Source organism: Arachis ipaensis, chromosome B2, assembly GCF_059453495.1.
Source record: "Arachis ipaensis isolate K30076 ecotype BB chromosome B2, ASM5945349v1, whole genome shotgun sequence".
Lineage (NCBI taxonomy): Eukaryota > Viridiplantae > Streptophyta > Magnoliopsida > Fabales > Fabaceae > Arachis > Arachis ipaensis.
This window is the reverse complement of record NC_142437.1, coordinates 117,891,402-117,951,078: the sequence shown is the minus strand read 5'-3', so window position 1 is coordinate 117,951,078 and position 59,677 is coordinate 117,891,402. Positions and strand designations below refer to the sequence as shown.

The 59,677-nt window shown below is 34.5% G+C and overlaps 2 protein-coding genes across 4 annotated transcripts; both read right to left on the bottom strand.

The window, feature by feature from the left end:
* Positions 1 to 20,688: 20,688 nt before the first annotated feature.
* LOC148575360 (uncharacterized) lies at positions 20,689 to 26,463 on the bottom strand. Its single transcript, XM_088506188.1, has 6 exons — positions 26,155 to 26,463; positions 24,990 to 25,065; positions 24,415 to 24,836; positions 23,163 to 24,008; positions 21,666 to 22,406; positions 20,689 to 21,555 (listed from the first exon to the last, which is right to left on the bottom strand). Exons 1-6 carry the CDS (start codon positions 26,461 to 26,463, stop codon positions 20,689 to 20,691), a joined length of 3,261 nt encoding a protein of 1,086 aa, XP_088362314.1.
* Positions 23,785 to 58,279, bottom strand: LOC107626021 (uncharacterized). Of its 3 annotated transcripts, none has more exons than XM_088503995.1 (11): positions 58,052 to 58,279; positions 42,212 to 42,451; positions 42,010 to 42,111; positions 35,095 to 38,097; positions 34,751 to 34,999; positions 33,959 to 34,666; positions 28,728 to 29,555; positions 27,441 to 28,130; positions 26,155 to 26,906; positions 24,415 to 25,065; positions 23,785 to 24,008 (listed from the first exon to the last, which is right to left on the bottom strand). In XM_088503995.1, exons 4-9 carry the CDS (start codon positions 38,059 to 38,061, stop codon positions 26,862 to 26,864), a joined length of 5,487 nt encoding a protein of 1,828 aa, XP_088360121.1. In that variant the 5' UTR covers positions 38,062 to 38,097; positions 42,010 to 42,111; positions 42,212 to 42,451; positions 58,052 to 58,279; the 3' UTR covers positions 23,785 to 24,008; positions 24,415 to 25,065; positions 26,155 to 26,861. The 3 variants fall into 3 exon arrangements, 2 of the variants coding, with proteins under 2 accessions (XP_088360121.1, XP_020972033.2); XM_021116374.2 differs by having other exon boundaries at positions 42,212 to 42,306; positions 58,052 to 58,198; XR_015904940.1 differs by lacking the exons at positions 23,785 to 24,008; positions 24,415 to 25,065; positions 26,155 to 26,906; ... (5 more) ...; positions 42,010 to 42,111; positions 42,212 to 42,451 and adding an exon at positions 50,571 to 51,237 and having other exon boundaries at positions 58,052 to 58,198.
* Positions 58,280 to 59,677: the final 1,398 nt, after the last annotated feature.

Sequence of the window (59,677 nt, the reverse complement as noted above, 5' to 3'; positions counted from 1 at the left end):
CTGGATGTAGGCTGCACTGCACTTAGCAGCTGAACCAGAATATATCTGGGTGTAATCTTTCTTCTCTCCAACTCCATTTCTGTTTTCTACTGCACAGGAGCAAAAAACTAAAATGTCTCGTGCCAAGTGACGAGACAAAACAAAAAGTCTCGTGGCAAGTGACGAGCAAAAACAAAAAGTCTCGTGTCCAGAGACGAGCTAAACCAGAAAAGTCTCCTCTGAGTTCAGCAAGTGTTAGCAACATAAAAAGGGGGCTAAGATTCAACCCCCCCTTCTCTTAGCCACTGAAACCATCAATTGGTATCAGAGCTTGGTCTCAAAGAGATCAAGCTTTGCAGCTTGGAGTAAAGATCCTCATGGCAGAAAACAGTGGCACAAATGTGGTGTCCTACAATCTGACTGAAGGTCAATCAAGCATTAGACCTCCTCTTTTCAATGGGAAAAACTATACCTATTGGAAGGAGAGGATGAAGATATTTGTACATGTTGAGTTAAGAAATTAGCTAAATTAATTAGTGATGACAAACATTATTTTTGGCAAAATAAATAATTAGAAGTTGTTTAATTAATAAGTATACATTGCTAATTATTTATGTTGTGTTGCAGGCCATAATTCAATTTAGGCAGCCCAAGTTGAATGAATAACAAAAAAAGGCTAATGGGCTGATTGATAAGAGTGAATAAAGATAAGCCCAAGTCACTCATCTCAAACAAATTCATCAAAGAAGCATAGCAAGTCACCACGGGCTAAAGAGAGAAGAACCCGATCCAAGCTCAATTGTTCTTCAATTTCCCACCATCTTGCTCCAACCAAAGCAACGTTCTTCTCTTCTCTAATCAAGTCACATCAAGACTTCAGAAAAGTAAGAAAGAGAAAGAGAAAAAGCTTCCTCCATAAGCCAGTAACCAAAGAAGCAAGAAAGAGAAAATCTAAGCTTGAAGCACAGAAGCTAAATCAGAAAATCTAATCCAAATCAAGCTTAAGAAAGGTAATCCATCTCATCTTGCATGCATCAGATCTTCATCCCTTCTTCCCAACTCTCTGCACTATCCGAAAATGGCATTCAAGAGAAAGTTGATCTCTGTTCTTCACTGCTACAAATCCACGGTCACAAGCGATACTTGGGGACCAAGTAGTTTTTCAATGGCTAAGATCAAGTTGACCATAAGAAGATTTCTATTGTTACTGTTTTGTGGCTTTCGGTCAAGTTGGAGAAGTCAGAAGCAAATGTTCTACTTTGATGCTTGAGAAGAAAAAGTAAGCTTGTGGGTTGGTGAAGCTCAAGGCTCAAGGTGTTGACCTTGGAAGAAGAACTCAGCCACATGCAAGGAGATATAAGAAGTTTGCTGTTCATTCAGAAAGCAAGGAGAGAAAACCAGAGAATAGAGGTTATTGTTCTGAGAGAGCTCTTTGAAGAAGTTCAACTAACTGGACAGTGTAACCTAATCAAAGGTGCATTCCGCCAGTATGAAGAACTGAATCAGAGGCTTGCCAATCTGGTTTTTCGCATAGCACAGAGGCTGTTGATGAAGTCAATCTCCTTCATGTTTTACTGATTGTAATGTTCTTTTCAATGTTTATCAATCTGTAATTTCTAGTGAGAAAAGGCATTGTGAGAAAACTCAAGTAAAATCTATGAGTGGAAAAAGGCTGAGTGAAACACTTGAGAGAAAAGCCTAGAGTTATTTTCAGATTTCTTTAGGTGTGTTTATGTCTTGTATCTTGTACCTGTGAGGTATCCCTTTCTTAGTTGGGTTAGCACTAAGAGTGAATAGTTAGGTATTAGCATAGCCAATGTCAAGTTAGGTTAGAACTTGAGTGTGAAAGGATTGGGTCAATCCTGAGTTATTGGTGTATGTAATACTGTTAACTATAGTGAAATTCTTCCATAGTTGTGGAGGAGACTGGATGTAGGTTGCATAGCACAAGGCAACCGAACCAGGATATATGCTGGTGTTAGCTTTTCTCTTCTCTGCTGTGTTCTGTTTTCTGATATTCATGAGACAAAAATAAATTGTCTCATAATTTTTCGCTGCTAAGTTAAAACAGAATCAAAATTGCAAATCTGTTTTAAAAGGGTAACAACAGCAATTAAAAGGAAGGCATAGATTCAACCCCCCCTTCTCTAAGCCTACCACAACCTTCAGTACAAGCAGTGGATTACAGACTTTGGAAGATTATTCTCGAAGGGCCTCAATTTCCAACTATCACAAGTGCAGAAGGAGTTGTTTCTCTCAAACCAGAAGCAAGATGGACCGAGGAAGATAGGAAGAAGGTGGAGTTAAATGCCAAGGCAATAAATCTGCTCAATTGTGCTATCAGCTTCGAGGAGTACCGACGGGTATCAAGATGCACAACGGCAAAGGAAATCTGGGACAAATTACAAATCACCCATGAAGGAACCACCATTGTCAAGAAGACTCGGACAGATATACTAAATAGAGAATATGAAATGTTTGCAATGAAGGAAGGAGAGTCCATTGATGAACTGTTCGAACGGTTCAATGCTATCATTGTTGGCTTAGATGCTCTGGGAATTACACATTCTGATTCTGTGCTAGTGAGAAGAGTGTTGAGATGTCTCACAAAAGAGTGGGAAACTAAAGCTTTAATTATTTCTGAGAGCAGTAGCTTAGACTCCATGACACTTGATGATTTGAGAGGAAATCTTCTTGCTTTTGAAAATACCTATTTGAAAAAAGATACAAAAAAGAAAGGAATTGCATTTTCTTCTGTGACTAACCCTCTGGATGATGAATCCAGTGATAACTCTTCTGAAAATGAGTTTGTTTTATTTGCAAAAAAATTCAGGAAAATGGCTAAGCTCAAAGGCAAAGGTAGCAGCACAAGGAGAGTAAAGAAAGACCTTAGCAAGGTAACTTGCTATAATTGCAAGGAAATGGGGCATTTCAAATCTGATTGTCCCAAGCTGAAGAAAGAGGAAAAGCCGAAAAGAGGAAAGAAGAAAGGACTGATGGCCACATGGGAAGACTTGGAGAATGACTCTGATGATGATGATGAAGAAACCGAGACCAAGTCACAAACATGTCTCATGGCAGACCACATAGATCAGGTAGTCTTTCATAACCCTAACACTGAAGATCTTCATCTTATGATAGACCACCTTTCTGAAAAAATAAGATGTTTTCTGCTGGAAAATCAAGAACTTGAACAGCAAATTACCATTCTTAAGGCCGAAAACAGTTTTCTAAAAGAAAAAGTGAGAGAGGCCGAAACTGCTTGTGATCTTGTTGAAGAAAATAAGCAGTTAAGAGCCCAAGTTAGGAGCTGTGAAAGTAACCATTGTCTTCTTGCATATGTGGACTGTTTTAAGCAAAATGAAGAGTTGCTTAAAGAGGTTAAAAGACTTAAGGAAGACTTGGCCAAGTTTACACAAAGTTCCGAAAGTTTAAATCACATCTTAGCTAGTCAAAAACCTCTTTATGATAAGGCTGGGTTGGGGTTCTATAAATCTGAAAATTCACATTTTGAAAATATTGCTTCATCTTCTAATGACACAAGATTTCAAGATCCCACCTACTTTAACAAAAAGGCAACTCCAAGGTTTTGTAGACTATGCAATCGGAATGGACACTTTCTCATTCAATGCTTTTTCGGTGAAAGAATGGTTGGTGACAAGGTTTATAAAATTGTTTTTTATTACAATGGCTTAGGACATAGAAGATGGTTTAACGTAAAAGGATCCAAAAAGATTTGGATACCTAAGGTTACTTAAGCTTGTTTTGTAGGTGTGCCTAGCATCCAAAAGGAAGGAAAATATGTGGTATATGGACAGCGGATGCTCTAGGCATATGACCGGAAAGGCAACCTTCTTCATAAAGCTTGATGACTATGATGGAGGACTTGTCACTTTCGGTGATGATGCAAAAGGAAAAATTGTGGCTGTTGGGAAAGTTGGTAAAAACTTTTCTTCTTGTATAAATGATGTTCTCCTTGTACATGGCTTGAAACATAATTTGCTTAGTGTTAGTCAACTTTGTGATTTGGGTTTTGAAGTTATCTTTAAGAAATTTGTTTGTTTAGTTGTGTGTGAAAAAACTGAGAATGTTCTTCTTGAAGCTAAAAGATGTAACAATGTGTATGGATTAACTCTTGAGGATTTAAAGGAACAAAATGTAACATGCTTTACATCTTTTGAATCTGAAAAATGGCTTTGGCATAGAAAGTTGGGACATGCTAGCATGTATCAAATTTCTAAGCTAGTCAAAAGAAATTTGGTTAGAGAAATCCCAAACATCAAGTTTGATAAGGATCTTACTTGTGACGCTTGTCAATTAGGCAAACAAGTAAAATCCTCTTTTAAATCAAAAGATGGAATCTCAACCAAAAGGCCATTGGAAATGTTACATATTGATCTTTTTGGTCCTACTAGAACTCAAAGTTTAGGAGGTAAACATTATGGTCTTGTGGTGGTAGATGATTACTCTAGATTTGGTTGGGTACTTTTCCTTGCTCATAAGAATGATGCCTTTCATGCTTTTTCAACCCTTTGTAAGAAAATTCAAAATGAAAAAGATTTGAAAATTGCCCATTTGAGAAGTGATCATGGAAGAGAATTTAAAAATCAAGATTTTGAAAAATTCTGTGATGACTTAGGGATTTCTCATAATTTTTCATGTCCTAGAACCCTCCAACAAAATGGGGTGGTTGAAAGAAGGAATAGAAGCCTTCAAGAAATGACTAGGGCTATGTTATGTGAGAGTGAAATTCCTAAATTCTTATGGGCTGAGGCTGTGAACACAGCATGTTATATTTTGAATAGAACAATCATTAGAAGAGGGTTAAAGAAAACGCCTTATGAGCTATGGAAAGGAACCCCTCCAAATCTTAAGTACTTTCATGTTTTTGGATGCAAATATTTTGTGCTTAACAATAAGGAAAATCTTGGAAAATTTGATCCAAAATCATATGAAGGAATGTTTGTTGGATATTCCACCACAAGCAAGGCCTATAGAGTTTATCTCAAGGAACATAGGACAATAGAGGAATCCATACATGTTACTTTTTGTGATTCTAACTTAATTCCCAGTATTGTGAAGGATATTGATTCAGATTGTGAAGAGGATGGAACAAGCAAAGAAAATCCCAAATCTGTCCAGAATGAAGAATCTGTCATCCCGATTCTGTCTCGTCAGATTGGAGGAGACACTTCCATTTTGTCTCCTGAACAGGCACGAACAACTGAAACAGTGAGACCACCAGAAGTTCATCAAAGTTCTACACCTGTCCGAAAGCCTAGAGAATGGAAGTCTATGAGGGGTTATCCTCATGATTTCATCATTGGTGATCCTTCTCATGGCGTAACAACAAGATCCTCCACCAAAAGGCAAACCGAACCTAGCAACTTTGCTTTCTTGTCACAAATGGAGCCTAACAATGTCAAACAAGCTCTTGAAGATCCATCATGGGTCAAGGCCATGCAAGAGGAGCTAGCTCAATTTGACAAGAATGGGGTTTGGACATTAGTACCTTATTCGGATGGTATGAAGGTAACGGGTACTAAGTGGGTTTTTAAAATAAACTTGGTGAGGATGGACAAGTTGTTCGTAACAAGGCTAGATTAGTGGCCCAAGGTTACGATCAAGAAGAGGGTATAGATTTTGATGAGTCTTTTGCTCCGGTAGCTAGAATGGAAGCAATTCGGTTGCTTCTTGCCTATGCCGCCCATAAAGGTTTCAAAATGTTTCAAATGGATGTTAAATGTGCTTTCCTTAATGGATTTATTGATAGAGAAGTGTATGTGGCACAACCCCCCGGTTTTGAACATAAAGAGTTTCCAAATCATGTTTTCAAATTAACTAAGGCTCTTTATGGTCTTAGACAAGCTCCAAGAGCTTGGTATGAAAGGCTTAGTGCCTTCTTGTTGGAAAATAAATTTCAAAGGGGTACCACCGACACTACTTTGTTCATTAAAGCATCTAATGATGATATACTTCTTGTTCAAGTTTATGTTGATGATATTGTATTTGGATCGGCCAACATTTCCTTGTGTGAAGAGTTTGGAAAACTCATGACTAGTGAGTTTGAAATGAGTTTAATGGGAGAGCTCACTTTCTTCTTGGCCTCCAAATTAAACAAACTCCTAGTGGTACTTTTATTTACCAAGGAAAGTATGCAAAAGAACTTATTAAAAAGTTTGGCCTAGAAAATTCCAAAGCAATGGGTACACCAATGCATCCCAACACAAAACTTGAAAAGGATGATGATGGTCGAGATGTGGATGAAACAAAGTATAGAGGAATGATAGGTTCACTCATGTACCTTACCTCCTCTAGACCGGATATTGTTCAAAGTGTGGGTGTATGTTCAAGATTTCAATCTCACCCAAAAGAATCCCATCTTACGGCTGTTAAACGCATCATTAGATACATTAAGGGAACTTGTGATTATGGCTTGTGGTATCCTAAATCTGATGAATTTTGTGCAGTAGGGTTTTGTGATGCAGATTATGCGGGAGATAGAGTGGATAGAAGAAGCACGTCCGGCATGTGTTGCTTCCTTGGAAGCTCACTCAACATGTGGTCAAGCAAGAAACAAGCCACAGTGGCTTTATCCACAGCTGAAGCAGAATACATTTCCGCATCTGCATGTTGCACTCAATTAATTTGGTTAAAAACACAATTGGAAGATTACAAATTAAAAATCAATAGTATACCCCTATTTTGTGATAATATGAGTGCAATAAATATTTCAAAAAATCCTGTTTTGCACTCAAGAACAAAGCACATTGAAATTAAATATCATTTCATTAGAGAACATGTGCAAAAGGGAACTATTGATATTCAATTTGTAAAATCTGAAGACCAAATTGCTGATATTTTTACAAAACCCCTCTGTGAAGACAGATTCTGTAGCTTGAGAAAAAGTTTGGGAATGTTTGATTTAAATTTTATTGAAAATCTGTGAATTTGTGACTCTGTTCAGTTTTTGCTCGTAGGTTTGGACGAGATAAAAATAATGGCATGATGGAAGAGCTGTAGTCAAGGGGGAGGCAGCGCAGAATTCAAAATTTTATGGGCCCCACCAAAAATTCCTTGACCCCACCTTAACAGTTATAGTAGTTATCTTTCTACAAATAAGAATCTTCCTCTTGTGTCATCAAATCTCCTTGGAAGTGGTTATTGTCAAATCAAATCCCTATATCCATCTAATCCCTTGATTTAAGGCAACAACTTTTCAGTTTTGGATTTCAAAAGTTAAAAGGGAAATCATTTTTGGATAATAACCACCCATTATGGTCATTAACCGTCCACTAATGGTCATTACTCTCCATATTCTCTTTCCAAACCCCATTAAATGTGTTCACCCACCTTGTCTCTCTCTCCCTCTCAATTCGGTTATCACCCCCAACCTTTCATATTTCATTCCCCCATTACCATGAAAAAGAAAACCGCGCCAAGAAAGAGTGAAAGAATTCTTCTTTCTCAAAAACCATCAACACCCCAAACTCACACTCACATCCACATACATTCTACTTCCTCATCCTATCCCTCACCTCCAACCAAACAAACAGAAGCCATGAGAAGAAAGGTAGTGGCCCAAAAGAGTTCCGGAAGAGGACGAAACAGGAAGAACAAGGACCCCCAAGAGGAAGAAGAGCAAGAATCTCATACTTCTCCCATTCCTTCACCTCCACCCTCATCACCGAAACGGACTACTCCTGGAAAAAGCTCCCAAAAGAATCAGGGGTTTGCACTCAATGACACTACTGAACCTCCAAACTTGGAATCCATGGAATTCAGAGACAAGTATGGCAAGACTCACTCCCACTTTGATCCAAGCAGATTTAACTCTTGCACCTCTTTTGAGTTTCATAAAGAGGTTATGGAAAAGCGTCATTTGTGCACAACCTATCTTGTTAGCCTTGAAAATCTCACCAACAAGGGTATCAATATCTTCTCTCTGTTTGAACTCCTCAACTGGAAGCCTCTGCTTCTCATCCAGAAACCAGTCTACCCTGGTCTTGTTCGAGAATTTTATGCCAATATGCGGCTCATTGACGGCATCCTTCATTCCTATGTCAAAAGGGTTCAAATAGCCCTTGATGCTGAGACAATTGGAGCGGCCCTTGGGTTCAAAGATGAAGGACCGCGAGCGTACATGGTGGAAAAATGGGACACACAAGTTGGCGTTCCATACAAAACTGTTCTCAAGCACATTTGCGAGAACCTTTCTGGATTACATGGCACCATTCCAACACATAAAGCTCTAGGACCGGTCAATTCCCTGCTTCACCGAATCATCACTCATATTCTGACTCCCTAAAGTGGCTCACACAACCGAGTAACATTTTCTGACTGTCTCATCTTATTTGCTTTGGTTACTTCTACTCCTATATCCTTTGGTTATATTATGATTAGGCACATGTGGGATTCTGTTAGAAGCACCAGAAAGGCTAACCTGCCTTATGGTATGTTTTTAACTAGAATATTTGAGTACTTTAAAGTTGATTTGTTAAATGAGGCTGTAGAAAACAAGGTGTCTTCAATCAGAGGAGGAGGAGCAACTAAGGAAACCAAAGGGAGAAAATCTGCTGCATCGGATAGTGACTATGAAGGCAGACCAGAATCTTCCAAAACAATCAAGTCTATCAAACAGATTTTGGGAGAATTTTTGAACATGGCTGACTTGATGTTTCGGTCCCACAAAGAAGCCCGCAAGCAAGCTTATGAGAGTGAGAAAGCTTGGAAAAATTGCAAAGACAGGGTTAATCTGATGATGGAACGTTTTAAAGAAGATTTGGGAGATGATAGTGACGGAGATGCTGAAGAACAAATTAATTTTTCTGATGATTAGTGACTGTTTCTTTACTCTGTTTGATATTGGCTCCATTAGGCTCAATCTATTTTTTGTATGAGCATGACTTGATACTTCCTGCTCTAGGATAATCTCTAGGATATTGTCATATACTCTTGCTACTTTATCTTGAATATTTTGCTGTATTGATCATGTTTTGTGCAGGTGCCCCCATGATGACAAAAGGGAGAGGAAATTTATGTGTTTCCAAAATTGAAATTGGAACGAAACAGGGGCTGGAGAAACAGGGGAACAGGAGATGAAATTTTCAAAATGGAAAATTCATGATCACCCTTGTTCAAAGAATGAATGTTGTTATAGCATCTGTTTTACTATGGTCACTGCTGTTTGAACTGCATGAAGCATTTGGTTTATCATGATTAGTTAATACTCATTTGGCATTTGGTTTATAATGATGTTTGAGTTATCTTTGATGCCTGGCTGTTGTTTCAGCATTGATAAACTGGTTGGTTTGGAAAACTTATTTTTGGCAGTTCCTTTAAACTGTGTAAAAAAAATTAAAACTGCCCTGTTTGTTTGCTCAAATACTTTTCCCATCATTTTGTTTTGCTCTGATTTTCTAACAAGAAATGTTTGGAAAATATTTGGATAGTTTTTTGTTTAAGGTTGAGCAGTAAATCAGTTTATGATATCAAATGAGTTTTGATTATCAATTAAAACTGCTCATAAATCAAGCATTTAGCATCATAAAAAATGCTAAATAACATTGTTACTTGAAGCTTGATTTAAAAATGTTACAGGTTGAGTGCTTCCCTTGGTAACATAAGCATACATCAAGGGGGAGCAATGTGACATTTTGAAAGGGGGAGAAAATTCAATCTACAAAGGGAGTATTCTTTACTCAATTTTTTTCCCATTTCAATTTTAATAATGTTTGTCATCAAGGGGGAGATTGATGAGTTTGGAAAACTCTTATTTAATTTTGATGATGAACAAACATTATTAAAATATTTAATTACAAAATTATTAATTTGATCTTAACTCATACTTACTAAATTAATAATTTTGTTGTGCAGATTTTATGATGGGCCGAAAAATGAGTTTCTGGTTTAAACTCAATGATCAGCCTTGCTACATGCTTCTCATACCATGAGGCTGAAATATTAAATGGGCCAAAATAAATATTATTGTTGCAAGCCCAAACTGATGCTTTCTTATGTGTTCTATGTTTGATCCCAAATTTATCAAGAAAGCAAATGTTAACCAAATGGGCCAGAATTTAAATAGTATCATAAGCCCAATTTGTTTTACATGCATGGTCCGAAAGAGAAAAATGGAATTGGGGCACAATGATGAAAACCCAACTCATTGAATTTTGGTTACATGCTTCCAACGGACTTCACACATTAACTTATTATGGAATTCAAATTTTATAGAGAAAAGTTAATGCAGTCCTTGGGAATATGAAAGAGAAAAAGTCAAGTGATATGATGGCAATTAATGGTAGCTTACACGCTACTACACAAGCATGGAGAAATGCACCTAAATTAATTTATCTATCATAACACTCATAGCTTTTCTTTTCTCTTTCTTCTCTCTCTATTTGCTTCTCTTCTTTCTTTGGTCCGTGTCCAGAAAACAATGGAAGCAATGTTCATCAACTATCAAAAAGAAGAAGTTGCATGCATCAAGACCATCAAGCTAATGATGGCAAGAAAACATACTAAAATAAAAATGAGCTGTGGCTGAGATATTCACTATATTTGGTTAGATTTGGTGATGTATCTTGAGCCTCTCATACTCAAAAATGGACGTTGAAGATTCGGCCAGCATGGAGGAGATTCTTGAAGCATGGCTTGTCTTTGATTCTGTTTAACCACCACAGGGAGTAGCTAGAGTGGCGAAGTGATGGTTGAGGCAGAGATTGAAGCAGATGAAGTCATTATCATCATGAAGCATCAAGGGCCAGAAATCCATCTTGGAGAGCAAGCCAAGGATGGAGAGCTCGGATTGATGAAGGGTGATGATCAAGAAAGGTCCAGAGGTAATTGCATGTTGGGTTTTACATGGTTATCTCTTCTCTCTCTATGTGGCCGAACCAGTTTTGTTTGTTGAAGGAGGAAGAAGTTGGTTCGGTTTTGGCTTCAATAAGTGGAGGCTCCCCTCTTCTATAATAAGGGTTGACAGCCACTGTTTTAAGCAAGGAGAAAATTTGAGAGTGCAAGGCACAGAGTTCTCAGAGCTACCTGAGCTAACAGTTTTTTCTTCTCCTTCAATGTATTTTGTTTTGTATTTTTCTGTTTAATTTTGTCATGTCTTGAGTCTCATGGAAAAAGGCAAACAAGTGAGGTTTGTATGAAAAATCCATAGAGCAGAAAAAGGCAGAGAGTGCAAAATTAAAAGAAAAAGCCATAGATGTCTTAGAGTTCCTTTGTTCATCTATGTTGTGTTTCATGATTCTGTGAGAATTCCCTTGTAAGTTGGGTTAGCACTTTACAAGTTGTAATCAGATTGATTATAGTGAAATCCCATCATGTTTGTGATGGAGACTAGATGTAGGCTGCACTGCACTTAGCAGCTGAACCAGGATATATCTGGGTGTAATCTTTCTTCTCTCCAACTCCATTTCTGTTTTCTACTGCACAGGAGCAAAAAACTAAAATGTCTCGTGCCAAGTGACGAGACAAAACAAAAAGTCTCGTGGCAAGTGACGAGCAAAAACAAAAAGTCTCGTGTCCAGAGACGAGCTAAAACAGAAAAGTCTCCTCTGAGTTCAGCAAGTGTTAGCAACATAAAAAGGGGTCTAAGATTCAACCCCCCTTCTCTTAGCCACTGAAACCATCAGAGATTGATGAGTTTGGAAAACTCTAATTTAAATTGATGATGATCAAACATTATTAACAGCAAAATTATTAATTTATTTTTTATTAAAGTATGTTAATTATAATAATTTTTGCTGTGCAGATTCCTTTATGGGCCGAACAAAAAAAATATTAAAGCAAGCCCATTGGAATAATTTTCTCTCAGCCTTGTTGAATGTTTCCCATACTATGTGGCTGAATTATTTGTTGTGTTTATTTGGGCCGAAAATAAATTATAATTGCTACAAGCCCAAGTGTGATTTTATTTCTAATTCAGCTTTGATTCAAAAATGTTCAAAGAAGTATGGCTGAATTGTTGTGATATTATTTGGGCCAAATTGAAGCTATTATTGCTACAAGCCCAAATTAATATTGATGCTACAAGACCCAATGCATGATCCGAATCCACTAAGCATAGAAAGCAAAGTTCCATTGCTTCCAACGGAACTCCTTTGCTCATCATGATGGATTTCAAAATTTATTAGAGTGAAGTTAATAAATGCATGGGAAATATGAGAGAGAGTGTCATTGACATGATTGATGGCATTAACATTACACGCCACCCAGGGAAGTAAAAGCAAGCTATTTTCAATTAATTTGTTTAATCACTTTGAATTGCTTTTCTTCAGATTCTCTCTTCTCTCTCATCTCTTTCTTTCTTCTTCTTCGGTCATTGTCCAGGAAGCCATGGAAGCTACTTTGAGCTATCAAAAAGAAGAAAGAGCAAGCTACAAGACCATCACAATGATGGCAAGAAAACACAAAAAATATAGTGGCTGAGATTCTTATCACATATGGTAAGATATGGTGATGATATCTTAGCCTCTCCATACCAAAAATGGAGGATGAAGATTCGGCCAGCAAGGAGGAGATTCTTGAAGCATGGCTTGTCTTTGATTCTGCTCAACCACCACAAGGAGTAGATAGAGTGGCGAAGTGATGGTTGAGGCAGAGATTGAAGCAGATGAAGTCATCATCATCATGAAGCATCAATGGCCAGAAATCCATCTTGGAGAGCAAGCCAAGGATGGAGAGCTCGGATTGATGAAGAGTGATGATCAAGAAAGGACTAGAGGTAATTGCATGTTGGGTTTTGCATGGTTATCTCTTCTCTCTCTATGTGGCCGAACCGGTTCTGTTTCTTGAAGGAGGAAGAAGTTGGCTTGGTTTTTGGCTTCAATAGTGGAGGCTTCCCTCTTCTTTAAAAAGAGAGAATAGCCATTGTTTGGAGCAAGGAGAAAATTTGAGAGTGCAAGGCACAGAGTTCTCAGAGTTACCTGAGCTAACAGATTTCTCTTCTCCTTCAATGTATTCTGTTTAGTATTTTTCTATTTAATTTTGTCATGTCTTGAGACTCATGGAAAAAGGCAAACAGTGAGGTTTGTATGAAAAAGCCATAGAGCGGAAAAAGGCAGAGAGTGCAAAATTAAAAGAAAAAACCATAGATGTCTTAGAGGTCCTTTGTTCATCTATGTTGTGTTTCATGATTCTGTGGGAATCCCCTTGTAAGTTGGGTTAGCACTTTACAAGTTGTAATCAGATTGATTATAGTGAAATTCCATCATGTTTGTGATGGAGACTGGATGTAGGCTGCACTGCACTTAGCAGCTGAACCAGGATATATCTGGGTGTAATCTTCCTTTCCTTTCTACTTCATTTCTGTTTCCACTACACAGGAGCAAAAACCAAAATTATCTCGTGCCAAGTGACGAGACAAAATGAAAAGTCTCGTGGCTAGGGACGAGACAAAATGAAAAGTCTCGTGTACAGTGAAGAGATAAAAAGAGTAAAAGTTTCCAGAATTGATCCTACAAGTCAGCAAGTGTTATCAAGCAAAAAGGGGGCGAAGATTCAACCTCCCTTCTCTTAGCCACTGAAACCATCAATTATATTTCCTAATTAATATATATATAATGTAAAATATTTAATTAAATATTATTTTTATATTTATTTAATTTTTATTTTTATTTTAATTCACTCTTTTTTAAAGTAATTGTTTTTCTAATCGGATAAAATTATTAAAATAAGCATTACGATTTTTTTAAACTGTAATTGGTTCTAATTTTATTTTTATTTTATTATTATTTTTTTAAAGCTCAATAAAATGGAATTTATAAGAGTTGCTTGCACAAAGCTATTGTGAACAAAATTGTCAATCCACCAAAGGAACTAATTAGGAAAGAGAATATAATCCAAGAAAGTACCCAGATTAAGTGGCTTCCGGACAATAATAATGCAACCAATTAAGTGCCTTCTATATATATATGCCATGCATGCATGCCTAACTGAAACTTAAAAATTGAACTTTAATTTCTATCTGTAAATAGGTGTTGATGAAGATTATTATCAGAACATAGGTCTAAGAAATAAAAGGATTTGAGCTTTAATTTGGTGCATGTCTTGAACTATCTACTAGTTTATTTTGTACAGTGCATCTAAGTATGTTTTAATGAAACGCAATTGAGATTCTGCACCATTATATTTAATTAATTATGAGAAAATTATTTTTTTTTTTTATACCTACGGTATCTCCCAACCTGACAGGCTAAAGATTATATTAATCCGTCGCGGATCTGAACTTCATTTAAGAATCTACCGCTGGTCAATAGGTTGCTGCATGCATAAGGTGGGATTCGAAACCCCACACTTGCATTATGAGAAAACTATTTATTTGAATTCCATTGACGATTTATATATTTAACTTGGGCCGAAAATCTTAAATCACCAATTGATAGGAATAAAAATAGATGCAATTATTATATGAATAAGAAAATGATTTTATATACAATGAGAAATACTTGATTTGACTTAAGAAATTTGGGTTCTTTTATGGATAGTTTAAAAAAAAAATTTGTTGGAGAATGGTACTACTCTATTGCTCCTAAAAATTTGCCTATATCGTTGAGGGATTACAAATGGTTTGGGATAGAGGGTGGCAAAACGGGTCGAGCCCGTCGGGCCGATCCGCTAAACCCGCTAAAAAAGGTGGGTCGGGTTAGGATTTTGAATCCGCCAAATTAAAAAAATTCGCTAAATCCGTACCGCTAAATTGGCGGATTTTGGCGGGGCAGGACGGGCTGGTCCGCCGGGTCGAATATTTTTATTTTTCTTTTTTTTATTAAATAAAAGAGTGATTACTATTATAAAATTAATAATTATAAAATTTTTAAACATTTTTTTCATTTTTTGTTTTTATTCTTCTTTTAGTGATTAATTTTATTTTTTTTATTTTACAATTTCGTATATATGCTCAAATTATGTGACTTATTTTTTAAAATAAAGATGATTCTATTGACAAATATTATTTTGAACAATTTTATTGAAGTTAAAAATAAAAAAAATAGTAAAAATATTATATTATAATTTGACTATTTTTTATTTGTATTTAATTTTTTAATTATTATTTTTTGGTTAATTTTAATGAATTTTATTTTTCAAAAAAAAAAAAAGAGTCAAGCAGGCTTGCCCGCCAACCCGCCAATCTGCCATAAAGAGGGGCGGGCTAGCATTTTGAACCCATTTTAGTTGGCGGGGCAGGCCGGCCCGCTTTGCCACCCCTTGTAAGACCCATAATTTTCAAAAAATATTATTATGAGTTAATTTCAATTTATTTATTCATTAAAGATTTTATTTTAGAAATTATTTTATTAGAAGTAATTAAATCAAGTTTTGACAATTAAATTAGATTTGAAATTAATAAAACAAATCCTAATTTGATTAAAATTATTAAAGACAAATTTTCCTAAATTAAATCCAAACCCTAACTTTAACCAAATTAACCCTAACCCCCTAAATTAACCCTAGCCGCCACACCTGTTTTCTTTCCTTCAGTAAACATATCAAAAGAAAGAAAGAAAGAAAGAAAAGCAAAAGCAGAAGAACGAAGAAAAGAAAGAAGGAAAGGGGAGGAAGAAGAGGGAGGCGGCGCGGTGGGTGTCACTGCCACCGTCGCCGCCGCTGCTGACAGAAGAGAGAGGAGATCTGAGAGAGGAGAGTACCGCGAGGAAGCCGCCGCGCAGCTCAGGACAGTCGTCGCGTCGCCGTTGGCGCCAGCGCCGAGGAGACCACGCGGGGAGGAGAGACGCGCGAGGGAGAGAGAGCGGGATCTCAAGCCGAGCTGAGGTCCAACCACCGTGTCAGAACCCTTTTCGCGTCGTCAGCGTTGCCCACACCGTGAAGCCATCGCCGCCGCTACTGTACCCGCGTCGTCGTCGTCCTCGTCTTGGAGTCGGTTGCCGCCACTTATGGAGGAGCCAGAGAGAGCGAGAGAGAGCGAGCTCGGGAGCAGAGGAGAGAAAAGAGAGACCCGCGCCAGCCACCGCCGCTTCTGCCGCTCGAAATCCTGCTGCCGCCGCTGGAGAACGCACTGTCGGTAAGGGTTTTAAAGTTTGATTTCTGTTCTTTTGGATTCCGGGAACCTTTATCGTTACTGCATGCTTATTTCAGTCACCCGCCCCCGCTGCTTGTTGTTCTAAACTGCTGCACCGTCGTTGCCGCCGTTCTGGTCACCGGGTGTGGCGTGGGTGATCACCGGAACCACCATCGGAGTTACCGTTATTTCAGTTCAGCCGTTCATCCTTGTTTGGGTAAGCCATGCGTTCCAAAACCTTTAAATTGGTATTTCTGTTTTAAGTTGTTTGAGGATCTGAGGTCTTGGTGTCATAGGATCGAGTTACGGGTCTTGATTGCTGAGTTCTATGGCTGCTGCATACAGCATCAAGGTGCTGCGTCGTCACCGAAGCTGTTGTTGTTCTGTTTTCTTGATTATTTGTAAGCCCAGTAAGTCGTTCCTTGTTCCAAACTCTTTTAGTTGCTGTTATGTTATAGATTATTGAGTTTTACGCGACATTAATATTTTAGGATTGGGCTAAGGCTGTGTTTAGAGGCTGTGGCTGCTGCGGGGACGGGCAGTATTAATGTTGTTGCTGTGGGATAAGAATAGAAATGCAGTTTGTCGCGTAGTTGAATCGCGAATGAGGTAGGGGTTTTTCTTAAAATCTAATTTATATTACAGAGTTGTGATAAATAGATATTAATGTGAGAGAATATATGCCTGTGATTATAATTGTCTTCTAAATGTGGTTGTTTGCTGGACTGAATGACTGATTGCTTGACTGCTTGAGTAGTTTGTGATTGCTGAAAAGAAATTAGTTTGAAAGGTTATTTAGTTGATTATTATGAAAAAATGGCTTTTCTTGGTTTTGAAGCTATTTTTGATGATGTAAAGGAATTGGCTTTGGAAATGGTTTAATTTTGAGTTGTGACTTTATAAATGATTTAGTATTTGAGCTGGTCTGATTTTAAAAAGAGATTTATTATGGGCACTGATTCACTTTGAAAATTATTTGATATTGGAACTAACCGAATCTTGGAAAATGATTGAGGTTTTGGAAAGGTTTGATAAATGTTTGGATGGGACCCGAAAAGGGTGGCAGTGTCCGAGTTTTAGAGGAGATGCTGCCGAAATTTTATGAAATTGAAAGTTTTATTTAAAGTAATTAATTAAAAAGATTTGTTTTTTAAGCATTATATGTTTTAAGATTGATTTGTCTATCAAAGAAAGAATTTTGTTTTGGATTTGAGATTGTTAACGAACAGAATGAAAAAGAGGATGATGAGGATTTTATTTGAAATATGGCTTTGAAATGAACTTGGAAATGAGATTTGGATTGATGAATGATTATGATGTTGAGAATGTTGAGATGTGAACTTTGAATTATTCACATGGCTTATGAATTTTAAATATCTGAGATACGAGGTTTCCTGGATTAAGTGCCGTGGCTTGCCACCACGTGTACCAGGTTGAAAACTCGATACTCTGTTGACCCTACGACGTAAGTGTGTGACCGGGCACTATATAAATTCCCGGGAATGTTACCCCCATTGAGTAATATTGATTATTTGAGAAAAAGCTATGCATAGACTCTTGGGGATGCACGTCGGGGGACAGTCTAAGTACAATTCAGACTTGTCGGGTTGGCTGGATAACCGACAGATGAGCCTCATCAGCCATAGGACAGGCATGCATCATATGCATTTGTATGCTTTGCTTGAGTTTGAACTTGTTTTGGTTTGCCTAATTGCTAACTGTTCGTAACTGCTACTTGGAACTATTTGCTGTAACTGCTGCCTACTTGTGCTTTCTTTGTCTGCCTTGCCTGTGTTTGTCTTGGCGTGCTACATTTGAGATTGAACTTTGGTGCTGAATTAATGATTGTGTTGTTTGATTGCGTGGTTGGTTTCTGATCGAGATTTTCTTATAAGAAAGGAAAGGTTTGGATTTCTGAAAGATTAAACATTGTTTCTTTGAAAAGTTTTTGAACGATTACCTATTGATTTTTTAAAAGATTCATAAGGCAATGATAGTCACTGAGCTTGAAAACAGATTTCCTATTAAATATCTTCTTATGACAACTTTGAAACTCCGTGGTGAGACCATGTGGTTAGGATCTCACCCCCCTACAGCTTTACCTTTTCAGGAACCGGAAGAAGCGTTATGAAGAGTTACACTGCGTTTGCGTTTGGCTTATATGTTATTGTATTCATTAGATTATTTTCTCCCCTCGTCTTTGTTATTACAAGTTTGTAAGAGGGATAGGAATTGTATGTTTTAAATATGTAATATATTGAGTTATTATGTAAGGAGTCTTGTATATGAATTTATGCCTGCTTGTATTTTTCTTAAGATAAAATATTTATTTCTAGTTTTCAAAGAAATCAGCGATACAGTGTCGAGTCAGAGGCTCCTATTTTAGTATTTAGTATGTAAAGTAGTCGTAATACTTCTTGCTATCAGAGTGGCGCAGCCGGAAGCGTGACTACTAATAGTGAGGGTGTTACACCCCTAGTTTGGGATATGGGGATAAAGAAAGGGAAAAGTATAGGTAAACAATGAAAATATTAAATTATGTGAATAATGGATGTATTGGATGTTTATTTTACTAGGGTACGGATGGTTATTCTAATATTAAGATTTAGGTAGGTAATTTAAATTTGTAGTGTGTTTTTATTTAATTAATGATTGTTTATGTTGTTTAAAAAAGTCATTAGTTATCTAGCATAACCCAAAAGAAAATCATTATAGATAAACCTTGTGCACTGATTAGGAGCATTATTTCTTGATGATGCATGAGAGAGGGGTCTCTTTATCCCGTAATACTTTTATGAGGTAGTTTTGAGCGTTTGTCCAGTTTGAATAAAAAGAAATGCCTTTATTATCAATATTGTTAATACATTTATGATTTATGTTATTGTTAACGATAAGTTTAATACTCTATGTAAAGGAAAAAAAAAACAAAGAAATTAAATTTCATACTCCAGGACCCAAAATTTTTTTTATCATACTCAATCAACAGTACACCGAGAAATATGTATAATCATAAGTGTATGAAATACCATAAATAAAATAATAATTACTTTAAATTTATTTTTTATGTCCCATCTAATAGAATTTACAAGAGCTGCATGCACGCACAGAGCTGTTGTGAAGAACAAAATTGTTAGAAAAGCACTTGATTTCTTTGAGTCCAAATGCAAACAAGATGGCGTCTCCTTCTTTAATTTTGCTAGTCATGTAGTGAGGAGAGGAAATAGAGGGGGATATGATGTGGAATGAGATTGTTTGATGCTTAAAAGAGAAAGAATTAAAAGTGTTTTCACTTTAAAAGAAAATTCAAATTCCTAAAAGAAACAAATGTACGGTACCATATGGAAGTAAGAAAATGTTAAAAGTACAACTTTGTTAAATTCTGGCCAGCATGCCAGCAAAAAAAAGTGAACTATTGGATGAAATCTTACACTAATCTCACACCATTAAAACTATTTGGCTATTTGATGGCTACAAATCACAAAAATTGCTCAACCCTAGCATTCCTCATAATTTATATGTAACATAAGAAAATGTACTAACATAACATTAAACTGACAATTGAATACAAATCATCGTTTTCAAAGAGATTAAAAAAAACTGTATAAAGCAGTGAACAAAGTAAAATAAGTAATACAGTTCAATACACTCTTATAATCCACCATCCATTACAAGCACACCCCTAACACCTCAATAATGTAGTTTTTTTTTTCTTTTTTTTTTTGTTTTTTTTTCTTTTTTTTTTGTTTTTACTTATAACCACACTAGACACGCACTTTTTTTTTTAATAACGTAAAATCACACCACACAATCACACATGCACTTTTTTTTTTGCATTTTTAATTTTTTTTAAAAACTATAATATAAAACAAATGAAATTGCAACTGACAACAATTGTTTCTCTTCATCCACTTTGATATGGGTGTTGCCTTTGTGTCTTTAACTCCATCTTGAAATTGGACTCTGCTAATAGAACTGTTAATATAAGTGTGTCAGTTTGTGGAAAGATAAATGAAAATGAAGAATGTAAAAATTAAAATTTAATGTAATGTAATACTCCAAAATAAATAAATTATCAACATACAAATTATTTGGTCATATCGTATAAATAAATAATGTTATATTCAAACAAAAATACATAAGACTTTCGAGCTAGCTAGCTAAAAGTCAAAAGGAGTATAATAATGGAAGAGAATGGATATCCAAGTAAAAGTGAAATTAAAATACTATTTTAGTTAAAAGGAGTTATATTAGTAAAAGTAAAATGTATGATGAGAAGCTAGTAATGGTATTATGAACAAGTATATAATAATGGAAGACAGAACGAATGTGATGCATGTCCCTTACATATCTATAAAGTGGGTATGAGCAATTGAGCAGTATGAATAATAAGAGCAAAATGCAAGACATTCAACTTGGTAATCTTTTTCTTTTTCTGGTCTTTCTGGTTTGTAGAGATGACTAGGAATTTTTGGTGCTTTTGTATGACAACAGGTCACATGGGAATGTGGGCATAGCATGCATGAAGAAGAGACCTAATAGGGGTTTATCTTTACGGTATCACATTCTATAATCTATATAGATGATCTGCCAAGTATGAGTATCTCTTTTACTTTGCTTCGTTCCTAGCTTATTAAAACTTTATTTAATCTCATCAAATTTCAACTAAAAAGATAAAGGAATTAAATACATACTCCTTCAAATGCTTTCTCTACAACACAATTGAGATCGTCTTCCAATAGAAATGCTTGTTTAATTAGCCGCCCATATGGATTTTTATAATCCTCCTTGAATTGAATTTCGGTCCACCTGTTCACCGTCACTGTACCTGCACAGAAAGTCTCCATCTTGCTACAATCGATTAGCAACAAATGAAGCAAGGATGGAAATTTTAACCCAACATTGCCACTGTAAAACCTTTCAAGGTTTGGTAGAGAGCGTAGAGACAAAGTCTTAAGTTTCTTGAATATTATCTCCTCTTCATTAAGCTTTGATGACTCTTCTACTTCTTCTTCAGACACAATCTCTTTCAGTGATTCACAGTTTTCTATGGACATATTCTTCAGCTGATGCAGAGTGCTGCTTGTTGAAGGTGTGAACAAATTCACAAGCCCATTGCATTCTGATATGTTCAACTCTATTAGGCTCGAGAACGATACCTCGTTTGGTACTATGCTCCTCAAACTATGACACTTATCTATTTGCAATTTTTCAATATTTTCAGAAATGTGTTGCACCCAAGAATGCTCTAACCCAATGGAATTCAGCTGAGTCAAGGAACTCAATTGCAAACACTTCACTTGTGGAATAATTTCTTTGACACAATCCATGGTAGGTCTTTTACTGCACAATATCTCTTTGAAAGAGCTACAACATACAACGAGCTTTTCTATGTTGGGCAGCCCTTGAAGAAATTCATATGGTAAAGTATCTGAATCATCATGAAAACATTGCAATTGAAGAGCTTCTAATTTTGAAAGGTTGTTCACATGCAACATCATCATGATCTCCTCCTTGCTGACGGCTAGAAACTTCAAGTACGGGAGTACCTACAAGGAAAAAAAAATATTATCAATTCAGCATACTACATAAATGATAGTGAAAATAATCAATAAGACATGGATATATAAATGTCATAAAGATCAACAAGACATGAAACCTTTTCTGGCAAGAAAATGGCTTGATTCTCTGCTTGTGGACATTGAAATTCCTGAGACTCAAATTGGAATGTCTTCAACTTTTCACAGTGGAATAAGTGTACTTTCTCCAGTTTGGGGCATTCTAGCTTGTATGGTGCAGGGTAAAAACATTCCAGTTCTGGTAAAGACCTCAGTTTTATGGATGTCATGCTTTGCAATGCAAACTCTTTAGCAGCTCCTTCGATAATTGCTTCATCCTTTGCAACAATTTCCACCAATCTGTCACACTCTGTTACTTCCAGTTTCTCAAGTTTATTCAGATTTTCGGCTACAGATATTGGAAACAACCTTTGAAGATTGTTGCATCCATGCACGTACACTTCTTGAAGGCTCTCAAAGTAGCAAACTTGTTGAGTAGGATCTGAATCCCAAACATGTTCAAGATTTGGGAGCTGCTCAATAGTCAGTTTCTTTAAGCCAGACCTTAAAGGATTGATCTTTGTGTCTTTTGCTTCACATGTCACTTCAAATATTGTTTTGACGGAATCACATTGTCGCACTACCAACTCTTCCAATTTACATAGTAAACTGAGTATGTGAGAGGGTATTACAATACACGTGAATTCACATTTTTCCACAATCAAGATCTTCAATCTGATGAAGCACAAGGATGGAACTTGAAATGGACCATTCCATATTCCATGTATTATTGGGTGTTCGTTGAGCTTCAAGTCCTTTACTTCCCTCACAAATTTTGCAACCTGTGCATGAAATATAATAAAAATGTTAAATTAATCGGTCCACATGTTAATTGACTACACAAAATCTGATATTTTGATCCAACTTTAATTCTCATGACGTAAACGTTTTTTATTACATTCTTTTTAGAAACTAAACATCTTATATCTTCCTAAAATTTTCTGTTTTCCACTTAAAAAGTCATATCATCAGTTAAAACTATCACATAAATTTTTTGCTTTATATCTTGAGTATTTATACTAGATTTAACTACTCAAATATATTCTTCTAATTCTCGTATAATCTTATTATTCTAATTTGAAACCTTCCACACATTTATACATAAACAGAAAGAAATCAAAAGAGGTGGAGAAATAATTCATTTAAAAATTTATACAATACAATTCTTCTCAATTGTTAAATTATTAATACATATATAAAATATTTGTGAAAATTGTGTAAAAATTATATCATCCAATGTAAAATTAATGGAAATTTTGTAACAATAATGATGCATGTCATATCTGCTTTTAATCCAACATCGGATATAGGTCGGCATATTAAAAATGTGTTATATATAGCATATCACTTAGCGAAAACTGTGTCGATCAATGCTAATTCAAGTTATGATACGAATTCTGACAGTTAAAGAATAAAGATTGGTAAAATAAGTAATTTTTTCTCATTACAAATTAATATTTGTTGTTATAAACACTTATTGAGAAAAGTTTGTCTCTCAAAGAAAAAATAAGAAAGGAAATAAATAAATAAATACATACCTCTGTCTTGTAAGTATTTCGTAAAGTAGAATTGAGATCAACTTCCAATGGGATTCTAACACCTTTAAATGAATCATCAAAGACTACTTCTGACAACTTGTTAGTATTGATGGTACCTTCACAGAAAGATTCCATCCTGTTGCACTTAATCACTTTCAATTTCTCTAATGATGGAAAGATTAAGGCAAAATCCCCATTGTAAAATCTTCTAAGGCTTTTTAAACTCTTAAATTGTAATTCATGCAGCTGCTCAAATACTATCTCCTCATGAATTAATTCTTCTCCTTCATTAAACATAATCCATTGCATGGATTTACAATTAGATATTTTCATCTCTTTGAGTTGAGACAAACTTTTAGCTGTTGAAGATGTGAACAAATATATCATGCTATCGCATTCAGATACAGTCAAATGCGTCAGATTGGAGAAACATACAGGAGAAGAAACTAAACTTGTTAAACCAGAGCAGCTTTTTACTTCTAAAGTTAAAAGAGTTTTGAGAATTGATGATTCTCGTATCCAAGAGCGTTCAAATCCTATGAAAATTAGTTCGGAAAGAGAAGCCAACTTCAATTCTTTAAGATGTGGTAGAAATTGGGCGCAATCCAAACTAGGCCTTTCAGAGCAGAATATCTCTTTGATAGAACTATTTTTCACTTGCAGAGTTTTTATACAGGACACCTTTTGGAGAAATGTATATGAAAGTTCATCAGACTCAAGTTCAACATTAAAACTCTGCATATCAGAAACATTTATGTCGCCAAAGTGGCTTCTGTCACATTCTTCATGTCCAATCATCTTCGCTTCTCTTTCACCAAACAACAAGTTGGTCAATTTAGGAGTAACCTGAACAGAGGAAATGAGGCCATCAATTTAAGTTATTAGAGAAATAACCAAACCAAATGGACTTAACGTTATATTATTAAAATTATAAGAATGAATACCATACAAGAGAAAAATATACATATAGCACAACAAATACTTTATATATTTGATAATTTTGTTTTTGGAGGTAGAAACGAATATATAGACTCGTGATGCTGATCGCAAGACATCTCCACCAATATATTTTGAAGAAAGATAAAAGAAAATATAAAATACATTATTTTTACATATAAATCATACAGTAAGAAGAATTTATAGGCACTGTCATACAACACAATTCACTATCCATATTACAAGATTTTTTAACCTATTTACCATTGGTAGTCTCATGTAGGAAATATAAAGCAATCGCATGATTAATAAGTACCTCTTTGAAACAGACTTGGTCCTCAATTTGTGGATCATGACCATTCAGTGTCTTCAACAAGACACAATGCAATGAACAGTAAAAACAATTGAAGCTTGGTAAATCCAATAGTGTCAATGAAGTCAAACGTGGGAACTTAATAAGGTTTGAAATTGCTCTTTCTGGTGTTGTTGCAATCCCTACAATGATTTCCACCAAGCTTTTACAATGTTTCAACTCTAGATTTTTAAGATTGACAAGATCCTTGGCTACTGATTTTGGGAACAAGCTTGTAAGGCTTTTACATGTATCAACACGCACTTGTTGTATAAGTTGAAAGTCGAGTACCCCATCAGGATCTTCATTCCAAATGCTATCCAAATTCGGCAGCTTTTCTAATACCAACGACTCCAGTGAAAATTTAATTGGTAGGAGTGTCTTGTCTTTTGTTATGCATTTCACATCAAATATAGTTTTCACAGAACTACATTTTTGAACTTCCAATTTTCGCATGTTATTTAAAAAAGGAAGTAAATGAAGAGGTATTACTTGGGATAAAAATTCACATTGATGTACAATCAAGGACTCCAAATTACCGAAGTATGCTTCAGAAACTGGCATTGAACCACGCCACATGTCTTGAAAATAGAGGTTTTCTCTGAGACCAATAATCTACACATGGAAAACAAGAAACTTAATTACTCTTTGTTTGGTGCTCTTGAAAGTTATTTTTCATAAGCACCTATATAAATTTAAAATAGAAAGATGCTACTAGGCTTCGTCTTGCTTAATGTCATTCATTATTTAACGGCACCTTATTGAAATGTTCTAATATTACTTCAATGTTATGCCAGTCTATTATTATAAATTTATAACTAGTGTATTTAATCCATCCTCTTATTTATTTATTCTGTGTAATAATAATAAACACAATATTAGTTTAGATGGTAAGTTCTTTTATTTTTAACTAAGAGATTTTATATTTAAATTTTACAAATAACTATATATATATAATGAAAATTTTGTATATCAAACCTCTTTCAATCTTTATATAGTAGATAAGTATATTATTGTTAGTAATGAAAATTATTAAAATAAATAATCTTCCAATATATCATGACATGTCTTTTGTTTTGATTTTATGCGACAAATTTCATTATAATATCATATAGATTTAATTAGATGATAAATCATTTAAGTTGAAATGTTTATAGTTAAATTTTTATTCCATGCACTAAATATTACTATAAGAATTTTAAAAAATCATTTATTTTTTAATAGTGTCATAATTATTTACATGTAATACGTATTTTTTTAAGATTCTGCAAGTTACAAAAGTATAATGATAAAAAAAATTAGAGAGGAAGTCAAATGGAAAGTGAATAAAGTCATAGAATATTAGAATTTGAAAAATATTGTAACCTCTCCTTATGAAAGTAATGTTGTTATGTAACATTTCAATATATAATAGAGCATCTATCAAATAAAATATTGTAACCTCTCCTTATATAGACTATAGTATTCTGATTATGTAGTTTATGGATTTAGATCCTCTAAATTTTGAAATTCATTTTAGAGTGTAAAGTGTAATCTTTTACTATTTATTTCATAAGTGGGACTAAAAAAAATATGAGAGAAAAGTCATTTAAAGATGAGAGATCACACTTTACTTTTTAAAGTGAAAATTCAAAATTTAAAAGATCCAAATTCGTAGTTTATAATATGAGGGACTTTTTTACTTTGAAAGAATAAAAGACGTACTTTTTTGTTATTCATTTTGCGAATGGTGGTATCAACATCATCTTCCCATTGGACTCCATATGATTCATATTTGCTTCGTCCTGAGTGAAACTTGACTGAATCTGGATTTATGTGGATGTGGGGACAGAATGTTGTCATCCTCCAGAGTATGCGGCCAAAGATGGATAACTGTTGCAATGATGGAAAACACAAAGTACGTTTGCCTGAGTAAAACCATCTCAGCATTGGCAACTCTTCAAGATGCAGAATCTGGAGCCGTTCAAATATTATGTTCCCACTGCTCTCGTCATTGGATACTATCTCTCGCATTGATTTACAATCGCTTATCTGCATATGCTTGAGTTGACTCAAACTTTCTGCTGCTGGAGATGTGAACAAATACAACAAATCATTGCAACGATATATATCCAATTTTGTCAGACTAGAGAAAGACACCTTGCTTGCTACTAAGTTCTTTATATCATAGCAATACTTCACTTCCAATGTTTGGATATTTTCAAGGATGGGATGTATCCAAGAGTGATTGAAACCAATGGATTTGAGTTTATAAAGAGAAGATATGCTTAACCCTTTGAGAGCGAGATACAATAGGAGTTGAACATAATCAGCCTTAGGTTTTTTCTCAAATAGCACCTCTTCAACCCTTTCCTCTGACTCTTCAAATTCAAGTTTTCGAGACTTTACTTCCCAAGTCAACTTGGCGCCTCTCATATCAAATGATAATTCTCCAAACTCTGAAATAGGAGATTAACCTAACAAGCAACACAATCAAAATGGACTCGTTTTAAGAACAAAATATATTAGTTTCGAGATCTAATAGTGAATAAATAATGTAATTCTAATTCATATAGAACTATGGCTGGATTTATTTGTTGATTCTCTAATTCTTCATCACTCACTAAACAATTCTAATAAACTTAGGTAACATTGATTAGATCCAAAGAAGAATATATGCCAACATCTTTTCACACAAATACTTTTTTTGAAAATTTTTTGGGATAGAAAAAATTTTCTGCAACTTATTTTTTCTATTCTATTAATTGCAATAAAAAATTATATAAAGAAAATTGTAGGCAACTAGCAATGGAAAATTGTATTATTCATCAATATTTACATTGAAGTTTCTGTTATATCTATGATATTGGACAAATTTTTTTCTTAATTACGGTGTTATTTAATTTACTTATTCCTTATCAATTTTTTTTCTTAAGTTATATAAATTTGTATAATTGTTTGGTTAATGTAAACTGATTTCAATAAAACTATAGAATCCTCATAAGAAGTACCTTCTCGATTGGAAGTAGAACTTGTTGATCTACAAAAGTCTCTGCCTCTTGACAATTGAGTATCATCCATTTACAGACTTGTATATATAGTTCTTTTAGCTTCGGAAATTGAAGCTTGTGCAGTCCTGGATAAAAGTGTTTGAGCATTGGCAGCTCTCTAAGCACCAGTGAAGCCAAAGAAGGAAGCTCAAATGTTTTGGTGTCTCCTAATTCTACAAAGATTTTTACCATTTGCTCACAGTCTTTTATTGAAAGATTATTCAGCATGGCAAGGTCTTTAGCAATGGATGTTGGAAACACATATTTCAAACTATCACATTTGTCAATGCTCAAATCTTGTAGAGCAGAAAAATGAATAATTTCTCTTGAATCTTTGTCCCATACGTGTTTCAAATTTGGTAGATTCTTTAAAGATAATTTTTTCAAACGAGGCAACCCCGTTGCTTTTGTCACCTGCTTATTGTTACTGTCATCCATATTAAAGATGACTTGCACTCCATCGCAATCGGATACATGCAGATCTTCCAAATTCTTAAAGCAATGAAGCAAATGAGATGGAATTACATGCACAAGATAACCACATTTCTTCACAATCAAAGATTTTACATTCTGAAACCTGTTTACTTGCACCCAAGTTTTGTCACACCATACTTGTTTTAAGTCTGGATGGTGTGAAAGCTCCAAATGAACCTATAAAATGATTGCGAGAAGAAAAAAGGATAATTTCTTTACTTTTAAAATTACTGTCATTGAATTATTTTTTTACAGAAATAAGTTGTTTAATTGCAAAAAATTTCAGTCATTGAATTATTTTTTTCTTAAAATAGTTACAAAGGTTTAGTTATAAAAGATAAGTATATATTTAATATATATATTCAAGTTTTTGTTAAGTTATTTATTCTGAAAATAAGAAAAAATGCTTTTGCTCATAAAAACTTGGACATAAGAATCCAATATTTTTAGCAAAGAATCAGAATATATGAAATTCTTCGACAGAAAATTTAAAATAACTTAACTAAAATCAAAATTAAAAAAAGATAGACGTGTTAATATAAATTACAATATGTATATAAATAAAAAATTATACAATTCAATAAATAAAATTAAAAACTTTGAGAATATGAATAAAAATTTTCAATTTCATAGAGTGCATGTCGAAATATGATTAGTATAAAAAACAATACAAACTTGTAATTTAGTTCAATATTTAGGAACGTACCAAATCCAAGTAGGGGATTAAAAACGAAAATGAGCATTTAACTGTATAAATGAGGGAGCACCGAGTACCTTATACATTTGAATGGTGGCATTCAGGTCTCCTTTCCAATACCCTTTATCTTCCTCACCATATCTTTCACTGACAAGTACGCTTTGTAGCTTGGGCGCTGTTATGTGCTTTGTGGTAAACGTTTTCATCTTGGGACATTCTCTCACAATTAATTTTTCCAACAATGGCACCGAAAACTCACAATTCCAGTTGCTACAGAAACTTGTGAGGTTGCTTAGTCGTGTCAGTTGTATAGTTATCAACTTGGCAAAGACAATTTGAATCCCCTCCTCATTTTCCTGCTCATCCTTGGTAACTATTTCATTTAATTGATCACAATACTCTACCTTCAAGGTGGTGAGTTGAACCAAGCTCTTTGCTGTTGAGCATGTCATTAGAGTTTTCAATACTTTACAATCATATACTTGCAAGTATGTCAAGTGAGTGAAGGACATCGAGGAATGTGCCAATCTCCTCAATCTGTGGCAGAATTGCAATTTCAGGCGGTGCAGTGATCTCTGAAGAGCAGGATCTCTTTCAAATCCAATATCCTCCATCTCTCGTGCCCACAAAGTTAATTCCTTAAGAAGTAATACGGTTCCCAATCTTTGCTTCGCTGCGGTGTTTCCACTTGGCACGAACTCTCTAATGTTAGAATTAAAAATCAATTGAAAGATTTGTAGATTAGGAATGGTGTGGAGGAAACAGTATAGAGTCTGGTCATGATGGCTCTGCCATGTGTGCAAGTAAAGTTGTTTCAAAGAGGTAAAGCGGTACTTGCGTGTGTAGCTCATTAACCACTCTAATCCTTTAGAGTCAATAGTCAGATGCTCCAAGTTGGACATTACCTATATACATCAATTTATAAAACTCGTTATCAAATAAACTCCAATTACACCTATAGAAGAAAAACTATATCGATTGTTTAGATCGATTAATACACATATTGCAAGTGGCTTGTTTAGATCGATTGCAATCAAGAGTGCTGCCACCTATAATGCTGCTTTGGAACTTCTTATTTATATATATATATATAATCCAGTACGTGAAGAATAAAAAAAATATTTTGAGTTTTCTATGTTTTTTTTATTTGTGCTAGATTTTGAAAAAATTTTAGGATTTTATCTATTTTATATCTTTAATTGGTAACTATCAAAATCAAACATAGAAAATTCAAAAGATTAGAATAAAATGTGAAATAAAATAAATAAATTTTTTAGTAAATTTTTTTATCATTTTTGTATTTTGTTTTTAGTTATTTTATTCAATTTTATCAATTAATACAATATTCAATTTTTCAATTTGAATATAAGATTTTTGAATATAACATTCATTATATTATATATATTTATATATGTATCTAAATATTCAGATCGACCTTCTTATATATAGACTTATATATATCGAATTTCAATTCCATTACATCATTATATCTAATGTACATAGTAGCTCCAATTTATTCTTTATTTCATCCATTTTTTGTATTGGTTGCTCTCCTAGGGTTTCCTCATCTAGGATCCTAGGGAAGAAGATCAAGTTGGCCCTTGCGAACAGCTTGATATATATATATATATATATATATATATATATTAAAGAAAGAAAGCTCAACACAATAAGTGAATTGTAAATGATATTTTAGTTGATGTGGGGCTGCCTCCTCATATTATTAATCTCATTATGTCTTGTATCTCTACAACTAAGATGAGAGTGCTCTGAATGGTGAAGAGCTGCAGGAGTTCACACAGTCTCGGAGAATCAGGCAAGGGGACCTGATTTCATCATATATTTTTGTTCTATGCATTGAAAGACTCCCTCAACTTATCATCAATGTTGCAATAGATCATGGCTATTGGAAGCCTATCCGGCTAAATAAGGATGGACCTCCTATCTCTCATCTATGCTTTGCTGATGACTTGATTCTCTTTGCGGAGGCAAACATAGATCAAGTGACTATCATCAATAAAAGTCTTGAAGCCTTTTGTATTAGCTCCGGACAGAAAGTCAGCCTTGATAAGACACGAATTTTTTTCTCAAAGAATGTGACAAATAATGTGAGAACTGAGCTCAGTGAAACCCTCCAGTTTACTAGAATGGACAATCTCGGTAAATACTTAGGAGTTCCTTTGCTTTACTCCAAAGTGTCCAAACACACTTTTGACGACATTATCAATAAGCTAAATTTGAGACTCAACTCGTGGAAAGCTTCTTCTCTCTCTTTGGCAAGAAGATCTACTTTGGTGAAATCTGTTCTTTCTTCTATTCCTTTATATACGATGCAAACTGCCTTACTTCCTTCTGCTACTTGTAATGCTATTGATCGTAAATGCAAGAATTTTTTTTGGAGAGACACCAAACAAACTAGAAAAATCCACTTATTGAGTTGGGATAAAGTGGGGAGCTCGAAGAAGTCAGGAGACCTTAGAATTCGTCATGCTAGTAAGATGAATCAGGCTCTCATGATGAAAAATGGGTGGAGACTCATAGGAAAAAAGGATACATTATGGACTAAAGTGCTTATGGCCAAGTATAAGGTGGACAACGATGTTATTCCTACTGTCGAACGCAAAAGAAATAGCTCAAACCTCTGGAAAGGAATCTACAACTCATGGTCAGAAATTCAGAAGCACCATATTTGGAGGATTGGAGATGGATCCAAGATTCAGTTTTGGAATCATCATTGGATCCCCAATTTGGGAGCTCTCGAGCCTCAGGCTCTGCAGGTAAATGCAACTATTAACTGTGACAGCACTTTGATGAACTTTTTAACTGTTTCAAGATTTTGGGATGTTAATAAGCTCAGGGAGTGTCTACCTGATGAAGTAGTGCAATGAATTGTTGCCATGTCCCCTCCTTTACCATGGAAACAGACAAACCATGTAACCTAGAATCTCTCCATGGATGGAACCTTTCAACTAAAGCAAGCGTACCAAGCTCTTATAGAGAGCACAACCCAACCGGATAGAATCTTCAGTTACATTTGGCATTGGCGTGGCTCAGAGCGTATTCGGTACTTCTTATGGTTGTGTGCTCATAATTTCATTCTTACTAGCACTGAGAGAAAGCAGCGTCACCTCACTAACTGTGCCTGTTGCCCGAGATATGTGATTGAGGATAAGACTATCACCCATGTCCTCAGAGATTGTGCCTATGTTAAAAAGTGTTTGGTTCTCCTTTCTCCCTATGGACTGGCGTTAGGGCTGGCAATAGGTAGGGTAGGGTAGGGTTTGGACCAAACCCTAACCCTACCCGCGAGTTGAGAATCTCTCAACCCTAACCCTACCCGCACCCTAAAATTCTAAACCCTACCCTACCCGCAGAAATATCAATTTTTTTCAAAGTAAATATAAAATTCAATCATTTCGAATTTTATACATATTAATAACATAAAAAAAATAAAAAACTAATGCTCTAAATTACTAAATTAACTAACTAGTTTTAGTGGTTATTCACTTATTGTAAGTTATTACATAAAAGAGGTTGTGGGTTCAACTCTCACTTCCTTCACTATATACCTAATTTTTATAAAATATTTGTTATATATGAGGTGCGGGTAGGGTAGGGTAGGGTACACCCTAAACCCGTACCCTACCCTACCCGCAGGCATACCCGGACCGTACCCTACCCTACCCGCAGCGGGTCAGGTAGCCTACCCTACCCGAACGAGTTGGACCGAGTTGGGTACCCGCGGGTAGGGTATGAATTGCCAGCCCTAACTGGCGTAACAACTTCTTTAATCTGAATGCACAAAAGTGAATGATGTTTAATATTTCCTAGAATAGCAATTGGTGGACCTTTTTTGGTATAGCCACTTCATCTCTTTGGTTTTACCGAAATAAGGTGGTCTTTAAGGGTGTTCGAACTCCGTCAAGCGCTATGGTAGATCAAATCAAAGCAAGAGTTGAGGAGTTGAACCGCTTCACTAATTTTGATCCCCATCAGTATACTCTGAGCACTCCTCCTATTCGGTATATCTGTTGGAAGCCCCACAAGAGAATACCATTAAAATTAATGTTGACGGCTCCTTTTTGAGCTACTCTAATAATGCTGCCTGTGGAGGTATTTTTGAAAATCATTTGGGAGGCTTCTTGAAGGCTTTTTCATGCAACCTTGGTAGTTGTACTATTATGCATGCTAAGCTTTGGGACATTAGCTATGGCCTTTAATTAGCAGTTGCAAAGAAGTACGTGAATATCATCGTAGAATTTGATTCCTTGGCAACTCTAAAGCTCATCAATAATGGGTGTCTTGATAGTCATTCGTGTGCACCTCTGATAGAAGATATTAGAATTTTTTTCCGTCACATTCCCACCATTGCCTAGAGCCACACTCCTCGAGAAGAAAATATTGTTATTGATCATCTTGTTAAAAAGGGACAAAATCTTCCCCTTGGCTTACATACTTTTGCTGCTACCTCATCGGATATAAATCATTTGTTAGTTTTTGATTGTTCTGGCTCTCTGATTTTGAGAGGCTTTAGTTAGTTTTCTTGTTCTTATTTTTGGCCTTTCGACTCCTATTCCATCCAAAAAAAAAAAGTTTAGATCGATTGCATAATTGAAGCTATTGAGATCTAAAAAGCTGATTTTTTCTAAAAGCATATAAATATTTATATTCTAATTTGGTAAGAAAAAAATTATTTCTATGCATAAGAAAAATGAGTATGATTTTATTTTGAAATGATGGATATATTTCTGTTAGAAATAAATTAGAATATAAGTGATAATTGATTTTGATGGATACATAATCTTTGTGTGTTTGAATACACATATGAATTTAAATTTTATAAAATTAGACTTTTGTCCCCTTAAAATTTTATTCAATAGTGTGATTCTTTTATTTATTCATTTACAATTTTACATTAAAAAAAAGGTAAAAGTAAGGAGTATAGCATGGATGTAGTTAGTAAAATAACGGAACTAAAGAAATTATTAAAGCACCAGGACCATTGAAAAATTATATTGTTAGAAATTTTTAATAATATAAATGCATATCTAAATTTACTATTTCATAAAATTATTTGAGTTTTATATTGAAAACAAGTGTCATTAGCAAATATCTTTTTATATTTATCAATATTAATTCTTGTTTCTTTTTTCTTTACAGGAATATTAATTCTTATTAGGCAATGTACTTATAGTAATAATTTCTCCTTCAATTTATGCTTGATGCCTATGAGGTCATGACCATGATGTGGTAGATATAGACTATAGAATACAATAATGTTATAGGTTTTGCTGGTAAGCACTTTTACCTTTTCAGGCGATAAGAATGCTGTTTCTTGTTCATTGGCACTTTCTGTTTTGAATATTTCCAGATTTGGACACCCAGTCATTCTCAGTTGCTTCAATTTTGGACACTCTACAATATGTCTCCCTTTGTACAAACATCGGATGCTTGGTAAGTTACTAAATGACATGGACACTACTTCAGGGAACTCCAATGCTTCACTGCTTGTTTCTGATTCTCCATCGCACGCAATGATTTCCTCCAAATTACGACATGAGTATATCCAAAAGCTTTCTAGTTTTCCAAGATCCTTGGCAATAGAAGCTGGCAACACATTGCTCAAAGTGTTACATGAAGAAATCTGTATACTCTGCAGATTTGTGAAGTTAACCACTCCTTTTGGATCTTCACTCCATACTTGCTTTAGATAAGGGAGAGAACCCAAATCAATAACCTCCAATAATGCAGATTTATTTGTGTCACTTTGTTGCGAAGGAAGTCTACTTTTGAAAATGAATTCCACCCACTCACACGAATAAACCTTCAAGCTTTTCAAACTCAAACATTTCATGTGACTAGGAAAAATCTTGTCAATCTTATTGCATTGGCTAATATCAACAGAAATGATACTAGAAAATGAATCTGCCCTTACTTCATCTTCACGTGGCCATATTTCTTTTAACATCTCCATTCGACTCAATTGGATTTCCTCCAATTTAGGAAAGATACAATCCTGTTTTGATGCAAAATAAGACAATTATATAATATACATAAAACATAAAAAAAAATCTATTACAAATTTTATAATTCTACGCACCTTCGAATACTCATTGTTATTTTCTTCGCTGATGAATAACTTCTCCATTAGTGAACACTCACTTATGGAGATGCTTTTTAGCTTATTGAGACTGCGAGCCATAGACAATGAGCATAAATATGTCAAGTTACAGTCTATCAACGTTAATTTTATCAAGTTCTGAAACCAATCATTTGAAATTCGATCGCTCCATATGCTGTGGATCTTGATTGAGAACAACTTCAAGCTCTCTAACTTTGGAATTTCTACCTGCAAGAAAACATACACAAAAATCATGTTATTCAGTTTGGAAGCACTAATATAAAAATGTTAAATACAGGTTATTTTAAACTTGAGGAGCATACATTTTCATCAAAAAGAGAAAAGGAAGTTGTGGAACTCTGCTCATCCTCTGCTGGGACAATTTCTGTGTCGTCAGTGATTCTTGCTTGCTTTTCCATAGATCCCGGTTCCAAAGGCATGTCTGCATTGTTGTAAAAACTGACAAACGATGGTAACTTCTGTAATGTCAAAGAGCATAACTTATGAAGCACAACCTTGTTGGATCCTTCTTCTTTACTAATAACTGCTTGTAGAGAATCACATTCAGAGACATCAATTGTTTCTAGACTAGTAAGAAATTCAACAATGTAAAAGAAGAATATGCTCTTCAATTGGGGGCACATCTTCACTTTGATTATCTTTAGTCTAGAGAATGAGGAATTTGTAATAGGACTGCAACATATCTTCTTTATGTTCTTTAGGTTGAACAGGCTGAGGAACTCTAAACTGGGAAAAGCATCATGAGGTTGTGACAACTCCATTGAATTCACAATGTATTCAATGTCATTGTTATTTACGATGGAAAAGTGTTTCAGATCTGGAAATCCATTCAGATTCAGCTCATAAAATACATTTTGAACCCCGTGTAGCTCTCCCAATAGGAAATTCACCACTCCTTTGAATAGCAATTTGACTCCTTTGAGGGAGTGAATATCCATGCCAGGTTCTAGCTGCAGTGCCAAAGATCTTGAAGCTTCATATTTTTTGGGCATCTTGAAATCTCCGATTGAAATTGTCTCAAAGTCTCCAATCACAATCTTGTAATCATTCAACTCGTGAAAGAACAAGTCTGTCGGCAAAAGCTCAACATTAGGGATGTAGACATCTAAAGTATTCAACTGATGCAGATGTTTCAACTCAAAAAGAGCTGAAATTTGACTCTGATTTATCTGTCCTTTCACCTCCATTTTAGTCAAGCTATTTTCTATATACAATTCTTCCAAATTAGGGAAGCTTGATAAAGATAAAGACTTAGTGGAGCTGCTTATAAAACAATCGCTAATGTCTAGCAACTGTAACTTTCTTAGGCCCTCCAACACTGTTGGCCAGTCTTCAAATCTAGATCCTGAAAGGCTAAGAATCCTCAACTTTCTCAAATGATTTAAAACGGACAAGTCACGAAGAGTGCATTTCTCCAAGCAAAGCATTCTGAGGTTTGGTAAGCATTTGATTGAAGACGGCAGACTCTGCAAATCTATTCCGGATAATACTAAAACTCTGAGTTCTTCCATTTCTTCAAAAAATGTATCAGGTATTTTCAAAGTGGAATCATCACAGTCAATATAAAGGAATGTAAGCCGAGGACAGTTAACACGTTCTGGGAGCCCATCCACAATATGGCACTTGTGTAGATAAATTGCAGAGTACCTCTCAAGTTGTTCCTTGTGAGGCCAGACATCCAGTGTTTTGTTTCTCAGGGTAAATACATTTTGATTCTTGCACGCTATAGATAGAGCAGCATCTCGAACTATATCGTGCATATTGAAATTATCGTTGGAAGTACTACTATCCAACAAGCCTGAATTTTTTAGCATCTGGATTGACTGGGATATGCTCTGACGGGCGCCCCTCAGTGTATGGACATCATTAAGTATGCCCAAACCATAACAGTACTTCACCAAGTCAACAATTAATGACTGATGATACATTTGAGCACACACTAGGAAAATGGACTTGAGCTCCTCGCTTTCTAGATGATCATAACCCATCTTCACAGAATTCTCCATGTACCTGTGCACCTCATTTGATCCTTGTTGGTTTTTGAGTCTTTCTAGTTCGCCTTCCCACTCTAGCTTGTTCTTCTTCATTAACCACCTTCCGACTATAATAACTGCCATTGGTAACCCAGCACAATAATTATGAAGGGTTTCTGGGTTGAACTTGGGAATTTCATTTGACATTTCAACCACCTTCTTGAACAATGTCAGAGTATCCTTTTCATCTAACTTGGGGACAGAGGAAATTAATTTTTCTTTAACATTCATCTTACCGAGCAACACTTCTTTATATCTTGAGGTGACCAAAATTTTGCATCCCCGCTTGCTGGTGCCAGAACTGCCAGGAGAATTTTCACTTGCCGTTTGCTCTTCCTCTTCCTTTTTGCTGCTAGTCACGTGGCTTGAAACGACATCGTCATCATCAAATGGAATCCCAATCTTATTCAAGTCCAGTTCATCCCAAAGGTCATCTAAGATCACAAAGGTATTCTCCTGTTTCAGCCTCTTCCTCAGAAGTGTTGCTCTCCCATTCTCACCTATATTTCCAAAGGTTAATCTTAAACCGTCAGCGATATCTTGCTGAACCTTTAGAAGGTCTGGATCTTTCTTCACGATTGCCATGACCACCGTATCAAACAATTTGCTGTCGCCAGCCTGCTTTGCAATTCGTTTGACGAGAGAGGTCTTGCCCACACCACTAGGCCCATGCAGTCCAACCATTCTCACCGTGGAATCTTTTAGTTGCTCCAGGATTTTCTCAATGATACCCTTCCTTGATTCGAATTCAAGATAGTCACCATCAAGTGGATTGATATCCGCAAACGTTACAGCTGGTGGAAGTGAAATATTTGCAAGAATGTTGGGTGCTTCCTGATTTAGCTCTTTGATTGCCGGTGCCAATATCTTCTTTGCTTTCCTGCCAAGTTGACGCCTGTGCCACAAGAAAGGCAGAGCCCCGCTAGAGCACCCCCCGCTAAAGCAACTTGTCTTGGATTCAAGGATTTTGTCATCGTGAAACTCCTTACTTTCTTCCAGCTTCGTTGCCACCTTGTCGAGCCAATCTCGAGCAGTAGGTGTCATTTGGTTTACATTGTCTTTAGCAGCTTTAACTTTCTCATCTACCGTTTTCTTATTACTTTTAAGAGTCGTAATGAGTTCTTTTAACTCTTGTTCATGGTCTTTGTAATTGATTATATAATCAAGTTGTCGAATGCTCGCTTCCAGTGCCAAGTCAATAACTTTATCTAACGGTTTAAACGGAAGGCTCTCCATCTTCGAGACCTATTATATCAAGAATATGTATGCATCCTGGAAAACAATATATATGGAAACAAACCAATATGAAGAACGAATCACAAAAGTTAAAAGAGGAGTGCTAGGAACCAGTAATTTTTGTGTTTTGTAACTCTCAATTGGTCATCAATAGTGTTTTTAATGATGTAAGATTATATCCAATAGTGATAGATCACTCACTTTTCTTTTGATGGTTAAGTACTGGCCACAAAACACAAAAGTTACTGGCTCTTATACTTTTCCAAGTTGAAAAATACAGAAAATAATATTTGCACAAGTATATATTTACTCTGGGCTTTCCCCTTTTCCTTTTTGAAAAAAAGACAAACTATTACACACAAATTTATATTTTGTTTTTAAAGAGAAAAGCACAAAAGATCGATGCATATAAAAGAATCGTGCAAATATTATCAAAAAGAGAAACTCTTGGGACAACCATTTTTAACGGGTGAATACCCGACTCGATACTGATAATTTTTTTTAAAAAATTACAAAATTTTAAATTAAAAGAAAATATTTTTAGTCTTTGATATTTAATTTTATGAGACTGTTTTACTCTTTTGTCAATGATTTTTTTTAAAATATACTTATGTGACATATTAATTATTAATATATTCTTCATTTAAATTTTTAAATAAAAATAATTTAAAATTTACTAATATTTTAACAAAAAAGAATATATTACTCCTAGTTAGTTCTTAATAGATGGATCAACAATTTAACATACTTATTCCATTAATATATAGAGAAAAAATTGACAGATAGACTAATCAGTCTCATAAAAATAAAGATCAGTGACCGAAAAAAAAATTGTTGAGGATCACGTTGTCTTTTGAAGTAATTTGCAATGGCCGTTTAGGATTTTTTCTCATTTTAATATTTTTGGCTAACATTTGATCACAACAAATATTAAATTATTTTTAACAAATAAATTTTATTAATTTATATATATAAAATTCTAGTAAATATAAGTGCAAACTATATACTTTTTATGTGTAAACATCTGTAAATATAAATGTAAATTATTATTAGTTAAAAATAATAATATTTACTAATCATGTAGTATTATTGCTCTATCAAAATTAAATATTACATGCCACTAATTTAAATTTAGAACCACGTTAAAATCTTATTTCTAAAATACTTTTTAATTATATATCTAATATATAATTAATTTTTATCATATTTTAAAATCTTTAAAAAAATTATTTGTGTTTCTTTTTTTTTTTGATAAAATAAGGTATTATCTCTCTGGACAGTATTAAAAATTTAAAATGAGTCAAAAACATATTTGGACACATTGCGTGCACAACTTTTTATGAACTACTAGAGTGAGTTTTGCGCCATGTGTGAAAAAAATAAATTAATTATATTATAAAGTGTATTTTAATATTATTTAGAGATAGATTGAATAATATGTAAACTAATAAATCTAAAATAATTTATATTAAAAATATTTTTTAAAATATTTATTTAATAATTTTTATATAATTTTATATAATTATTCAACAAAAATGTAACACAAATTGAATTATAGTTGATTGTTTCAAGAATTTGAATTCATTTATTTTTAAAATAAATATAAATATTTTATATGAAAGTTGTACGAATTTATATTTTTATTAGTTGTTTTCGTTGTTTACAAATAATTAAAAAAGAAGTAAAAGAATAAATTTGAATGAAATTATCAAAAAATATAATATAAAATTATGAATTAATTTTATAATCATATATATCACTATATGAAAAATACTGAATACTATTGGATAACGATTTGATACGATGATTTGACGGCGTGAATACTATTTTAATTTCTTTTAAATGTCAATTTATTTTGATATTTTTATTTAATATATGTGTTTGCTAACATACACAGGAGTGTACTAATGTCATTAAGTTTATGTACAACTCATGATCGAACTATAAGAAGATTCTTGCTAAAAACCAGAGAGTAATGGTTAAGAAGTGAACGGTAAAAGGTAAAAACTCAACGTATTTAAATTTTAGCTAATTTATATCCTTTATTTTTTTTTAATTATGTATTTATGATTAACTAGTGCTAAATATTTTTTTTGTGCAGAAAAAATTTATATGGGAGAAGACTCATGATGCTATGATCAGGAAGATCTTTGACCATCGGATGGCTAGGCAGCTTCAGCAGATGCTTAGATCGTACGTGAGAAGTGACCACCTCACTTAGTGGCTCTGCTCGGACATTAAGAAGACACTCTACATCTATCGGGAAACTGATAAGGGGTTCAGGCATTGCCGAGCCACAAATAGAGCTAACAGGGCATCGACCAGATTATCAAAGTATACCGGCGGATTAGCAACTTTCATGGAGACAAAGGTCAAGCTGGTATGTAACTTATTTTATTTTGTTATTAAGTTGTTTTGTCTTTGACATATAATGTCATTATTACTTGATTTAACATGTTGTTTCAATATGTGTAATGTAAGTCGTTGGATCGTGATGCGACAATGGCAGAAATCTTCAAGTATACTTACACCTTGAATTTGTATAAGGAGAGATTTGCTGATTAGTGGTCTACGAATTCCTATGTGAAATGTGATTTAAAGTTTAACATGTATTTGTTTTCAATTAATTGTCGTCTTAGTCATAACACGTGTTACACAGAAGTTCTACACAGAGAAATTGAAAGTTGCAACCCATCAATTTCAGCATACTGGAGAGGACGATAAAAACTCTGCTAATTCAGTCGTCAATCCTGATATAGTTTAGCGTGAGACCGCCTCTGAACCGTACAAAAATTGCATTTGCAGGCTGGGATCGTTCTTCGTTAACAATTTTCGCAACTCCATATTGAGGGCTTCATCTGCTTCTGCCACCAGCCTTGTCGATCTCGAGAAAAACGTCGATTTGAAGGAGTAGGTGCAGAATCTCACCCAGAGCCTTCACTAACAAGCTCAACAGCTGCAGCAGTTTGAGGAGAAGTATAACGAGATCCTCATATGCGTGTCGGACACAGATTTTCTCAAGCTGAATCTTAGGCAGGAGTTGGAGCAGATTCAGCGGATGCAGCAACAGATAGCAGTGTACCACGAGCAGATGCGCGCTGGTGGCAGCGGCACTACTGGAAGGACACCGACATCACTGCCTAGACCATCGCCTCAGCAGGACCAGTGGAATGACAGTGACGACAACTATCAGGACCCAAAGTGATTAGGGTCTTGTTCTGCTCTATTTAATTTTATCTTATTTATTTGACTTTTTATTTTGTACGTACACTTAATATTTACTAAAATCCTTATTCAATTTTCATTATTTAAAATTTGTCTACTAATTGTGTTAAAAAAAATTTAAAAAATAAAAAAATAAAATTTACCATCAAATTTACTGGGAGAAAAATTCGACGGTAAGTTAGCGAAAACAATATAATATAGTGTCAAAATCACTGGCGGAAAGCCAAATATTTTTTTTTTTATCAAAGAATCCACTGGTAACTACCGTGGTCATTAATTATTTTTCTTGTAGTACTAGTAAATCTGACGATATTCAATATTTTCTTATTATACTAGTAAATCTGACGGTATTCAATATTTTTCTTGTAGGAATATATCTAAAATAAGTACAACAACTTTTAAATAATTTTATAAATTTTAAAATAATTTCAAATTTAATATTAAACAAGTTTTTAATCTTTTTGTTTTAATTTATTTTCAACGATGTTAGTTGAAGTTCTCAACATTTCTTTTTTCAGAAAATAAAAGATGAAACAAAGAATAAAATAACATAAGGGTAACAAAGGTGTTTTATACTGCTCACTAAAAATTTTTTAAAACCGTATAAATTATGTTGATGGGTTCAATTTCCGTAACCGATAATCTAAAATTAAAAGAAAATGAAGTCCGCTAGAAACAACAAAACTATATATAGATGTGATATAAATATGCAATGGACCTTACCTTAATCCTTAAGTCAGGTAAAATCATCGACAACTAACTGTAGTTCTACATTTTTCTTCTCCAGATGCGTCACCTGTTCATATGTTCTTGAATTTTTCTGCACTGCAAAAACGCATTCATATATGAAATGGGTTAAACAATATTTTTGTTAAAGTAACAATGGCCAAACGTCTTGACAAGGGTAAAAATCAAAGAAACAAACCGTCTAAAGTTGGATTAGGATGATTGACCCTAGCTACATTGAGAAACTGCCACGAGAAGAGATGAATGAGCTTAGCTGCAGAAGAAGTTTGTACCCTAAACAAGAGATTGCAAAAGAGGGTGAAAAATGTTGAAGCAGCTACTGTGCGATAAGTGATGGATGGAAAATGAGCGCTGAACCAAATAAATGGCGAAACACACCACTATCCCGTTGGCATTGTCTTTTCCAATAATATTGTTGCTGACGCAAAATCAGATTTTATATTTTAGGCATATGTCATGAAGCAAATATTAAGCTATGTTTTAGTTAACAATGGTACTGGTTATGCTCTCTGCTCTCAAATAATAAATATTTATTTTAAAATTTTATTAATCTATCAAATGGTGATTTTAAAATGTTAGACAATATTAACAAATTCTTTTATTAATAACTTTATCATACAAAAATATAGAATAAGGGCAATCTGTCTCTGTAGTTTAGGTCAAACATACTCTGCTAGAGTTTACTAAAATAGAGCTCTCTTTATGCCGTCAGTAGACATGTTTGATGAATAAATAAATTAATATTTATCAAAAGATTAATAAACTAATATTAAGTAAATATAGTGACATGATCAATGACTTAATAAATAAATTAATAAAGTGATCACTTATACTTATATTGTATGGACACATAATATTTAATGTATTCATTAGGTGGTTGATTCATATCAAAATGTAAAGATAAAAATAATAGTAGATACAACAAGAACATGTGATTTATGGTGCATAGATCATTGGAAACTTCAAACTAGTTGGATCAAAAAATAATACAAACTTTTTTTTGTTGACTAAAATTATTTCTGAGATTCTAATTGCACACAAGAATATCTTTGGAATCGACAAATGATGCTCTCTATTAAATCGAATTAGCCAACTTTCATTTATATATGTTAATCTGTCTAACCTAATTCGATTTATGTATGTAGGTCTCCAACAAAGTAAATCGAATTAGGCTACTTCGATTTATTTCAAAAAATCCCAACCATGTATAAATCTACTCCACCTAATTTGATTTACCTAATGCATGCATAGATCGAATTTGCCTAATTCGATTTATGTCCATCTCAACATCACCTACTAAATCTAATCATCCTAATTCGAATTACTACTGAAAATTATAATTCGAATTGTCCTAATTCGATTTACATAGAAATAGGTTTTAGGTGATATACGTATCAGTTTTGGTTTTGGGTGATATAGATAATATTTTGATGCAATTAGTTTATGTGGGTAACTTTGCCCTCATATTGGGAATGAAGACATGAAGTGGAGGTATCCTACTCTAACCTTAGTCTAAGGAGTGAAGCAATATTGACGAAGAAGATATGTGAGGAAGGTGGTATCTTATTTGAGGAAACAGATGAAGAACACATCTTACAGAAGCTGATGGAGAGGAGAAAGTCTTTTGAAAAAACAGAATCTGTTTAAAAAAGGAATCAGAAGAGCAATATAAGGAGAGGACCAAAAGCAATTGCTAAATCCCAAAGGGTCCTCAGATCAAGTGTGAAAATCTTTTTTCCAAATGAGAATTGCTTTATGGAATGTAAAGAGTTTTGGGGTGGGAGGGTAGAGATAGTTAAGAGTTTATGCAAAAATAATAAAGTAAAATTTGTGGGTCAGATAGCAACAATAAAGGAGTCGATTGATAGGATACTAGTGATAGGACTTTGTTGGGGTGGTAGTGATATCAATTGAGTGGTGGTTGAATAAGAGAATTAATAAAATTGTGAAAGAATAAGAAAATAAAAGAATTGTGAAAGAAAAAGATGAAGAAATTTTATTGATTGTGGATTGAATGAATTGTAAACTATGAAGGTAAAACTAAGTATATATAGAGTATTGGCCTATGAAAGATAAAATTAGATAAAGATAAGATATAGATAAAGATAAAGATAACTATAAGATAAGATAAAGACTAAATTATAATTTAATTTGTGTATTCTGTTGGGCTGAATTTGTGGGCCGTGAGACGTCTTTATTGTTGTCATGGGCTAAGGTGGAAGAGTGGTTTAATACGCCCCCGCAAGTTGGTGGATGGAAGATGTCAATAATCTACAGCTTGGATAAGTTCCGATGAAATTGTTGAGAAAAGCGCGTCTGACGTGGTGACGCGTAGGAAGATGCGTGCGGCAGAGCTTGAGCTGTCTACTGCAAAAATATAAAAGGAGATGCTGTGCTTGAGCAGCGATCTTTAAATAATTGCGTGCGGCGGAGCTTGAGCTGCCGACGACAAAAATACATAAAAGGAGATGCTGTGCTTGAGCAGCGATCTTTAACCAATTGCGTGCGGCGGAGCTTGAGCTGCCGACAGCAAAAATACATAAAAGGAGATGCTGTGCTTGAGCAGCGATCTTTAAACAATTGCGTGCGGCGGAGCTTGAGCTGCCGACGGCAAAAATACATAAAAGGAGATGCTGTGTTTGAGGGAGAGAGAGCAAGTAGCGATCTTCATAAAAAAAAGAATGAAAAAATAAAAAATAAAAAAAATAAAACAAATAAAACAAATAAAACAAATAAAACAAAAAAAAATAAAAAAATAAAAAATAAGCGTGTAAAACGCAACAAGATTGATCTTTAGAGGGCGCGTATGGCGCAATAAGAGTGGTCTTCAAATGGCGCGTAGAGCGCAATAAGAGTGCAGATGGAACTGCTAGAACAGATGCACATTGAACTGCTAGAACAGATGCAGATTGAATTGCTGAAACAGAATACTGACGAAACTCCCGGAAGAAGTTGCAGATGAAATGCTAGAAGAAGGCGCAGACGGAATTGCTGGTAAAGAACCGGGATAATCAAAACTGTGGTAGAATTTTCACTTGGATGCATGTAACTAAATCTATGATTATTTATTGTGGGAGGAAGTTGAAAAAGAAGCATGGTGATTTCTCACCGAAAAGATGATAACTTATATATCCTCCTCAAGGAGGATACCATGGCTCTGATACCATGATAAAATTGTGAAAGAATAAGAAAATAAAAGAATTCTGAAAAAAAAAAAGATGAAGAAATTTTATTGATTGTGGATTGAATGAATTGTAAACTATGAAGGTAAAACTAAGTATATATAGAGTATTGGCCTATGAAAGATAAAATTAGATAAAGATAAGATATAGATAAAGATAAAGATAACTATAAGATAAGATAAAGACTAAATTATAATTTAATTTGTGTATTCTGTTGGGCTGAATTTGTGGACCGTGAGACGTCTTTATTGTTGTCATGGGTTAAGGTGGAAGAGTGGTTTAATAAGAATTGCTTAGGAGGTAATGGATAGGTAGTGAAGGGATCTTAATGATTGGTAGTGATGGGTAAGTTAGAGATGAACTTTGAGTGTGTCATTTGTGTAATGTATGATAAATATAATAAGGACGAAAAATTCAGTTTTTTGGGCAAGCTTTCTGAGGTTAAACCAAAGGTTGGCCTTTTCTTTCTCTTCAATGGCAACTTTAAACCAAATCTGGAATGTGGAGAGAAATGGTAGTAGAGCTTTAATTTAAAGAATGGGTTAATCTGATGGACTTGGTTGACATGAAATTAGTAGGAAGAAGGTTTACTTGCTATGAGGAGATCTTAGAGAAAAATTGGTAGGGTGTTCATTGAAGGTAAGTGGTAGGATACTTGGAATGATCTAAATAAGAAAAGTCAGTCAAGAGCATTGTCTAATCATTACCCTTTGCTAGTTACTTGGAAGGGGCGCATTGGGGGGTCCAAATCCGTTTAGAATATTGGATGTTTAGCTATCACACAAAAACTTTATCAATATGGTCAGAAATGGGAAAAACTTGAGGGTCTAAGTGCTTATTTGGGCGCCATTATTTTGATAAAAAAAGATCTTATTTTAATAAAAAAAGATCTTTTTTTATTTTTTAGCGTGTTTGGCAAATTTCAAATAGTAAAAGTAAAAGCACTAGAAAAATTAAAAAAACATTTTTTTGAGAAGCTGTGATTTATATCTTTTTTTAAAAGATCTTTTGTTTTTTTTAAAAAAATATTTTTTATGTAATAAACAAACAAAAAAGTACTTTTATATTGTTATATCAAAACATAATTGATAGATAAAAAGATCTTTTTACAAGAGATACCCAAACATAAAATTACTTTTACTTTTCTATAAGATCTTTTAAGAAAAGATAACTCGAAAAAAGATCTTTTTTTTTAAGCTCACCCAAACAAACCCATAAATATCATAGATAAGCTAAAAAGTCTGAAGAAACCACTGAGGGTATGGAATAAGAAAATTTTGGGCATTAAAAAAAATTGAAGTAGAGATCCATAACGAATAAGATAGGAGTTGGGCGCTAAAAGCTATTGCCAAGATAGAAACAAGTGGAAACAATTGTCGAGGTCAAAATTTAGTATGCAAATAGATAGAAGTATGAAATTTTTCCGTGCAATCACGAACATTATAAAAAAAAAGAAGGTCACGGAGGAAGTAAAGGTAAATGAGACATGCAATAAGGGCTAAGAAGGATGATGGAATTGTAAGGAATTTTTATAGAAGATTATTCTTTGAGGAAGACAATGTGCATCTTGCGTTTGATAAATCTCTTGTTGCTTCTTTAGAGAGATCTGATGAGGAATGGGTAGGAAGAATGCTGAAATAGGAAGAAATTAAGAAAGACAACTTCAATTTCAAATGTATTAGAAAGATATGGGATATGTACGGGTTGAGAGATGGATCGATAACTTGCGGGTTGAGGCAGATGTCGGATCACTTGACTGGAGCAATGGGGGTGGTACTTGCAAAGACACTTCGACGCTCAAGTCAGAATGGATCTAAGAGATAAAAGGTATGAGGAATGAATGAATATCTGGAGGGACCTGAGTCCTATATTTATAGATGATGGTGAATTATCTTATCTTATCTTATTTGGCTAAAATAAGGGAGACGTTTGAATTCGAAAGTTGGTTAGGAACTCTAGTAGGCTGGTTGCGGGCCTTCTGGAAGGGCGAAGGAGGTCGGACCCTGGTAACCAAGTTCGGGACCGTTCTGGGTGTAGGATCCGTGGGCCGGATCGGTAACAGGATATATCATTGGGAGAAATTTTAGTGAAGTCATTTATAGTTTCTTTGCTACTGGTGAACTTCTTAAACAGGTTAAATTGACATCAGCTCAAAATCCTGTAGAATTGGCAATTATTGGCATGAATTGTAGAGATGAAGATATTGAAAAGGCATGTAATATTCTGGAGTGCAATAAGCCAATAAAGTTAAATTGCCTATCTGTTACCTAGACATACCCTTGCGTTCAAATCCTAGAAGGCTGGAGATATTGAAACCAGTGATTAAGAGGGTAGAAAAAAGATCGAAAGTACTTATCAAAAGTGGGAAAACTGATAATGATTTAGTTAGTATTGAATAATCTCCCCATGTACTGTCTTAGCATGCTCAAAATCCCAAAAACTCATACATAGATGAAATGGGTTAAACAAAATTTCTGTTAAAAAACTTTAACTTTTAAGGATAAAAAATACAAATAAACCAATGGAGAATAGTTATTACATGAATAAGCCAAATTGAAAATTGATTCACGAATGAGCCAAAGCATACTTATATGTAATTCGAACCTATTTGGTTCGAACTCCAATTGCATATAAATCGAACCTATTTGGTTCGAACTAGACACACATAATTCGAACCTAATTGGTTCGAATTACTAAGGAATAAGTGTGAATATGTTACGTGCATGTGATTGTAGTTGAAATGAAACAAATTTAAAATGTTGTAACATATATACAGAAAAATTATTTATTGTATAAAGTTTATAAAAAATATCTTTAAAATTAATTCTAAACTTTTTTAAATTATAATTAATGTACTCTTTTAATTTCTAAGATTACTTATATTTTATTTATTATTTATTGTAAAAAAAGTCTTTTTTTTTTTAAATATATTAGTATCTGCTTGGGTTTAATTGTATGCCTCGTTAAAAAATCAAATTCTTTTTATTTTTTTTAATAATTTGATTACAAATTTTTTAAGAAAAAAATATACTTTATATCTTTAATTGTCTTAGTTTTTTAATCTTAAATTTCATTTCGTTTCAATTTACTTTTACATTTTATTTTGTGTTAAATTTATCCTTACTTCAATTTAATTAAAGAACGTTAAATTCTAATAAAATAAAATTAAAATTAAATAAAGTTAAATAAAATAAATTTTAAGAATAAAATTAAAATAATATTCAAATTGCATATATAAAGTGTATTTTTAATTTAATTCCAATATTTAACTATATAATCTCTAGAAATAGCGATGAGCTAAAGAAATATACCCGTAAAAGATAAAAATCAAATTTTTTATTGACATTAAAAAATATTTGTAATAAATTATATATTTATTGAAATGGAACAAATTTAAAATGGTGTAATATATACGAAAAAATTATTTATTATATAAAGTTTATAAAAAATATCTTTAAGACCAATTCTAAACTTCTCTAAGTTATAGTTAGTGTACTCTTCTTATTTCTAATATAACTTGTACTTTACTTATCACTTATTGTAATAAAAAATTAGGCTTTTTTTTTTAAATATATTAGTCTCTGTTTAGTTTTAATTTTCTGCGTTGTTAAAAAATATTTCTAAAATCAAATTCTTTTTAACTTTTTTTAAATAATTGGTTTACAAATTTTGTAAGAGAAAAATATACTTTATATCTTTAATTGTCTCAATTTTTTAATGTTAAATTTCATTTCGTTTAGATTTACTTTCAACATTTTATTTTGTGTTAATTTTATCCTTATTTCAATTTAATTAAAGAAAATTAAATCATAATAAAATAAAATTAAAATTAAATAAAGTTAAATAAAATAAAATTTAACAATAAAATTAAATATCCTCAAGTTGCATATATAAAGTGTATTTTTAATTTAATTCCAATTTTCAGTTATACAATATCTTAAATTACAACATTTTAAATTTGTTTCATTTCAACTACAATCTCATGCACGTAACATATTCACACTTATTTCTTAGTAATTCGAACTAATTAGGTTCGAATTATGTGATAGCCCAATTCGTGTGTAATTCGAACCACTTAGGTTTGAATGATGTGTGTCTAATTCGAACCAAATAGGTTCGATTTATATACAATTGGAGTTCAAACCAAATAGGTTCGAATTACATATAAGTATGCTTTGACTCATTCGTGAATTAATTTTCAATTTGACTTATTCATGTAATAACTATCCTCCATTGGTTTATTTGTGTTTTTTACCCAACTTTTAACATATACAAGACTATAAGCTATGCATTATTACTTTCGAACTCTCTATTTATTTGCGTGAAACAGTTGAAGGATATACAAAGAAGCCTACTAGATGTTCCCGTATATAAATGTCCTTGATTTTTCTTCTTTTCAATTATCGATATTTTTTAATTTTAACATTTTGTTCGTACTATATATATGTGTGTGCGGGGGCGTGTATGTCTTTGATTTTCCTTCTTTTCAATTATTGGTATTTTCTAATCTTGACATTTTGTTAGTATAAATTTGTAAAAATATTACTTGTATATTAAAATTAATTATTATATATTTATATATAAATATATATAATTTTTTTTAATATATTTTATATTAATAATTAATTTTAAATTTTTATGATTAATTTTAATGTAATTATAAAAATAATTGATAATTGATATATTTGACAAGGAAACACTACTATTGCCCGGGGCATCTTTTCCTTGAATATTGTAGCTGACGCATCAAAGTCATTTTTTATAATTTTTGTAACTTTCAAATAAATAATAAACAAATTTACTAGTTGAGCAAAAACAATTAATAAATAAATGAATTTGAGGCCGTATCTATTTTTGTCCTGTTCAAAGGGTACTGGGTTTTATATTTTTGCTTTCATACATAGGATAGCTGACCCAGGCCGAATTAATTTCAAAGAGTTAAATGTTGATCAGATTAGGTTGCTTCATTTTTCAGAACGATTAGTTACATTTATTTTTTACAATTTATATGTAAAATAGAGATATTTAAATCTAAATTGATTCAAATTAAATTATTTATTTAATTAAATTTAAACTCAAAATAGATTAAAACCACATTAATTTGGATCTGATTGAATTCTACAAACTGTATAGATTGGATCAAATTTTGGATCTATTTTTTAAAATCGATCCATGCGAAATTCAATCCAATTCAATCTAAACCACACAATGTGATATCATATTATTATTTTATTATTATATTTACAATTTTACTTATAATATATTTAATTTGTTATATATTTTTATATTATAAATATTTTATATTCAAAATTTATTTATTTATTTATTTTAACTAATCTATAATTTTATTTCTATTATTATGTTATTATTGATTTTTTAATTTTTTTTTTGAATGAGAAGCTCAACACAACAAGTGGAGCAAGGAATGTATCAAGGAAAAAGCAAAGCAAAGCAAAAGACCAGAATAAAAGCCAACATAGAAATCCCTTTGTCATCTCCGGCATTGCCATCAACAACAGAAAGGGTCAGCACCTAGCCACTCCTTATAATTCAGAAAGGATAAGTTGATAATCTCTTCAACCCCTTTCCCTTTGTTCTGAAAAATCCTCCGGTTGCGTTCCAGCCATATGTTCCAAATGATCGCACAGAAGCACACCATCCATCGCTTGCACTCTTGTTTTGTTTTTGAGTTCTCAGTCCAACTTTGAAAGTGCTCCTTTACTGCACCTGGACACACCCATTGCATTCCAACATATGATAACCAAGCACACCATACCTGCCAAGAAAAACTGCAACCAAGAAATATATGGTGGCCATATTCCACACCATTGTTACATAAAACACATAAATTATCTCCTTGGTGTATGACTCCAAGTCGACTCAGCCTCTCCTTGGTGTTGACTCTGCCAATCAGGACAAACCAGATAAACAACTCTACTCTGGGTGGGACAAGGCCTTTCCAAATGGTCCTTGTAAAACTGTAGCTTGATATATCCTCCGGGGCTATTTCCACCTGCAACACCTGCACAAATGAGTTAGTAGAAAAAATTCCTTGTTTATCATACTTCCATACAATTCTATCCTCTCTTCCAGGATCAAGTTTAACCAGCCTCAGAGTGTGGTGAAGCTGGTTCACTAAATCCAATTCTCATTGAAATAATTCTCTCCTCCACTGAAAATTCCAAATCCAAGCTAACCCATCCCAAAACCCACAATCCCCTATCATTGACCCTGTTTGGTTTGAAACTGAGAAGAGCCTTGGAAAGCGGTCTTTCAAAGAACCTCCCTGAATCCAGACATCCTCCCAGAACCGAGTTTGTCTTCCGTCACCCACCTCCATGGACAACTCAGTAATCATCTTCTGCCTGACTTCTTGATTCTTAAACTGTAGCTGACAAATATCCTTCCACGGGCCTCCTCGGATAGGTAGCTCTTGGGATGATAGGAGCTCATTTGGATTCAGGTTGTTACAGGAACAGACAACCTTCTTCCACAACGGACACTCCTCCCTAGAGAACCTCCATCACCATTTAAACAGAAGGGCTGAGTTCCGAATCATGGCATCCCCAACCCCCAATCCGCCCAGCTTTTTAGGAGCCTGAACCACTTCCCATTTAACCAATGCCATACCACTCTTTCCATCCTCTTTACTCCATAGAAATCTCCTTTGCAAGGAAATTAATTTCTCTGCAACAGCCTTCGGCATCTTATACAGGCTCAAATAATAAACCGGTAGACTATTTAACACAGCTTTAATAAGTACCAACTTACCGGCCTTATTGAGGATCTTGGCCTTCCAGAGGCTAAGCTTCTCCTCCACCTTGTCTATTACAGGCTTCCACGTCTTAACCAACCTTGGGTTTGCTCCTAACAAGATGCCCAGATATTTAACTGGTAGATTGGCTTGCTTGCAACCCAACACTCTGCACATACGTTGTACCCACTCCTCATCACAGTTAACAGGAATTAAGATTGATTTATCAAAGTTGATACTTAGACCTGACATCAACTGAAAGCACCGAAGCAACCTTTTGTAGTTCTTGATTGTCTCTTCCTCAGGAGGGCAAAATAAGACAGTATCATCTGCAAACTGTAGATGCGACAGTTCAATATGATCTCTCCCAACCAATAACGGCGATATGCGACCGTTTCTCACAGCCTCTCCAATCATCCTATGTAGGACATGAACCACAAGTACGAAGAGAAAAGGGGACAGAGGATCCCCTTGCCGCAGGCCCCTCTCCATCTTAAAAGGCTTGGATGGCGAGCCATTTATCAGAACTGACATAGAGGATGTGCTTACACACTCCATAACCCACCCCCTCCATCTTCGACCAAAGCCCATCTTCTGTAATACAAGGCCTACAAAACTCCACTTGACTCTGTCATATGCTTTCTGGAAATCAAGCTTTATTACTACCGCTTCCTTCTTCCTCTGTTTGATCCACTGAACCGTTTCACATGCGATTAGAGCCCCATCATAAATCTTCCGACCCTTCACAAAATCACTCTGTGTATCACCTACTAAACCTGGCATCACACCTCTCATTCTCCGAACCAGCATCTTCGAAATTACCTTGTAAACACACCCCACCATGCTAATCGGACGCAGATCTTTGATTTCCTTAGCACCAGTAAACTTGGGGGCCAACGCCACCCACGTGACATTAACATCAGGCGGCAACCTTGAAGATTGGAAAAATGCCAGAACCGCTGTCGTGAAATCCGAACCTATATCAGACCAACACTTCTTTATGAAATTCATGTTGTATCCATCACATCCTGGAGCCTTAGACGATTCACAATCCCACACTGCCTCTTTAACCTCCTCAGGTGACGGTAGCATCTCTAAAGCAATAGAATCCTCCTCGCTTATCCTTTCCACCAGCCCATCTCTGAACCCCATCTCAGGAGACCTCTCTTGATGATATAAGTCTTTATAAAACTCCCTTATGGCAAGCTTAATTCTGGCTTGATTCCTTATCATTCTACCATTAATAAGTAAAGAATCAATCCTGTTATTTCTCCGCCTAGTAGAAGCTAAGTTGTGGAAGTACCTCGTATTTTTATCCATGTCCCTCGTATGCCTCGACCTTGACATTTGCTTCCAATGGAGTTCTTTCCTCACATACCATTTCTCACAACAAGTAACTAGCGCCTTCCGTCTTGCTTCCACTGTCCCATCATAGCTCCCATTGCCGACCATGTCATCAATCTTCTGAATCTCTTCCTCAAATCTCAAAATTTTCTTGTCCATATCACCAAAAACTTCTCTATGCCATCTCCCCAAAGGAACCGTCAACGCCCTTAGTTTATCGGTGAATGGTATCTCTCCTAACCCTCTCCATTCCTCCTTGACCAACCTTAAAAATCCTTCATGAGTAAACCACGAATCCAGACTTCTGAATGGCCTCGCACCGTCTCTCAGCCTCTTCTCTTCCACTATGATAGGGCAATAATCTGACAAACCCCGAGGACCACCTCTCAAGCGAGTCTCCGAAAATGCCTCAAGCCATTCCAAACTAACCAAAGCTCTGTCAATACGGCTGCAAGACTGTCCCCTGAACCATGTAAACTTACGGTCAGAGATCGGTAGGTCCACCAAGCCCATGTCATGCACCCAATTCTTGTAGTCATGTGCCGACAAAGGTAAGCTTTCTAATCCTCGCCTTTCTTCCACCTGTCCAATCTCATTAAAGTCTCCAAAAAAACAACAGGCGTCTGGGCATAAACCAGCCATGTAACTCATCTCCTCCCACACAGCAAGTTTCTCACCTCTAGTGTGAGCACCATAAACCAAGAAAAAAGTACAATTAATATTATTCTCTGACAGGACCCCTTCAACACATAGCCATCGCTCACTTTTATAGCAATTTCTCATTTTAAAGAACCCATCATCCCACATTAATAACAACCCGCCAGATGCACCCACGGACTCCACATACTCCCATCCCACACAACCGTTTCCCCATATTTTCACAACATCAAACCTTGTTACTAGCTGTCGTTTAGTCTCAACCAACCCTAGCATATCCAACCTATACTTCCTCTTAAGTTCTTTCACCATCCTTAACTTCCCATCACCCCTTAACCCCCTAATATTCCATGAGCTAATAATCATTTTAAAATATTATTACACACCTTTTTGAGTTTTTTGGGTCTGCTCCGTCTAGCTTTAGCCTTCTGTTTTGCCAGTCTCCTTTTTCTAGCAATCTCTTCATTCTGTTCTTGGAGAATCCGCATGATGTCATCATCTTCATTGAGCAGCATTGCTCCGGATTCTTCCGCTAGCTCCCATGTCTTCCGGTTCTCCAGCATTTGTTCATCCAGGTTTACATACTCATTACTACTATCTTCGTCTTCGTTGGCCTGTCCTTGTTCCCTTTCCTCGTTGCCTCTGTCACCATGTCCTTCCTCCACGTTCTGCACCGGAGAATTCCTAGCACAAACCGATTCCAACCCTGGGCCTGCCTCCGTTAACTCTGCACAACCACCACCAATTGCTTGTCTGTCCATGTCATTAGCCTCTTGAACTTCCTCCAACAGCGTCACAGCTCCTTCCAGCCTTTCAATTCGGTTTTCCAATCTGCAGCCCCTTATCATCACCGAACCCAATACCCCTGCGGTCTTCCGTTCTCCAGCAGCGCCGCCCGTGCTCGTCGCACAACCAGGGAGCATCGTGGTTACACCACCATCAGTCAGACTCCGCCGCAAGCTGTGTCCACCGATGGAGTCGACGCGAGCTTCTTCTTCATCGCACATGGGGCCATCGCACTGCTCCGGGTCGACCTCAACCGACCTACACACTTGGCGCTGTGCTTCATCGCCTGTGGCGTTAATGGCTGTGTAATGCCCTCCTTCTCCCTTCCCGAAGTCGCTTCCGTGGATCTCCACCCCGTTTGGTCTCCCTGACGGCGCAGAAGGACTGCCTGCACCAGATCTCACTCCTTGGGTCAGGCTGCCCCTGACCCGACCCATGGCACCATGGTCCAGCCCATGCCAGCATGCACCGGTGCCACACTTCCCTTGTGCAAATGGACACGGCCCACCTTGGCCCAGCACACAATTTTTGTTTTTATTGGCATTGGTGGCCCATTCAGGAAGTCTCATACAAATATCCTTGGGTTTATCTCTTAGCAGCCCATCATGAACACATGGATAGCTCCACGGAATTGTGATTTCCGAATCTGTTTCATAATTACCTCCCAATCCCCCAGAATCTGTCAAGCCATCAATATGACCATAAATTTGCTGATTCGTTACCGGAATTATTTGATTGCGCTTTAAGTGGTCATAATTCCATTCGTTTAAAATTGTCTCTGAAATTACTACTCTGCCCTCATCTTCAACCTCCCGTCCTACCCTTTCTGTAACTGCTACCGCTGCCTGATCTTCGTAGCCTATCAAACTTGTAGAAGCATCCGACATTGTAGCATCAGCCTCAGAGAGTCTAAACGCTTCGTTATTTTGGGGAGCGCAAACTATATCTTTATCCGGTATTTTTTCCGAAGCATATTGCGAGCTGTAAATTTCTTGTCCCACCTCTTTTACCAGGACGTCGAATCCACTGGTGCCTACCGTGATATGAACCCAGTCATTGATCACACCCATAACACAAGTATCAATTAGTACGCGGCCGACACTAAAGGAGGCACGATTCCGTTCCTTTATCACACCCAACCGCTTTCCCCCATTGGCCACCGATCTTCTTGAATGTATCCACTGTCCAAACATGTAGTGGGACTCCGAAGCACTCTAGCCAGACTCTTCTAGATTCACTTTTCTCCGATTCATCCCACCTCCATACGTTATGGAAATATTTCAGAAGACTATTCATTTTGAACGTGTATGTTTCTTCAGCATTCAAAAGACTGTCGAATGTCAGCAAAGCCTTATAAGCTCCCAATTCTCGTACCTGAGTGACCTGCGGAAAGTTCTTAGCAACCAAATCCTGTAGAGACCTAAAGTCAATGGCTGTTGTTGTTCCACCGACTAGACTTCTCTGCAACCAGTTCAAATTTTCCTTCACCACAGCCACTTCTAGAGTCTTTGTTACCTCATTCCCATGTTGATCCATGATCTTCTTATCTTTTCCCACATTCTTAGAACTACTAGCTTGGACAGCCGGATTATCCTTATGCTCCCTTTGCGGCTGGCGAACAAATTCTTTTCGAATGATACCTTCTGCCTGTATCTTCTTCGTGTCATTAGCAACCGACATTCTCCTGTATTTTGCTTCTCCAACAAACACAATCTTACCTCTCAGTCTCATACGATTCATCTCTGTTATGGCCTTCAAAGCTCCTCCCCTCGTAGTGTACCGTATGAACGCAAAGATGTACAAACTACCATTCTTTTGCTTCCGAGCTAGGTAAATGTCGTTTATGCGTCCAGTCCAACTGAACAGTTCGAACAGTTCTCTCTTAGAAATGTCCTCTGGAAGGTTATCCAAGAAAATCGAAAAAGACTCCGTCTCCAATCGATGATACTCTTCTCGATTCCAAACTCTAGGATCTTTGAACGGATTCCTAAAACTACCCCTCACTGTGTTTCCCACCCCAACTCTCTCTATTCTCTCTCTCTCTCTCTCATCTCTCTCATCTCTCTCATCTCTATTCCTAAAAATAAATTGTGTCATTTGTTATTATTGATTTTTTAATATATTAAGATTTGTTATACCATTATTAGTTATTTAAAATTTAATGTTAAAATTTATTAAGTATATATTTTTTTAATTTATAAAACTGTAAATCAAATTCAATTCAAACTGTTTGAAATTGGATTGGATTTTTTAAAAAAAAGAAAATTCAATCCAAACTACATCACAAATAAATTAGTATTCGAATTAGATAAATTTTTTATTCAAACCGATCCAAATCGTACTACGAACAATCCGTAATGCAAAAATGAATAGTTTTGATGCAAGGGAAAATAGGTTAAGGCGTAATCAATGCTTTAGGAATCCGAGGCCATTCAATAATACACCACCATAGACTCAAATTTGAAATGAAGGCTTCGCAACATGTCCCAAAAATGAAAAAACCTTAGAACATATCAATATCCAAACAACCTAAAAAATAAAACAAAATAACTCAAACTCCTTTTTAATTCAAAATTCCAAAGCACAAAGAACAAAAAACATGAAAACAAGTCCGAGAATTTTCAAAGAAACAAAAAGGGAAAATTGAACAAAAGAAACAAGACAAACCAGTGCCATCGAAGACAAAGTAAACAGTGGTATCAACTATCAACCCTAGACATAGTTTTGAGACTCAAATAAGTTATATTAAACATATACATTTACATTGACGGAAAAAATTATGCAATATATACATATAATTATTGAGTCTATTATAAAAATAAAAAATAAACCTCAATATTTTCAAATCCATTTTAAGATTTCCTATTTTTTAAGAGGTATTTTAAAATATTTTTATAATTATGAAATGATATCCAAGTTACTTAACATTTTCTATATAACCCCATATTTGACATGTAAATTTGAAATCAAACAAAGTTTTAACATTTCTGTTTCAATTCTCAACCATTTTAATTAGTTGAACCAACGAAACAACGACCATTTTGTTTTATCAAAATAAAAAAATAAATAAAAGATGAAATAAAAGAGAGAAGAAAACACAAAGCTTGGTACCCAAGCATAAGTGTTTATATATGCTGCTCATTCAAGACAAAAGAATTTTAAAAAATTAAGACCATCCTAAATATTTAATTTTAAATTACAAATAATGAAATCTTTTATATTTTTTTAATATCATAAAATTTATATGCAATAAATATGCAACCAACTGCAATTCTACAATAAAAATGGATCTTACCTTAGTCCTTAGACGATATCATGATGAGCAACCAACTGCACTTCTACAGTTTTTTTTGTCCAAATGCGTGACCTGTTCATATGTTCTTGAATTTCTCCATTCGAAACTCTTGTTCTGCAAAAACTCATACATAGATGAAGGATATACAAAGAAGCGTGCTAGATGTTCGTGTATATAAATGTCCTTGATTTTCCTTCTTTTCAATTATCGATATTTTTTAATCTTAACATTTTGTTCGTATATATTTGATAGTATATATATATATATAATATGTCTTTGATTTTTCTTCTTTTCAATTATTGATGTTTTCTAATCTTGACATTTTGTTAGTATAAATTTATAAAAAAAAAATTATTTGTGTATTAAAATTAATTATTATATATTTATATTTATATATAATTTATTTTTTAATATATATTTATATTAATAATTAATTTTAGTATAAAAATAATTGATATATTTGACAAGGAAACACTACTTGCCCGGGGCATCTTTCCCTTGAATATTGTAGCTGACCGATGACGCATCAAAGTCATTTTTTATAATTTTGGTCATGCATATGTCAAAAAGCAAATAGTAAACTATGTGGCCGGCCACTAAACAATACCGTAACTTTTACCAACTTCCAAATAAATAATAAACAAATTTACTAGTTGAGCAAAAATAATTAATAAATAAATGAAGTCGAGGCCTTATTTTTGTCCTATTCCACGGATAGTGGGTTTTATATTTTTGCTTTTATAATGCCCACCATATTAGAAATGACAACATATACTCTATTCGTACATATTTAATCTAATTTAATTCAATTGAATAGATTATTAATCTAATCCGCAGCAGATAAAATTAGATGTGGATAAGATTTTTATGCAGATTGAATAAAATGATAGTTAAGCTTTAATTTTATTTGATTAATTCGTATTTTATATATGTATATGTTATATACTATATGAAAATATATTTTAAATAGATGTTAAATTAAATATTTTTTAATAAATTTTAAAAATTTTTAATTATTACAAAAATTATTAATTAATAATTTAATATATTTTTTTATATATAAAAATAAATTTTATTTTAAATTATTATCAAATTATATAATAATATTGTATTTTTTAATAACCCAAAGATAAAATTAAATTACTCGCAAATTAAAAACATATAAAATTAAAATTGAGATATTATCAACCAACGAATAAAATAGAATTATATTTATAAAAAAAATCTCAATACATAAATAAAAGGGTCGCTCTACAGTACAGATGCAAGTTGGTAAAGATATACAGATATTCTTTTTGGTTCACTATTAGATCGACAGATAGAAATTGGTGTCAGGGCTTGTTTGGGTGATGGTGGCTGTGGCTGAGTCAAGCCTATCCATTGCTAGTGTTAGTTGGTGGATTTTTGGATTGGGTTGTGGCAGCATTGGATTGGATGTTCTAAATAATGAATTGGACCTCAAATGTTTGGATTTTGTTAATAGAAAAAAAAAAAAGAGAAAGCAGCCCATGTTTAGCAATCAGCAGTAATAATGGAGCCTCAAATGGAAATTTATGCTGCCTTCATGTCAATTTATTTTTTTAATACTTTCTAATTCTTTTCATATTTATCTGATTTAGAACCATT

Coding starts and splice junctions, on each gene's coding strand:
- LOC148575360 (XM_088506188.1), bottom strand. CDS start 26,463: ATGCGAGAGATAGTATCCAATGACGAGAGCAGTGGGAACATAATATTT. Junction 22,407..23,162: donor GAAATACTTACAAGACAGAG/GTATGTATTTAT, acceptor TTTCATGCACAG/GTTGCAAAATTTGTGAGGGA. Junction 21,556..21,665: donor CCATTTTCTTGCCAGAAAAG/GTTTCATGTCTT, acceptor TTTTCCTTGTAG/GTACTCCCGTACTTGAAGTT.
- LOC107626021 (XM_088503995.1), bottom strand. CDS start 38,061: ATGGAGAGCCTTCCGTTTAAACCGTTAGATAAAGTTATTGACTTGGCA. Junction 34,667..34,750: donor ATAACAATGAGTATTCGAAG/GTGCGTAGAATT, acceptor GCATCAAAACAG/GATTGTATCTTTCCTAAATT. Junction 26,907..27,440: donor TTCTACTTCCAATCGAGAAG/GTACTTCTTATG, acceptor GTTGCTTGTTAG/GTTAATCTCCTATTTCAGAG.